At 37.8% G+C, this 69,772-nt stretch overlaps 2 protein-coding genes across 2 annotated transcripts; both read left to right on the top strand.

The window, feature by feature from the left end:
• The first annotated feature begins 4,694 nt into the window (after positions 1-4,694).
• Positions 4,695-43,543, top strand: LOC140239553 (ras-related protein Rab-32-like). Its single transcript, XM_072319386.1, has 6 exons — positions 4,695-4,807; positions 11,994-12,119; positions 20,191-20,269; positions 30,675-30,856; positions 32,347-32,490; positions 42,783-43,543. Exons 1-6 carry the CDS (start codon positions 4,805-4,807, stop codon positions 42,891-42,893), a joined length of 645 nt encoding a protein of 214 aa, XP_072175487.1. The 5' UTR covers positions 4,695-4,804; the 3' UTR covers positions 42,894-43,543.
• Positions 43,544-57,149: 13,606 nt separating this feature from the next.
• Positions 57,150-62,198, top strand: LOC140240229 (uncharacterized). The gene is made up of 3 exons (XM_072320022.1): positions 57,150-57,236; positions 59,692-60,011; positions 61,511-62,198. The coding sequence occupies exons 1-3, from the start codon at positions 57,150-57,152 to the stop codon at positions 62,196-62,198; spliced, it is 1,095 nt and encodes a 364-aa protein (XP_072176123.1).
• The last annotated feature ends 7,574 nt before the right edge of the window (positions 62,199-69,772 follow it).

Raw genomic sequence — 69,772 nt, forward strand, 5'->3', positions numbered from 1 at the left:
AAAAAAAAAAAAAAGTGTGTGTGTATGTGTGTGTGTGTGTGGGGGGGGGGGGGGTCTTCAGCGGAAAAACATAACCTTACCGTGATCACAATTCAAGATCTCTATCTATTTCTTTTTAGTGCCTCTTACGTACTTCCGACTTAAAAAAAAAAAAGAAGAAAAGAAGTATGGGGCCCAAAGTGATGACACCTTATGTATTCCTTTGTATGGTGCACAAAATGAGTGGGGCCCGAGCACCCACGGCCACGCTTCTGGCCACCAACCGAAACGTATTCAGAGACTCCAACTCTCCCGTTTTCGACGGGAGATCTCCCGCCGAAAACCCATTTTTGCAAAATCTCCCGTTCTCCCGTTTGAGATTTAATTTCTCCCGCCCTGGCTCTTTGTCTCCCGTTGGAAGGGATTTCTTACTTATTTCTATCGTATGTTGACAAAATAAGCCTTAGATAGCACAAGAGAGCATCTAGAACCCTAGGAACTTCGCGCTTCGCACATATCAAGTTGGAGTCTCCCGTTTGCTAGGGGTTTCAGGCGGGAGAATCTCCAGATCAGAAGGTGCTTTGGGTTGGAGTCTCTGCGTATTGGATCTTTTTAATAGTCAGATGAATCTGACTTGTGATGGTTGAATATCAGGTCAGTGTCAGACAAGTCGGGCGGTGATTCGATGAGGCATTTATTGTCCGATGAGGATTACATGTCTGCCACTCACCTGATATATTGTACTAGAAGTCGACCAATCAAGTTGGATTCATCAGACTGCAGAGATCCGATACACTTCGATGGGTGACCGGAAGCAGCTAACTTTGCTTCCACCAGGGAGGTGAGACAAAACACCTCCCTGCTTCCACAGAATGACCGATGAGAGAGAGGGAGAGAGAGAGAGAAAAAAAAAACCCTCTGAAATGGAGGGTTTAAAGGGTGTGTGCAGTTCTTGTTGAGGTGAGGATTTAGCTCTCAACGTTTTGCGAGATATTCAGAAACCACTCTAGAGATGTCAAAGAGCATGCAATTCTAAGGGGTATCAAAGGTTTATTTGATGAAAATTGGTTTTGAAATGGCTGAGATATCCAAAAGCAAGGCGAAACAAAAAGATCCTTATAAAAGGCGTGGCCTGTCGCCTCTTATCGTTATCATTATCATTTTTTTTTTATATCTCGGCCATTTGAAAACCAAACGTTGATGCTCCTTCTTAATAATGCTCTTTCATATTTCATGAGAGGTTTCTCATTATCTCACTTTGGAATGTTCAAAACATGAATCCCCACCTCAACCAGAACTGTACAGTTCCTGTAAGCTGCATTTACAGAGCCGGCAGCCTGCCTGTTAAGCTGCCTTACAACTAAAGAACCTTTTGAGATTAAGGCACAACTTTATAATCTTGCCAGTCCCTAGGAACTGCTATTCCTTTTATTTTTCCATCTTTATCTTTTTCACAGTGCAGAGTTTTCATCTTGCTCTGCTCCGGGATCCGCCGAGCAGCTTTGAACGATGAAATATTATGTTATTTTTATTCATTTTTCTTTTGGCTTTTGAGATTAAGGCACAAATTTATAATCTTGCCAGTCCCTATAGGAACTGCCATTCCTTTTATTTTTCCATCTTTATCTTTTTCACAGTGCAGAGTTTTCATCTTTCTCTGCTCCGGGATCCGCCGAGCAGCTTTGAACGATGAAATATTATGTTATTTTTATTCATTTTTCTTTATGAACTGCATTTGATGAGAATGCAGTTTCTCTTGTTTCATTTTTTTTTTCAAGTATATGAAGAGTTTGTTCGCAAAAACCGATAAGTCCATTTTTGAAGATTTTGAAGTACGGTCTCTGTCATAAAGTACAAAATAATACCTTTTAAATGATATATTCTTCACTACATATAAAGGTACATTTTTGAAGTTATGGTCAAAAGAAGCAAAGATTTTCTTATTATTTTCTTTATTTTTCTTGACCTTTAATCGCAAATATCTCCATTTGGCAAATATGGACTTATCGGTTTTTGCGAACAAACTCTTCATATATTCATTTATTTCACGTGCAGCTACCTTTCACTCTGACATAATAAAGGGAAGGTAAAGTGGAGCCACTTATTATATCAGAGATACTCTCGGCGATTTTCAATATACACTCTCGTGTGTCTCAAGTTTGCATGTTAAAGGGATGATACAGTTTTGGTGGAGATGAGAATTTCGCTTTAAACTTTTTGCGAGATACCAAGAAAACACTTATGATAGAGTACAGAGCATACCATTTTAATAGGAATTCAAAGTTTATTTGATGAAAATCGGGTTTGCAATGACTGAAACATCCAAAAACAAAGTAAAACAAAGAGATCGAGAAGTGTCGGTCCCACACTTTACTACAATCGCTCTTTTTTGGATATCTCAGCCATTTCAAAACCAATTTTCATCAAGTAAAAGTTGAATTCCTCATAGAATTACATGCTCTTTCATATTTCATAAGAGCTTACCCATTATCTCACCAAAAAATGTTAGAAACCTGAAATTAGGTCTCAACCAAAACTGTACCGACCCTTGATTCTATAAGGGTCATTTCCCTGGCCTGCCCTCAGACGGTGGTGATTTAAAGTGCTCTCTCTCTCTATGAATATTATGGAATGTTGATATTATCTATCCTTTCATTATCGCAACAATAATTATAAAAACAAGCACTGAATTGATCAGTGGTTTTTTGTTTTTTTTTTTATTTATTTATTTTTTTTTTTAGTAGTTAGATTAGAGGATTCGAACCGTCAAGGGGGGGGGGGGGGCATTTCATGAAGCGTTTTGGTCGGATATTTTTCTGACAAACTGTTACAAGCTACTGAAATCCTTGCATCTGATTGGCTGAGAGCAATTTTGTCCGACAGCTCTGTCGGACAAAATGCTCCATGTGTTTAATGCCCCCCCCCCCCCCCCCCGATGTCGGGCGAAGTTCGCAAGGAGGAGTTCGCAAGTTCGAATTCTGCTCAAGTACGTACGCCCATGATTATCATGGCTACCACTAAACACTGATCATTATTCAGTGCTTATTTACGTCGATTTATATAGGGCATTTTGTCAATCAGTTGCAATGTAAAACTCATGTTTTAAGGTACATTATATTATATCAAAGACCTATCTGAAATACGGTCAGTCAGTATGGTCACCATTCAAACTATAGGCATATGATAGGGGAGCTATGGCAAAGGAGACTCGAAAGTGTTCAAAGATTAAGGGCCACTAGAATGATTCCAGGAATTAGACATTAATTTGTCATACTCTTTTCGTTCCCCGTATCCCCAGCCTATAGTCAGGCTTACGTTGACAAACGTCATGCGTGACTGAGCACACGCATATGAACTTTAAAGACAACAATGACAAATTGCACTTTTTCCAAGTTTGCGTGTTTATTGCGAAGGAACAATAAAAGTCTCAATGCATGCGATGAGATCTGTCATTGAAAGTGATCAAATCATCGGGCCAGCCTGCACGACAGAAGATTCGTGTTTTAGGGTTTCTTCTAACGTTTTATGGTCCATAACCTTAGATGGCTGTGCTGTCGATAACTAGGTCCTTCCCATTGTTAAGGCGTAACCATTATCCATTTTACTCTCTTCATATTCAAGACATGGTTTGTCACTGGGAGCTATGTGTTGAATATGAACAGAGAAAAATATGGACTGTTTGTGGGTTGGCCTCTGTGGGAGAGACCAAGTTATTGGACAAAAGGCCATGTTAAAGGTTATGGACCATAAAATGTTAGGAGAAAACCCAAACACAAACCCTAAACACAAATCCTAAACACCGTAAACCTGCATTCACAACTGACACGTATATTGGTAACTTTCATTGACAGATCTCATCATGCAGTGAGACATGCATTGTTCCTTCACAATAACACGCAAACTTGGAAAAAGTGCAACTTGTCATTGTTGTCTATAAAGTTCATGTGCTCAGGCACAATATATTGGCAACATAATTAGGTATCAATGGAAGGAGGAAGAGTTCCCCTTTCCTCACAACCAACATTGTGCTCTTCATAGCTGACAATTTAAGAAATTGTAGCCCTTAAAAGTTGGAATAACTTTTTCTTTTTCTTTTTTTTTTCTTTTTTGTTGTTGATACGCTCTGTATACTTGGAGGATCTGAAAGAGCAGCCGAGGAGAACGATGAACAGGCTCTGACCTACACGATCGTTCTGGAAAAGTCCCTGGGGTTTGAGCATTCTGAGAAAGAGAAACAACAACAACAACTGCAACAACAGCAACAACAACAGCAGCAACAACTGCAACAACAGCATCAACAACAACAACAACACCACCAACAACAACATGTCACACCTGTAGCTATAATGCTTGTAGTTTAAGAAACCGGAGACAGCCGCGGAAATGAAGGAAGGGGCACAACATTACTGTTCTGGGAAGCGATTACAATTCTTGTTACGAGACCTCTCTGTCCAGCTCCGTCATCATTAATTATCCTCACTTTCGGAGTAGTTTTATGTCTATTTTTTTTTTTTCTCTCTCTCTCCTTGTCCAAAATAAATAGGGCCTAGGGCCCTACCCTGTTTTACTGTCGAGCATGAGATGGCGTACTCGCACAATATTCCAAGAGCAACGAGCGATCGCGAGTCAGCTGACTTTGCTGTGTGTGGTATAATGTGAAGTGTGCAGTAATAATCGTAATGAGGTAAACTCTAGTCGAAACCGGGTCGAGGAACAAGAAAACAATTTTCTGCGACGGTCCTCCACATTTTTATTGAAGCAGTTCTGATCTATGTGTCTATCGATGCTGTATCTCTTATAGAGAAGTGGTTACGTCGACTATAACATGGTAAGTTGGTCTGAGTTGTTTTTCGGGTCGTAGGCCTACGGTGATAGTGCAAAGGGCTGCTGTACAAACATTGAGGTCCGCTACGCGGCTGTACGTCCGTCCCTCTGTCACCCCTGCTGCACCCATAGGCCTACCCATGGCGCCCCACGCCCGGTTTGAGTAGTGCCTCACACGTTGCCTTTCACACGCTATTCCAATGGGAATTTGGCCCGAAAATATCGTATATTCGTATGTAACAAATTAGTGTCCGTGGTGTTGGATGCTGTTTACAATTTGCAGCGACTGTAAAGGCTGCAGCAGCTAGCACTTCACTTATTGTAGCAGCTTTAATAGGAAAACCATCTAACGTTTAATAGGCCCTACAATCAATTATAGCATAGCAAGCAGGCAGGCACAGCTCTCACACTCACAGCACAGCGCAGCGCAGGTGGGTGGCCTAATGTTTAACCACCACCACACACCACCATAGTGACCATGATGGCATGAATCCCCACCCAACCCACTCCCTCTTTCTGATACACTTGACACCCTCAGTTAAACTCTAAATGGCAATATCTCAAAATACATTTACAGGCCCCACTGCTGGGCATGTGCATCCATGCCCCTGGGTTTACAGTTGTGTACAGGGAATAATTTAATTCTCCTTCTCGAAATTGAACAGCAATTTTTGTTTGTGGACGTGGACATACAATTTTAATAGTCAATGTACATTTTCAAACAAAATGGTCTAGATCTAGGCCCTACAAGTCTGTAATGAAACTGCTACACGTGTATGCAAATTACATTTTGTATAGCAGTCATACCAAAATGCATAGTAAATTGCTATGCGATACCAGGAAAATTACAATTGTATTCCCTGAGTTTAACACTAGGTTCGGGTTATGCCATTTTTCTGTCTGTAGGACTAGACCATTTGATTTCTTTTTCTCTCTTCTGGATTTCTTTTCCTTTTCTTGGCTAAAATAAATCGTGATATCGATCCCCTCTTGTTCTTCGTCTTCACTATGTGCAAAGTCTATGGAGGTGGAAAGCATTCACCGGTATGACAAAATGAATGGCGATAAATGGAATGGTGATCAATTTCAGGATAATTAAGTGCCCTTTTCTTTCTTTTGATCTTTGATTTTTCCTCATCCTTAATTCTCGGAAAGACTTTCTAATGTCCCTCAACTATAAATTTAACCATACAACCCTAACCTAACTTAAACTTTAATTCCTAACTAGACATGCTAACGTTAGAGGTCTAAACCCAACCCTCCTTATGCACATGCCCTGCAGTGGGGCCTATTTCATGATTTTGCCAGTTGATTCGCCATGCAGTGGGCCAAATTCATGACTCAAGTATTGACAAGAAAGCCACCATATTACAATGTATTTAAATTCAGTACAGAGGCCGGGGGGGGGGGGGGGGGGGGGGAGCGGAGTGTATTTCATGAGCTTGCCCTGGATCTGGAAACACTTACATTGTACTTCACCTTTCTTTTGATGGACTCTGTATCGCCTCCACTGTTTACAAAGTTGGCTATCACACCATGTAAACTGCATGCACTAGGTACAATGTAGATTCTATACAAATGAATTATGAAGTGGTACAACTGCTTGCCAAAAAAGTTATCATCCCCTAGTTTTTCTTCTGATGAATCTGAGTTGGCGAGTATGAGTCTGCTTCCTTCATAGAAGATGCTTGCAGAACTTGTTTTGCAGTTTGTGACAAAAGATTAGGGTGCATGAAGTGCTAATTCAATATTTACAGTGTACAAGGGTGCAAGTGAAGCCATCAGTATCAGCAGTATAAACTCCTTAAAATCACATTTAGAAGAGGCATGGAAACATAAATTCAACTGTTTGAATTTAGATCTACAGATACTAAAGTCCCATAATGCTCTTGCCCTATGCTTGCGAATAGTAGTGCAAAAGATATTTTGCAACAAGATTCAAGAGGATGCAGAGGGGCAAATAAGTTCTGTGTACTTTTATTCCCAACATCAAGGTAAATCATGTAAAAGAGAAAAAGTAAAAAAATGCTGTGGATCTACAAGTGTACACTTGTAGCTGCTGCAGCCTTTTGCCACTTGAGGATGATGACAGACCTGTTTTAAACCAAGGGGCTGACACTACGTGTAGTACAGTGTACGTATGTACATTTCCATATTAAAGCCGAGTGAAGAAAGTACCGGTAGTTCTCTCATCCAGATTTTTGGAGAGAGGTGATGCGGGAAGTCCTTACTATTTGATATTCTTACTATTTTTCTGATCTGAGGCCACTGAATATATTGGCAAAATTTTTGCAAACTACATGTAGCACAGTGTAGTTTTTACTGCCTTTTATAATTGGTGTAATGATTTTCATTCAAGCATATAAACCCTAAACATTTCACAATCTGAAATACAGTGTACTTGTACATGTTTGAAAATCTGAGTATACAAAGCCAGGTAAAAATTGAATATTGAATAATTTTGGTACTAAATACATTTTGGAATGATTCTACAGCACTGCTGTGCACGTACATGTACCATATCATGATGAGCAGGGCGCAGCTAGAGCTTTCATTTCAAGCAATCAAGTTATCCTGAAATAATACAAAAGTTGGACTGTCCAGCTATACTCTTCTGCCAGACTTTGGAGACTTGGAAGCAAGTGTGTCAGGATGTGAAATATTTACAGTGAGTTTGTACATGTTTGAAAATCATTTGCGATGATGGTACAAAACTCCTCTATTAAACATCTTATAAAGTATCTACACATACGTTCTGTAGCATGTTATAGTGGACATGAGTATACATGTACATGTATAACTAGAAAAGCACTCTTAGAGCGCAGACTTCCGCCAAGCAGTTACTTTCCACCGATGATCTTGCTCTTCCCAAAAAGATTTTTTTCTCTCCTCTCCACCCCTGGGGAAAGCTCTTTGGGCTATTCCATAGACTTTAGTGATTTCCACCCATAGGTATACGTGCTGAAAAATTGCCCGATTTCCCAATATAGAAGCCTTTGTTATGTCATAAACCCTTAGCTGCACGGCGCGCCTCGCCCTAGCAGAAAGTGGAGCACGCACTTTAGTGCGCGCATGCAAACCTCAAATACGCACAGCCTGAACTCCCAAGTTCATTGACCCTACCTGCCAAAATATAAAAAATCCTTCATAAATTCCCCCCAAATTCTCGGATCACTACCAAAAGTTAATCGTTTGTTACTTGTGTTATTCTCAACCCTTCCTGCAAGTTTCATTTGAGTTATTTTGCACACGGACAAGTGAACACACAAACCAATGGTAATGAAAACATAACCTCCTTCCTTGGCGGAGGTAACAACTGAAATCTAGCCATGTTCACATTTATGCATTTTTTATACACTTATTTATTTATGTTCACAGACATGTACAACATACACGTCTGACACATGCTGTGATGCTTTCTCTTTAGATGTAATGTAGCATGCAGTGTGCAGTCCCACAGTACAGTGGTTGATTTGTAGATTACTCCCGCCCTCCCACAGTAGGCCTGTCTACAGTATTGGATAATGCACTGGTAGAGGAGATTCTAATTTGCAATGTTTAATAGTGTACGCAATATGATATCGGTAGGTGAAAATCCAATGTCTCTTTGTCTAGCCCAAGTTTTTTTTTTTTTTTTTTTTTAATATATAGAAAAAAAAAATGATGTGGCAACTCTATGCGCAACACTACACACTATGATGTGGCAACGCTGTACGCTTCTATGCGCTTAGAAACATCAGTATTAAGGGCTTTTGTTATTCATTATCATTATTATTAAAAAAAGATCCAGACAAAGACGAGGATTTGGATATTTTCATCACCGTTTTGAAAAATACAGTAGTTTAATATTCAGTTTTAAAAAAATGTACAGTGCAAAAATTGCATCTAGGCACAAGGATGAGAAACTACATGTACTTTCTTTTTTTTTTTTTTTTTACTTGGCCTTATAGCTGGGAGAGTATTTCATGCCCTCATCCAGTTCTAGGGAAGAAAATCACCGTTTTTGAAAAATACAGTAGTTTACAAACATTCAGTTTTAAAAAATATATACAGTGAAGAAATCGCATAGGCACAAGGATGAGAAACTACTTCCTTTTTTTTTTTTTTTTTTTTTTTTTTACTTGGCCTTATAGCTGGGAGAGTATTTCATGCCCTCATCCAGTTCTAGGGAAGAAAATGTTTTGGTATTGCTGAAGTCCTCGATTGGGGTATAAAGAGGTATCATTGTGTTTGTGCTGCATACTGCTCTTGATGATGGTAGATTTTTTAGAATGTTTTATTGAAGAAAAAGCAATGTACAGTAGTGTACAAACAAGAACAAAACAATACATGCATTATAATTTGATACAATCAAACAAAGTATTGCACATTGATGAATGTCTCACAGTCAAAGGGGACAAGTTATTTAAAGTGCATCTAAAGTGCACAACATTACAAGTTGAGGATCATGTTCTTTCTATACATTGTTGTCACCGTTGGTTTTGAAAGTGTAGACCTGCTGTGCACGGTTGTTGAGCAAAGTTGATGTCATACCCATCCGACTTGTGAAACTAAATTGGTAATGTGATCATCATTCACCTATTCTCTATGATGCAATGACTTGCTGCTTTCCTTCAGACTCAATTTCTGTTTCATCAGGATCCATAATATGTGAACAGTCACTGGTTGATGCCTAATAGAGGGAAGTTGTGTTTATGGCTCTTACATGTATATTAAACCCATTCTTCCCACAATTCTCCAAGAGCCTTCAATGCCCCCAAACAAGATTCTTTTTTGCAGGTCAACTTTATAGAAGGGACAGGTACACATGTAGGTAATCCACCTGTGTGAAAGCAGTCAAGCCGCAGTACTTACATTTCCACCATTTCCACGGTACATATGTACATACATGTGCCATTGAACAGTGCAAAATATCAATCGGGCACAAGTTATGAAGAGTACACTTGTGCTGATGGGCTCACAAACTCTTTAGTAAACATGTACACAAAAGAAGCTCCTGAATGGGGTCAGTGAAATAAAAAAAAAATATATATATATCTACTGAACTCCACCTTTATCGCTATGTACAGTACATGTGTACATCTTTTTACAAGTTATACACAAAACAAGCACACATCACATTTGAGAAAAGGCAAATACATGTAGTACTGCGATACACACAGTTTAGATACTGAAAGAAAACAGGTATTGATAGGAAAAACTCCAATCTTTCTATTCAAAGCCATTTTTCTTGGCAGCATAACACAACTTAAAGGGAAGGTAAACCCAAAGAACAATGTGGATTGAGTGAAAGCAGCAACATTAGTAGAACACATCAGTGAAAGTTTGAGAAAAATCGGACAATCGATGCAAAAGTTATGAATTTTTAAAGTTTTGGTGTTGGAACCGCTGGATGAGGAGACTACTAGAGGATATGACGTATGAGTGGACAACAATACAAAGAAAATATAGAGGATATTCAACAAAAATTCACTTTTCTAGAATTATGAAAGAGCAGTGGACCAACCGCTTTCAGAAAGCAGGGGGAATAACTGCTACCCTTAACGTATATGTCAATATCAAGTTGATGGAATTTGTAATTTTCATGAAAAATGGATTTTTGTAGTATTTTCTTTATATTTTCTTTTCTTTAACACGAATTTAGGCCACAAATGCCGCCACTCTTGTCTACATTTTGGGAACCTTGTACAGTATACCAGGTTCCTGTGTACAACAAGTGTGTGTAATGACGCCACAGGAACCTGGTATACAAATGTACCAGATGCCTGTAAGGAACTGGTTAATGTGGAATAGAATGTTGTTATATTCATACACTATGTGGTGATTTCAAACAAGTCTATGTTCCTGGCCATATGTTGCAGATTACTGTGTCTGACTCCACACAAGGTATTTGATTATAATTTAATACCTCCCTGGTACTTGCACCATACGGGGAAAGAAAAATGTTCACACTGGCACAGTCACCTCTATATGTACACATGTCAAAATAGAGCTATATCACAGACATCTTGATGTACCATAAAAGTATTGTTGTACTTTATCTCACTTTTAATATTGAGTCAAATAATCTTATTGGCAAAGTAATCATACAGTACATTGTGGTGTGATAGACATGTTATGCAATTTTACTATGATAGATGGAGAAGTAGTAATCATATCAAATACATTATATAGACCATATTAAATGTTACAAGTTCTATTAACATCAGTTCATTGTGGCATATTTATCCACACTATCATGTTAACCTGCAGAATATAAGGACATTTTTATGTTTGTGATAAGTTTGGGTTTGAGCTTCAAGTGAAGGCAGCTAGATATTAAACCTGCTTAGGCAATTGGATAAAAGAAGAAGAAAAGAAATTTATACTGGTAGAGGAGAGCAATCTAACCAATTTTAACTTGTCTTCAGTATGATCTAACTCGTGTTCAACTTTAAAGATGAATTATGAAATTGAAAGGAAACTTGTATCATACAAATAATACACTTGAAAAAAGTACCCTGAAACACATGTGAAACACATGGTAATGAAACACATTACACAATGAAACCAGAGGAAGTTACCACAACCTTGTTCAGACGGGCACTACTCCGAACCCTCCTCCGACCTTCCTCTGACCAAGCTTCTTCCTACCCTGGCTTCCTCCAAAGTTTACTCCGACCAAAACTGCCTCCGTCTGAACGCAGCTAATTAAAATGTAACGTGGAGAAAACTTGTGCAGTGTGCATCCAACAGAATGGAATGTTTTCACTGAGTGCTGTTTGATTATGGATCCATACAAAGTGTTTTGTACAGGAGGTCTCTTTGTTCAAGGTTTGATTGGACCTCCAACCCTAAGGGCACTTGGGGCATTAGTGTATGTTTGTGGACTGCCCGTCAGTCAGTTTGTGTGTGTATATAGCCCAGGTGTGCTGCTTGAGGTGCAGATGTGCTGATACATGTACATCTGTAAATCCCGCGATATCAAGACATATTGTTTTTTTTTTAATAGTGGAAATACATTTTGTATGACATGCAAAAATATTTGCTTGTTTTTATTTTCGGGCTGGTTTCCGGTCATGCGAAATGCGCGAAAATTTATACACCGCAAAAATTTCCACTTTTACAGTATGTCAAGGGTAATGTTTCCCTTTAAGAACTCATTTTAATGAGCTTTGTAATGGCCTCTCTCTCTCTCTCTACCTCCTTAGACTGCAGCGGGTGAGAAGAGAGAGCATCTCTACAAGGTGCTGGTCATTGGGGATCTTGGGGTCGGCAAAACGAGCGTCATCAAGAGATACGTCCATCAATTTTTCTCGCAGCACTACAGAGCAACGGTGAGTCATGCTTCTCCATGTTCAATGATAAAAAATATGATAATATAATTATTTTGATATACAGATATATGATAAAATATATTAATGTACAGATTTACATCTTATGAAATGATATACACAGTTTGTACAAATGATAAAACATAAAGAATACTTACAAATTGTAGATTAGGATATGATAAAATATGGTAGCATTTTGATGATATGTTAAATGATAAAACCCATTCATCACTACCTTTATGTTCACATGGTATCATCTATGTGGACAAGATATGCTGCATATCTCAGAATGAATTATTTTAGCATTTACAGGTAGCTGTTGTTCAGTCACTGCAGTCATCTTGATTTTTATACATCTTATTCATTCCAATTTGAACTTGGCACATGTGATATTCCAGTGTTCATTCTACTTTGAATTGAATTGCACCAAATTTCTGTTGTATTGGAGAAAAAAAAAAAAAAACCTATAAAAATCTGAAGACTAATCCTTATTTTCTTAATACATGATCACATTTGAAAACAGTGTGTACATAGTACCAACGAACATTACGAACTCTTTCCCTAATACTATTAAAACCGTACCGAGTACTTCCGACTATTGAATCAAGATCAAATGCTGTATCTCGCTGTCTTGAACTCAACAACAACAACAACAACAGCAACAAAAACACAGATGGTTTACAACTGCCCTTCACAATGTACAATGCAGTCCTGAATGCAAATTCCCCCTCTTTCAGTATTTTTTCTCACAAAGCTTTGTTTTTCCTGCTCTACTCCTGCACGTACATAAAACATACCAGCAAATTTCAGAACAACAGGAATATTCAATTTTATTAGACTATTAAAGTTTTGTATTGAAGAAAGAGAAATTCTACTCAACTCATTTACAGGTAAACTTTAAATGACATCAAGGCGTAAAGTGTGTGTGAGTGTGTGTGTGTGTGTTTTGTTTTCAAGCAGTAAGCTCATTTCAGAGCATTAACTTGTCTTTCCTGTTTTTAGCATTCATAAATTATGTATTGCTTTTTGTTACATTGTAATCCTTTTTTAGTATTGTATTACTTGTGTACACAAATCTGTATTCCTCAAATCAAATGTTACAAGTATACAGTGTACACGTCTTCCCATAGTAGAAATTGAGATTTTTACCATACTCTAGGACTCAACTACTGATTTATGAAAAGAAAAATATGTGTCAATTCAATTCAATTCAATTCAATTTAATTCAATTTTGGTTTTATTATAAAAACACCAAATAAAAGTCCAAAGACTAACCATATATGTGGTTGTACAGATGTATCAAACCTGACGACAAAATATATAATTCAACTTAACAGCAGGGACACACAGAGAAAAAACAAAGCAAACTAACATTTACACAACAACTGGTGAACTGTTCCCAAAAGTAACCGGTATTGATATGCAGTGGAAGCTGCTGTTGTAAAGATTCCATTTATCAGATATTAATGATGACTACTGGATAAACACTTATAACTGGTCTTAGGTTCAGGGTCCTCAGTATTAAAGTCAAGAAATCTTTGAATGTTTGGATGCTACAGTATACGGTACTGCATAAATACATTGTACACACAGGTTCCATGCAGCAATCAACTCCCTACAGCTACACTGTACAATAGCACAGCATGCTTTAATTCCACATGGCTTTTAGTTAAGTTTGCTCATCCTAGTGATTGTATTTGTTTAATAATCCTCTGCAGCAAGGGATCAAAGTACCAGTGCTCAATAGGCCTTCCGTTTATTGATGGGCTCAAGTTCACCTGGATTTCCTGGGGCAAAATCATAGTCCAAGTATCAAATTAGTAAAGCCAGGAGTTTCAGGCCCAGTGCCAAAGTGGTAGTCCTCATGAAGTGAAAATGCACAGTAACTGGAGACCCTGTGTGGAAGAAAAACAACAACATTCAAAGCCAAGTGAACAACCAGATTCTGGGGGTATTTGCCGTCAAAAATTGCTACATGTATGCTGTCCTCGTAGATTAAACACACATTTTATTGCATATCCCCCATTTGAGAAAGGTTTAGTTTTACCGATTACACGAAACTGCACAAAATCATAATAGAACTTACCAATACGAGACAGGAACAACCTTCTTGTAATTTTACAATTTGTGGCCAATTCAAGGATACTTTATACCATTATATAATGATTAATAACGAGTCTAAATTTTCGTGAATCTGGATTTCCCAACAATTCTGCGAGTGGTTGAATTCGTGATCATGGAGTTCAGTCTTGAACAGTGTAATCACGTGCACGTCAGATTCATATCAGGATCATGGTCAATATTTTCATGTGTCTTAAAATTTGCAAACTGTATACAATGTTGTAGCACCTGACTCACAAAATTCACGAAAATAAAAACCTCGTGAAATATTTTGCATATGATACTGTATATGACGGTTTGGTTGACCACCTGCACTGTGTTTTTCGTCATCAGAACTGTTGTACGTATCTAAGGAGAGGATGACATATCACTGCTTTTTAACACACATGCCTACAATGTACATGTATGGGGAAATGAACAAAATGCAATGACAAGACTCTATAAACGTCATAATTAAAAAAAAAAAATACATCTTAAAATTAGAAACTGAAAATTTCACAATATGTGTAATAATGGAATGTCCACTATAGAAATGACTGAAAATTGCAAAATCAAAAATTTGATGTAAAATCGCGATATACTGTGAAAGGGACTACAGTGTATGTTTGCGTAATTTTCCACGCACGACTGGGTTTAAAGATGAGTACTGAACATTATGTATACCCTGTTTTTAAATCCGCGGAATCACGACATCAACTTTTGGAACATACATGTATGTAAAGCAAAAATATTTGTGTGATTTACTTTTTACGCAAAATGTGTATAAAGTTAAGCGAAAATTTCAACACTCACAAAAAATTCCACTTTTACAGTACGAGGGTTCGGATGACTGTTTATGATATCAGAGCTTGGTTGATAGTAAGATACGATGTGCGTCTTTTATAGGATGTTTATTCCAAAGACTATCACAGTACAATTATGCCTTCTCTCTGAAGTCAATTGCCTTTCACCTGTCATTTCATCTGGTACATTGTAGATCTACATGTCATTTGATCATGAAAAAGTGGATGAAAGTGCAAATCAATTCAAATGGTCATTGTCTAAAATTGCCAGTCATTAGTAATTCATCTCTCCCCAAGTTTACAATACACATGGACCAGTGATAAAGCGGGAATTGTGCCAGCATGTAGAAGATGAGCTATTACCTTTAAAGGCACAATTCATTTGCAGATGAAAGAAAAACCCAGCTTTAATGCTTCAAAATACAAGTAGTTCTAAAATGTAAGTTAGGGATAGAAACAACCAATGTAAAAATTTGAATTGGTGTAATCAATGTCGTATTGTTAATAATACAAAATGTGAACAATAGTTATAATAAAAATGTTTCTAGACTATTACTAAAACCGTCTACAGTTATGGTTTAGTGGGGAAAATAGTGATACAAATGTGTATCTCCATATTTCACTCATTCAGACTTTATTACAAAATGCAAAATGTTTTAAAATGGTCTAGAATATTTTTGTGATACAACTGACCTACAGTACAATGTACACAGCATCAATATCTCAAACATTTTTTTTTTTTTTTTAATTACTGCTCCCAATGGTAAACAGTACCTTTAAGGCTGATAATGGGTGTTCATGTTTATAACATGATAATTAAAAAAAAAACTTCCTGGAACATACTATGTCAATACAATTTGAATGATCTGATAGATAAACTTCTAAATGATGATATTGATGTGCACTCATGCAAACTTGCCAGAGTGTGCTTTTGTTTTCGTTTTCATTTGATTCTCATTCAAGGGCTGCATTTTGTTTAGACTATTCAAATTAGGTCAAAGTTTTTTACCACATGTTTGCACAAGTCTCGAATGATGTTGAATGTTTTGTGAAGAGCTGAAGAGTTGTGATTTCAGAACAAACAATAATATGATCATAAAAGGTGTACACTGTACTGGTAGCAGTTGGCATTGGTCCTATCACATCACATGCATACAGACCCTGTCATACAGTAGATGTATCACGAGTTATAGGAAGCAATGCCATGTGATCAAGGTACAAATGTACACCTGTATCAAATGTAACTTTGGTACTTGTGTATTCCAAAATGTGGATTAATATGCAAACGCACTTTAAAAAGTTGGTACATTGTGAAGAATAGTATGTTTACTTGCACAGGTGACAACCCAGTATGCAAATCAAGAAGATTTGAAGTGGTTTTGAGTTTAATAGGCCCTACTTGTATTGTAAAACTCCTTGATTTTCGCTGCGATGAGGTCTGTCAAATATTTTGTAATATATATATATTTTGTAATATATTACAAAATATTTGACAGACCTCATTACAAAATATTTGACAGACCTCATCCTCATTCAAACAGAAGTCGTCATCGTAGTGTGGTTTCAACAACTTACAATAATGCGTACTTTGAGAGTGAATAATTACACTCTCACATATGTATTTCAACTTGCAGTATTATTGATTATTTGTTTGAATATGTTTGTTATTAATATTGTTATTATTATTGTTTATCATTATCATTATTATTATTATTATTATTATTATTATTATTATTATTATCATTATTTATTTATTTATTTATTATTATTGGGCAAGTCCAAGATAATGTCCCCTCAGATGCTCAAAATTCATCTTGATTTTATCAAAAAGTTATTGATATCATCTTGTAGCCAAAGAGTTAAATCATATGTTTCCAGCAAAGAAAATATTGAATTATGCAAATTTATGCAAGAAATATGACCTTGATTTGCATAAATCAAAAACAAACCTTACGTATGGGACAAATTATAAATATTCATCTAAAATCAGTTGAATTTGTCCTTGACCTAGTTCCTTTATGGACATGACCCCTGTATGAGTTAGTATAATCTGCAATTGGTAAGACAAGGTCAGCACATTAATTATGCAAATTATGCACTTTCCCAGAACATAGTGTCCCATACGTAAGGATTTGAGTATGTTTTTTTAAGTTTTTTCTGAAGATTTGTAACATTGACCAATCATACTTTAGGAAGTTCTAATTTATTCATTTCAACTCCAGATTAGCAAAACTAAATGAGGAAATTTAATTAGTCCTTCATCTTATAACTAATTAAAGTTTGCTTACGTATGGGACAAATGCCTTACGTATGGGACATTACATGCAAAGTGAATGGGAAAACCGCCTTTTGACATGGATGCTATATGTCCTTACATTTGTTTGGTTAATGGTTATCTTTGCACCTACTCTGAAGAATATGTCTATATATCTGCCTCTCCTACTCAGATGACCTCAGGGAGAGTGTAAGAACAGCATTATTGAGTCATTCTATGATTAAGAAAGGAAAATAAAGAATATTCATTTATACTTGTAATTTCTTATTTTCATTACAGGCTGTGCAGCTGGTCTTGAATTAACATTCCCCGTTAACATTTTGATATTGGACATTTTCTTAATTCAGTTATCATTTTCAACTTTACCTCTCTACAAAATGACTTTGTCCAAGAATGGGATTCTCTGAGTGTCATTTTAGGTGCAGTACACTGTTCAGCATGTACCACAGGTTGTACAGCCTCAAAAGCGAAATCAAAACAATTGTGCTTATGGCGCGCATCAATGACAACATTATAGGTCTTACTGAAAAGAAAAATCACTTAAGGTGTGAGCAGGTAACTTTGTCATTACTTGAGTTGATAGCAAAGGAAAAACCCTATGAGAGTACACTTGTACTTTTTATTTTGATATGATTGTTAATATTTCAACTGTTCACCCTCAGAATATGTCATGACTTATCAAGGTCATGAACATGATTTCTGAAAATCCTGTAAAATGAAGACTATAGTTTACATTTGCTATAAACCACAATATCAATACTGGTTCTGTGGTTGGAGTGCTAAAAACACAAATTACACAAACAAATAGGAAATTCAATTTTCTTTTCTATTTTGTGTTTGAAGAGACAGATGTGCTCTGAGACACCTTCATCAACTCATACTTACTTTGTACCCCACATCTACACAATTATCAACATACACTGCAATCTGGTAGTGTATGATCAAATGAGGTTATTAGAATTTATTCAAAATTGTAATTTGCAGATCAGTGAGTTACTTAAGTGTTTCAAATCTAGATTTGAATGTGCAAATGATAATCTTTCCTGTATCACTACACAAGCATGTATGTATGTACAAAGTAGCACAAATTTTGTCGTCTTTGGTTTCATAGACACGAAGCTAAGCAATTTGAAAAAAAAAAAAACAGAAACAGCATTGGTACATACATTCTTCTATCTCCTTAAAATCTAAAACTTTCATTAAAATTTGATTGATATTGCAGTTCAGCTAAAATTCACATGGCAAAACATGATGATTACAGAGCAAAATGAAGTACTCTTGTTGTTGTGTTTTGTGCTGCATTTCAAACAATTATAAAGCTTTATAAAAACTTAGACAACTTGCAAGGTAAGCCTAGAGCTACTGAAAGTACCCACTTCAAACTGTATCTGCAAATACATTGTACATGACATTTGATTCTAAAGTTGAAATTATCAAGACTACAAATTAGTTATTGTACATGTACATGTATGCTATATCAAGGTCACAAGCTAGAATTTGCTCATTTTTTTTTTCATTTGATGAAAAAATATTGACTAGAGTAATTACAAATGGGCTAGAAATAGAGTGTCAGTATACTATATCTGCATGTGTAGACATCATGAGGACAGTGTTAATGCATGACGGAATCCAAACTAAGACATTTAATTGTAAATTGATAATTACTTTTATTTGTTTTATTTTAGCTTTTGCTGGGTACCTGAACCGGGAAAGTACCCACTTAGAAGTCTATTTCATTTGTTACATGTTGTAGCATGATTTGTGGAACTAAATATGACACTATGGGGAAATTTAAAGTCATTCCCATGAATGCATTTGTGCACTAAAGACAAATGTCCCATACGTAAGTTGAGCCATGTCCCATACGTAAGGTGTACTTTCGTTAATTAAACCAACTTCATGAAAATATGCTTTATTCTTTTGCAGTGAAACTTTGCTGAAAGATACTTCAGTATTGTACCTTTCTTCACTTCCAAACAGAACTTGATCAGTAAGGTACTTTCAGAGAATTTTCAGTTCAAACTTTATTTTGAAAAATCCAGTTTTTCTCTGGTCCCATACGTAAGTTGGCATATTTTTCTTAATAAAATAATCAACCCAAGGTCAAATGACACCAAACTTAAACACAATATTCTTCTCAAGGATACCAGTCCTCCTGATGATAAACAATAAAATCCAAGTGCTCCTTCATTACTTTTCAGAGGTTTGAAATCTCTGAATGTCCCATACGTAAGGTGCGCGATATCTTGGACTTGCCCTATTATTATTATTTTGGTGGTGGTGGTGGTGGTGGTTGCCATTTCCGGTGACACCACCTACAAATTGTGTAGCCCACTGTAACTGCTACAGCACACCTACAATGGCACTTGTTTATGTACGTACAATGCTTCCCAGTATTATGTTTCCATTAAAGGGATGGTTTAGTTTTTGTTGAGGTGCTGGGGGATTCAGGCTTTAACTTTTGTGAGATAATTAGAATCCATTTATAAATATGAAATGTTAAAGAGCATACGATTCTATGAGGAATTCAAAGTTTTTTTTGACGAAAATTGTTTTTGAAATGGCTGAGTAGGGCCTACTGTAAAACAAAGTGGTTGTAATAAAAGGTGGGTTCCACCTTTTATTATAGGAATTCTTTGTTTTTGCATATCTCAGCCATTTCAAAAACAATTTTCGTCAAAAAAAACCTTTGAATTCCTCATAGAATTGTATGCTCTTTAACATTTCATATCTATAAATGGATTCTAATTATTTGCAAATAATCAAAATCTATTAAATCCCTATTTCAACCCAAACTATTCCATTTCTTGAATGTGCTTTGAACTTGCCTGCAAAAATACCAAGATTATGCACTGTAATGAAATTTCTTGTTTCTCATTGTACTTTTCGATTCTAGATTGGAGTAGATTTTGCACTGAAAGTTATCAACTGGGATGCGGACACGCTAATCAGATTACAACTATGGGACATCGCAGGTTTGTTTATTTCTTTTATTATGTATTATTTTTTGTCAAAGTATATTATATGCAGGTGTAAAGTCGTTTCATATTATGCTTTTTATTCTGGAAAACTGTGATGTCTATAGAGACGTTATTGAATTGCTGAATTACAATTAGGGTTAGAATTTTGGACCGAGGGTAGGTGATGCGGATTCTGTAGTTTCCAATTTTAGAGCGAGTAGAGAAGATGAACTTCTTCCTTTACCAACTGTGAAACCAGGAATGTGAGCCAAGTTTAGCAATTTTAATTAAAATGCACTCTCAAGATCTGTGCATTGAATTAGAGAGGCAACCCACAAAAATTTCATGCTGCAAAAAAGGCCGTCGGCTCCCATTCGCGAAAATTTCATGCCACAAAAATATTGTGTTTTACAGAAGTTACACTCATCAAACTCTCGAATGGTAAGTAGTGAATGCTTTTATTGCAGTACAAATATTCACCGAGTGCGGTTTTTCTGCGGAAGTGGTTATGGTCACCGTAAGCTCCACCCCAAAAAGCATGACTTGGAGGTCAATCCGTACACACGACTGCTTCGTCCCATGATTCTGGAGACTCGCGATTGGAAGATGCTTCTGGACTGTCATTTGAACTACAATTGGAATTACAAGTCAGATTGCTCTCTGCAAATTTCCAGTTTGCAGTTTGACACAGAGCCAAAATGCATCGTTTGAATCATGATTCTAGTGATGCCCCATTAGAATCGTGTTTCAAATTATGCACTCTGTGTACATGAAAGTGTGAAAACAGCCATGGCGATTTCACATTAAAGGACAAGTTCACCTTCATAAACATAAGGATTGAGAGAATGCAGCAATATTAGTACAATGTACATGTAGAACACATCAGTGAAAGTTTGAGGAAAATTGGACGATCGATGCAAAAGTTATGATTTTTTTAAATTTTTGTGTTGGAACTGCTGGATGAGGAGACTACTATAGGCTGGTGATGTCATGAGTACAACAGTATAAAGAAAATGTAAAGAAATCAACTATTTTCTCTTTTTTCGCATAATAAAAGAGTACTTGACTTGCCTCTTTCTAAAGGCAATGGGAATAATATTACCCATAACATATGTCAGTAACGAGTCAAGGGAATGTGTACTTATTGTCCCCGCCGAACGAGTTCGAGCAGGGGACTATGAAACGGGCTCCGTACGTGTGTGTGTCCGTGCGTCCGTGCGTCCGTCCGTCCGTGTGTCCGTCCGTGTGTGCGTCCGTGTGTGATCAAAATGTTAAATTTTCTACTTCTCTGTCATTTATGAGCCAATTTTGATTCTGTTTGCTTTATATGATAGCACTACATGGGAGCTTTGAAACTTCTACACAGAATTTCAGTTGTGACCTTTGACCTTGACCTTTGACCTATATTGTACATTTTGCTACAAAATGCTACTCCTTCGCCATTTCTAACCCGATTTCGATTCCGTTTGCTTTATGTGATGGCACTAGGTGAGGGCTTCAAAACTTCTACACAGAATTTTGACCTTTGACTTCTTTGACCTTTGACCTTGATTTTTGACCTATATTGTACATTTTGCTACAAAATGCTACTCCTTCGCCGTTTCTAACCCGATTTCGATTCCGTTTGCTTTATGTGATGGCATTAGGTGAGGGCTTCAAAACTTCTACACAGAATTTTGACCTTTGACCTTGATTTTTGACCTATATTGTACATTTTGCTACAAAATGCTACTCCTTCGCCATTTCTAATCCGATTTCGATTCTGTTTGCTTTATGTGATGGCACTAGGTGAGGGCTTCAAAACTTCTACACAGAATTATGACCTTTGCCTTCTTTGACCTTTGACCTTGATTTTTGACCTGTATTGTACATTGGCTACATGTACAAAATGCTACTCCTTCGCCATTTCTAACCCGATTTTGATTCCCTTTGCTTTATGCGATGGCACTAGGTGAGGGCTTCAAAACTTTACACAGAATTTTGACCTTTGCCTTCTTTGACCTTTGACCTTGATTTTTGACCTGTATTGTACATTGGCTACAAAATGCTACTCCTTCGCCATTTCTAACCTGATTTCGATTCCGTTTGCTTTATGTGATGGCACTAGGTGAGGGCTTCAAAACTTTTACACAGAATTTTGACCTTTGACTTCTTTGACCTTTGACCTTGATTTTTTACCTATATTGCACATTTTGCTACAAAATGCAACTTGTTTCAAAAGATGAAATTTTGTGAAATTGTATTTATATTTTCCTTGCATTGTTGTATGCATGTGACATCATACACTGCAGTAGTCTTCTCATCCAGCGGTGACTGCACAAAAACTTCAAAAATTAATAACTTTTGAATGGATTGTCTGATTTTCCTCAAACTTTCAATGATGTGTTCTACTAATATTGCTACATTCTCTCAATCCTTATGCTAACGAAGGTGAACTTGTCCTTTAAGAATGCTTCTTTCAATGGATATGAGTCAATCAAATCTTCAGTATTAAAGTAATTTTCTGAATCTTTTGTTGCCACATGCATCCATTCTGACTGGAATCATTGTTGTTGGTGAGGGCAACATGTTTTCTGTTGGCTGTATTGAATAGTCATTTGTTCTCAGGTATGTAATTAACCCATTTGTAGGACCGACTGAGTTTAATATACGTATACAGTGTATTATAATACACTTTTCCCATAGACGCCTGGCTGGGAACCCATACCAGGGACGAGTCTTCAATGGGTTAAAGTGCATAAAACTAAATTTGGTTGTTGCACTTCTTTTTTCTTTTTTTTTCATGTGCAAACTGTAGCACACGTGTAGAACATGTTATCCTTCAGTCGGATATTTATCTACAGCATGCAAGTCATTATCATTATAATGACTGTTATGAGAAGTCAGGAAATCCAAGAGTTATGTTCCATTGTTGTTCTGTTTTGTTTTGTTTTTTGGGTTTTTTTTTCAGTCATTTCCCCAGCATGGTAGTGAGGGTAATGTTTTCAGGTGGTGTGTTCCTCTTTCCTAACATTAGTCTGTCTCTTTTCTTTTTTTCTTCTAGAATGAAAGTGCACATTTTCAATTTATACCTCTTTTGGAAATTAGGATTCCTGATAATTTTACCCATGACCATAAAGTAACAATTCAAGGGAATGTGTACAAACATATTTCATTAAAAATAAATAAAATTTGTGAATTCTCTTTATATTGCAAAAAAACAACAACCTGATTTTCCATACTTGATAGTCACAAAGTGTGACATGTGTACTCTTCTTGTCTAGCGATGGCTGCACCAAACTTAAACAATGCATAAATTTGGAATAGATTGTGCGATTTTCTCCCAACTCACCGATCTTTTCTACTATTATAGCTGCATTCACTCAGTCCACAATGTGTCATGTTTCGGTTTCATTCCCCTTTGAAAGTAAAGAATGGATTGACTTCATTCGCAACAAGACAGTATTTGCTATGTACACGGTGTACCTCTCTGCCTAGGTTTGAAACTGGGAGCCTGGCAGTGGTGTGATAAATATTTAGTAGTTGAAATGTAAATAGTATTTGATGTAAACATCAAGTGATGAGGCTTTCTTGTATTGGGGGAACCATATGAACTGTTTTCTACCCATATCTTTTGTCATTCCCAGAGTTAGCAGACTTTAAAGGGTGTGTACAGTTCTGGTCGAGGTGAGGATTTAGCTTTTAACGTTTTGCGAGATATTCAGAAACCACTCTATGAAATGTCAAAGAGCATGCAGTTCTAAGGGGTATCAAAAGTTTATTCGATGAAAATCCGTTTTGAAATGGCTGAGATATCCAAAAACAAGATGAAACAAAGAGATCCTAATAAAGTTGTGGCCTTTTATTATTAGCACTTTTTTTGATATCTCAGCCGTTTCAAAACCAATTTTCATCAAATAAACGTTGAATCCTTCTTAAAATTACATGCTCTTTCATATTTCAGAAGAGGCTTTTCATTGTCTCACTTAGGAATGTTCAAAACATGAATCCCCACCTCAACCAGTACTGTACAGTCCCTTTAATATAATAATGACCAGCATAGAGTTTAACCTGTTGAGGACGGACTGATTTTGCTACAACATGCATTTCCCGTAGAACCCTGCCCGAGTATACTCGGCACTTGTCCTCAACGGGTTTTTAAAGGTCCTGTTTACCTTTAGGAGCTGTGATTTTTAAAAAAGTTCAAGATATCACATTGATTTGATGCATGTGTAGGTCTGTTGTATCACAAAACATCTTACCATATGAATAGAATTTTCGCAACAAAGCCTAAAATCTATGAAGGAAATATCAGTATTTTTCTCAATAAACTGTAAGTTCTGTAGACGGTTTAGTCTAGAAACATTTTTATTATATTTGATTGTTCACATTTTGTATATATTTAACAATTTCACTTAACATTGATTATTCTGATTCAAATCTTTACAGTTGTTGTTTCTATCCCTAACTCACATTTTAAAACTTGTATTTTAAAGCACTGTCGCTGGGTTTTTGTTTCATCTGCAAATGGTAAATTATGTCTTTAAACATTACTGATAATTACTATCTGCTATAAAAATATGAATTATTGTTATTGTTATGAAATGCACTGTGTATGCAGTTTAAACTGGGGGGGGGGGGTCCACACACACTACTTCCACGATAATGTTATGTTTTCATTGATGCTGCCATTGCTCGCACCCTCCGTCATACTCAGCTATGGTGTCATGCATCCATACACACAGTTCTTGCTATTCATGAGGAGATACATGGTACACAGTGTGTGTGTGTTGGATATCGAGGAACCTTTTGACTGAACCTGTCCACTCAAGTCATGAAACACACTCTCTTGTGTCATGAAAAGAAAGGCTGCATTATTCTTGTGAGCTGCTTTTATCCAGGTCATAGCAGCACAAGAGTTTTGTTTGGCTGTGTTCTTGCAATTAAAAATGTTTCCAAATGACACTGTGGCACTCATTTTATTCACATCGATGATTATCTGAAGATGGCACAAGTCAGCTCAGTGTGAACACACCTCTTGTATGATCTCCACCATTTCCTCATTACTCCACCAAATTCCAGCAGAAGAATTTAAGAGAGAGAAAAAAGTCACTGTTTCATCAAAGAGAGATAAAATGCTGGACATTTGACACTCTACCCCCTTCTGTAGAAAGCACCATCAACTCTGAAACTGAGTTGCCTGCATCTATAACAATCAGTGGCAGTGATTCAAAACATGTACAAAATGTAATTGCACATTTACGTAATGGCTCTTTTAGTTTTGCTGCTGTGCATTCTCGGATGCCTTCAGCCTGTAGCGGCTGTGTGATTCTACTTTGGGTTTTAATATGCAGTAGTACTGTTTGAGTGCAGTGGGGTTCAGCATGCTCCATTCACAAGTGAGTTAAAAAATGAATTCTCATGTGAATAGATCTTGTAACCCACTACATTTACGAAGCAGCGCTGCTAGACAGTGATTTTATGAGCATTGATGACGTCTCTCATCCCCTTTTTGTACTGGGCGTTAGCTCGCTTCAGGTCCGCACCTTAAGTGAGCTAACTCTCGGTATAAAAGGTCGAAAATAGTTAGTCCGAGTTAAAGTTATCTCCGCTCTATGGGGGTGGATCAGGTCAGCTTCAGGTCCGAGCTAACTTCAGTATAACAGGTACGCGAGTTTAGCTCGGGCTAAATCCACTGACCCGTCACCGGAAATTGTGTACGGTGCTTCCGGGTTGCCAATATACAGTGTGTATATTACGTTTACTGCTGTACTGTTACCATCTGCGCGCTGTGCTTTACGCATCGCACGCACTGATGTCGTAATAGTTTTTTTTTTATACACTGCTGTCACTGTTCGCTGTTCGGTAAAACTCTCAGTGAATTCTTTGAATTAGCAAACGGCATGATTAAATTTTGAGAAAAAACAAACAAACAAAATAGACAGGCGCAGTGCGTACACTATAGGATGCCGATGAACGGTTGAGTTTCGCAAATAACGTATAACAGCGGGCTCATAAGTAAGCATGAAAACTGTCACTGAATTTTCGCGTTAGTGGGAAGGACAGCAGACTGAAGGGGGGGGGGGGTGATAGTTCTGGTCTCGTACCTAACCTTGGTTGGTCGAGAATGACAGTATAAAACGACTTAGCCCGAGCTAAAGTTAGCTTGCTTTTAAAGTCGTGGGCAGTATAAAAGGGGTATCAAGCAACTGGTTGAGCGTATTGTCTGGAGAACTTGAAATCCCTTTTATCTCCCTTGTCAGCCAGCCCTTTACTCCATCCCAAATCTCCTTTGATGATCGGATCTGGTTTCAGAGGGTAGCCAGTGTTGAAACATCGGATAACAAGCACTATAGTTCACCATACCCAAGTTTCCATTTACTTTTGAAATGCCACATCTCTTTGAGAAGACCTCAATTTAGTTGTGACCAAGGGAAATTTCTCTTTGAATGCATTTAAAAGATACTTAAAAGTGATGCAGCGAGCACACTTCTGGAAAGTAAAGTTTGCACCATACAGTGTATTTTCTATCATAGAGCAAAATCTGTAGCCAGTTTAGGTGTAGCTGTTTTGAATTCAAACTTTCCTAATAGAATTCAAGAATAATGTTAGACTTTCTCAATCTGTGTGCTTCTGATTGACTTTTTATATCACCATGACTTGCACAAAGTTAGTCCCACTTTCTTTGGTCTCTGACTCCAAAAAGAATGAGTGGTCCTAGTGCAGCCTTTTTGACAAAGTGAATATCGTAACTCTACAACTCAAAACTATGCTCCGTTATTGTGAGTCAGTACCTCAAATTTTGTTTGTTGTGTCAACTTTTGTAGAGTGGCTCAAATATTTGCATGTAAAAGACAATGTGGCTGCAGTTTTATAATATTCTCAGTGAGGTTTTTGTGAACATACATTGTACTTTCGTGTGTGCTCTATCATAAATTGCAAAACCAAGTATAGTAACCATTTCATGTTACGTAGTAGGTTCCTTGATAACTTTCAAAGGTCACTGTAGCACTAGTGCTACAAAAAGTGCATACAAGGAACCTATCATGAGTCATCTTGGCTCCACAAATATATTTTGGATCCATGGACATAATAGCTTCAGACAACATAAATCTTTTATTCATAAGTAAAACTAGAAAAGCACTCTGAGAGCACAGACCTCCGCCAAGCATGCAGCCCGATTTCCACCCATATGTATTTATAGCATTGTGTGCTGAAAGTCGCCCGATTTCCCAATATAGAAGCCTTTGTTACGTCATAAACCCTCAGCTGCACAGCGCGCCTCGCCCTAGCAGAAACTAGAGCACACACTTTAGTGCACACATGCAAACCTCAAATACGCGCCGCCTGAACTCCCAAGTTCATTGACCCTACCTGCCAAAATATCAAAAATCCTTCATAAACTCCCCCAAAATTGTCAGATCACTACCAAAATTTAATCATTTGTTACTTATTATTCATAACCTTTCCTGCAAGTTTCATCCCAATCCGTTCACTACTTTTTGAGTTATTTTGCACACGGACAAACTAACCATAAACTAACTAACGAACAAACCAATGGTAATGAAAACATAACCTCCTCCCTTGGCGGAGATAATAAATTCTGCATGAGTGGAAGTCACATGAGCTGAATATAACCTTACTCCACTCCACAGGAAACTGTGATGTTTTTCCTTTGGCATTTGTGTATCTTATTTTGAGTTTCAGCTTGAGCTACATATCATCTGTTGAGAATGAGAAGGGCTTTAAGTCTTCTCGAACACTATGGGTTTTGTGGTTACTTAATGCCCTTATCATTCTCAACCGACGATATGGGCAATTCCATGGTAACTTGCGTTACAAATAATGGGTACATTTATGGGATAATGTGCCAATATCTTTGTAATTGGTAGGATCTACAAGTTACTTTTTTTATCATGGGTTAAGTATACATTGTACATACACCAACTAAATGAATCCAAAAAGAAAAATAAAGGACAAACATGTTGGGATTCTTGAATCATTAAATTTTGGTATTAACTCGCATCACACAAAAAGGACATGGCCAATTCTATAAAGGCCTCTTTTTGGAAAGTCTCCTCATACTAGACAATCTTGATAAAAGTTTTCCTACCTTGAATTGAGAGTGGGTTAGGACTCATAAATTAACACTATCAAAGTTGAGTAACAATGACGTGGTAAAATGTAGGGAGCCTTTATATCGGTAGCTCGCATTACGGTAACTCGCGTTACATTACGTCCACTAACACAGGGTGACACAAATTGATGACATACAACTGTTCTGATGGCACTGAATCTTGTGTTGAATATTTTATATTTAAGAGATGCTTATTTATGTAGATAGTAAAATGAATAAATGTTAAACAAATATATTACTAATAAACACAATTGATAGAGAAGAATGTGTTTAGGATGAATAAGAGCTTCACTCCTCATATAGACTTTGAATATGTTGGAATATATAACTGGTAGATGATTTAAGTGTATAAGTACATGTACATTGTAATTTTCAGAGTGTAAAGATGAAAAATGTTGAAAGTCTTTTTAAAACAAAACATAAAAGTATCAAACCCTAGTGTATCTCGGGAAATATTTGACCGATTGATTTAATTCTTTGAGTTTCTTTAACTTCAATATATGGGTAATACATAATGAGTAATTCTTTTGCAATATGATAAACTTAAAATTTTAGTGCCATGTCCACATTCCCATGAAATTGCCCACATGGTGGCAGTGAGAGATATCATCAAACAAGTCTAAAACTGCATTTACACCATGTTTCCGGCGGCCACGCAGCCCCATTAGTCCTATTCGTAAACAGAGTGCTTCGTAGGTATAATGTACACGTAGTTGAAACATACTCTTGTTTTCCCCACTTTGCATTCTGGTCTTGTTTGTTTCAGTCCTTGTCCCGGTGAACATATAAATACAGCTGTAGCTTTCAGACCCTGTTCTCACGACATCTGGTCAGGCTAGACTATCAATAACTTCCGTTGCGTCCTGCTACGGACCCGCCTCCAAGTTTTGTTACGGTCTATTACATTCCGTCGTGTTTCGTCGTGTTCACCCGGTTTAATCATGGCATACAAGAATCCTCATTAGCATGGGGACTGCCACGGCAAATTTAATTTTCTGGCGGTTTAAAAATCTGACACGCCATTCATGGCCTGTCATGTTTGCCTATCCCGTCTCACCGCGTTGTTTCACATTTATCCCGTTTTGTCCACGATGGCCTGAAACGTGGGTGCCTTGGTTGTCGGGAACATAAGTGTAAACGCAGCATGACGAGAAATCCAGTCCTTTTCGTATATGAAAGTCATGAGGATGTTTTTACTCAAGTTGGACTAGAAATGTGTTTCACCAGATATTTGCTTGGCACGAATCTATGCAACTAGTCGTAGTACCCCAATTTTTGAAGTCCAAATCTGTATGGCCAAGTGCCCTATGAACCAAAACACTACATCTTCACAAACCTCTCCTTTTGACAAAGCCCCCCCCCCCCAAAAAAAAAAATTGTTCATCAGTCTTTTGTTGTGCTGCAATAATCTTGCAGTAACTGTTTTTACATGTAGCTCACCTGAGCTGAATGCTCAAGTGAGCTATTGCGATTGCTCTTCGTCGGGCGTCCCGAGTTGGGCGTCCGGTGGCCGGCTTCTGTCGTCCGTCGTCCGTCCTGCGTCCTGTGTAAACTTTTCACATTTTCATCTTCTTCTTGAGAACCCCATGACCGATTTCCACAAAACCTGGCAGGTAGCATCCCTAGGGGGATAGGATCTCAAATTGTTCAAATGGGCACCATGTCTTGTTTTTTGTGTTTTTTTGTGTTTTTTTTTTTTTTTGGGGGGGGGGGAGGGAGTAGGGAAGAATCTTTCACTTTACAGAAATGTAGTCGTAGTATTGCTCTTTCAGAAAATATGTAGAACTGGGGGGTCTTTCATCAACGCTTGTCAGCGCCGACCACTGTCGGCGCTGACCAATTTCAGCAAAATCCTTGGGTTTGATTGGCTGAGATGCTCTGGTCACTGACTGTTACTATGGTGATTCAATTTGTCAGCGCCGACAAACGTTGATGAAACACCCCCCTGAAGTTTGACTAGGTTGACCCGTTTCCCCTATTTTGAGTCCTTACACAAAATAAGTGCATGCAAATCTTTGTTAATTTTGTGTCATGTGATGCACTGTATACATATTTGTCTTTACATCCATGTACTGTAGTGGCTGTTTAATAAAATCTGTTTAATAAATCTGAATCTGAATCTGAATCTGACTCTGAATCTGTTTTATCCACAGTAAAGTGTGCAAAATTTCAACAAACATATAGGCCTACACTGTACCTGATAATTCCAGCATCCCGAGGTGATTACCCTCTTAATTAATCTGTGCCCAATTTTTAATAAGTCTGTGATTTTCTTCCTTTCTTACCACCTCATCATCTCCCCAGGCCAGGAACGTTTCGGCAACATGACTCGGGTGTACTACAAGGAGGCCGTCGGAGCTTTCATCGTCTTCGACGTGACGAGAGTGTCGACGTTTGAGGCGGTCACTAAATGGAAACATGACCTGGACTCCAAAGTTCAGCTACCGAACGGCAGCCCCATCCCAGCCGTGTTATTAGCTAATAAGGTGCGGGGTAATGCCTAAATTGGTTCCATTTAAGCAATTTGGAGAAAGGGAAAAGCCCCAAAGTCCCGAATGTCTGTATTCACATGTGGGGTGAGGGAAACCACCCTCACACCTCAATTTTTTCTTAATAGTAGCCAATGATATGAGGGGGGTCTAGGGCAATCACTGAACCTCCTGGGCAATTAACCCTGGACCCTTCCCCTGACCCTAATCCTAATCCTAATCCTGAACCTAATCCTAACCCAAACCCAAACTCCTAACCCTAAGCCTAAGCCTAACCCTAATCTTTACTTTAACCTTACCACTAACCAGTATTTAGCCAGAGGTAATTGTCCTCAGGGGGTATTAAAATGCACTGGTACACATGAGGGAGACTATCCATACAGTTTCCCTTGTTTCTGTAAAGAAACCAATAAGCTGAAGGGATATACCCAATTATCCCAGATCTCCTTGATTAATTGATCCAGTAATGTGAGTGGAACTTCCCATACAGTTTTATTAGCCAATATGGCTGGTGAAATTGCCCTCTCGATATGTCTTTGGTTTCTGTGAGCCTCCACAATACATAGATCTCTTTAATTACATTTATTAGCCATTAAAGGCATAATTTACCATTTGCAGATGAAAGCATTAGTGCTATAAAATAGTTCTAAAATGTGAGTTAGGGATAGAAACAACCACTGTCAAAATTTGAATCCGTATAATTGATGTTAAGTGTTGTTAAATACACAAAATGTGAACAATAGTTATAATAAAAATGTTTCCAGACTAAACCGTATACAGTTACGGTTTATTGAGAAAAACCCTGATATCTCCTTATATTTTAGGTTTTATAGCAAATATTTCATATGGTAGGATGTTTTATGATACAACAGACCTACACATATGCATCAAATATGATATCTTGAAAATTTTTGAAATCACTGCTCCCAAAGGTAAACTGGACCTTTAACATGAGGGAAGCCACACATATACGTATGTACAACGTACATCTTCTGTTTCTGTGAAGATGGGGGATCCTTACCCAAATATCTGTTAAATGTTTCCTCAGTTAAACCAATATTGTGTGTGAAATCTCAGATGCATCTACATTGTGAGTTTCTTTTAATCAGCCAAGTAGATGAGTATAGTATCTTCAATTTTCTTGGAGTTAGCCAATACGTAGAGTGAAATATATCATATTTCCAAATTTCTGTGAATAGGCCAAGAATGTTACAGGTTACATGAAAAGTAGTTTGGAAAATAAATGTTAAAATCTTTCTTCATGTAATTTTGCTGTGAATTGTGTATACCTGCACACTACAATTGAGGATGAAGTTGTATACTTCATAATGTAGCATGGCTCCAATGAAATAAGCTGCAATCTGTGCAGTAATTTATCTGATGGTCAATTGAAATTTTTTGTGGGCTTGAAACATCACTTCAAGCGGACATTCCCTCACGTTATGTGCTTGTGGAATATTCTTTTTTCCTTCATCTGCGGAACTCAGTGTGACCAAACGAAAGAGGGCCTTGTAAATAACAGCAGCCAGATGGACGAATACTGCAAGGACAAAGGCTTTGTGAATTGGTTTGAGACGTCTGCCAAAGATAACATCAACATTGACGAGGCAGCCAGGTTTCTGGTTACAAGCGTAAGTATATTCCTCACAGTACCAAAGACTGTATTGGCCATATATTTGGCGAGTAAATCATCTAGCAAATTGGGACTTATTGGACAATTTTACGAGTGGTCGAATTTGAGATTGAGAACCACAGCGATGGCATGAGAAAGTTAAAAGCACTCGCAGAGCTCAGACTTCTGCAGAGCAGCTCATTTTCACCCATACGCACATGTTGAAAATCGGCCAATTTTCCAATATACAGCCTTTTGTTTACATCATCAGGTGTGCAGCGCAGAGTACGCGCTTTGCTGCACGTATGCAAACCTCGAACTTTAAACTCCAAAGTTCATTGACCCTATCCGCCATAGATCAAAATCCCTTCAAAAGTGTAAAAAAGAACAAGAATTGGATCACTACCAAAATTGAAGCATCTGTTCCTTGTGTCATTATTACCTTTTCCTGCAAATTGCCTCCAAATCCGTTCACAACTATTTGAGTTATTTTGCACACAGACAAACAAATTAATGGCGACAAAAGCATACCTCCTTGGTAGAGGTACATGTAGTGTGATTTGATCCTTACAATACACTGTATGTGACCCGTATCACAATACCAACTAAAAGTCACCAGACACAGATTTCACACTCACAAAAGGTGTGAAATAATGTATAACTCTATACAAATACACTTTCCTACAGTGTAACCTCCTTGAATAATGGAAAGAAAGTACACGCTCTAAGAACTAGAGAAGTACTCTTAAGAGTGCAGACCTCCACCAAGCAGCTCATTTCCACCACCACCCATCACCACCCATACACACATGTTGAAAATTGCCCAATTTCCCAATATAGAAGCCTTTTGTTTACATCATCAGCTTCCAGCTGCGCAACGCCTCGCCTGAGCAGAGCATGTTAATGCAAACCTCGAATACGCTCAGTTTGAAGTCCTAAGCTCATTGATCCCATCTGCAAAAAGATAAAAAATACTTCCAAAAAATCATGAAAATTCCTGGATCACTACCAAATTTTAATAATGTGCTCCTTGTGTCATAATCAACTTTTCCTGCAAGATTCATCCAAATCTATCCACAACTTTTTTAGTTATTTTGAACACAAACAAACAAACAAAAAGAAACCAGCAAACAAAGAAATGCTGGTTAAAAAAAAAGCCCAAACCCCCCCAAAAAAAAACAAAACAAAACAAAACAAAACAAAAAACATGACCTCCTTCTTTGGCAGAAGCGTAATAAAAGAGGATTTTGCAGCTTCTGAAAAGAATGTCCACCGTTTCATCTGGCACAACGGGTTGGCTGAAAGATTTTTGTCTGGCATGCTGCTGGTGCAAGAACACAGAGACACCACACACATGTGCACCCTATGTCTAAATAGTCTAATGTCAGTCTAAATTCAGTTGGAAGACACATGATTTCTGAAGTGGATAGATGTTCTACACAAATAGAGATTATCATTAGCAAGAACAACCATAACAGGGCTAGGTCTCTCGCTTACATCTGCAGGCTCAATAAACTGGTTCGGGGTAAGCTCATGGACACATGGTTACAAATGACCTTTTTTCTTTCTCTGCTGATTAGGCACTCCACTAGTTTTAAGCGACAGAAGGCATAAGCTTGCCCAATGTAACAATTTATGGAATTCATCAGTCATGTTCAAAGGATGAACTTGCGTAAACCAGGTGACCAGAATGATTCTTCCCTTGGCATTTTGAAAGCATCCATTTCATTATTTTGCATTGAATGTATAAGCCAGTTCATAATTAGCTCATGTGCCCGTTGGTACAAATGACCTTTCTATTTTCTCGGTTGGTTAGGCACTTCACTCATATTGAAAGCAACATACTGCGTACCGGTAAGTTTACCCGGCGTAACGATTTATGGAATTCGTGTGAAACAAAAAATGATCTTGCATAACGAGACCAGGTGACCAGAATGGTCCGTCAAACAACCCTCGGGGGAAGCATCCATTTCTTTGTTTTGTATTGAATGCATTAACCCTATTCTAACTGGGGGGGGGTCAAATTGACCCCCCCCTCGACGTTTCGCGCCACGATTTCGCAACGCACAAAGCTTTTGCCGCGTCGTTTCACAACTTTTTTCATTGAAGTCTCCCGCATATTTTGAGACCAAATTTGCGACGTCCGGGTACATCGTTTTGAAGTTACATAATGTTTTGCATATGCATGTCAACCAAAAAACAGCTCAAATCCGTGATATCGTGTGCAAATCCAATGCAAATTGTGTTTTTTTGGTTAAATTGATATAAATTAGATTATTTCAACTTTTAACCATTGAAATTAATCAATTCTAGTGTAGATAAGCCTGAAAAAGTGCCTGCAACAAGTTTTGGCAAAAAAACAATAGAAAACAAAAGGTTGAAAAAACAATAAAATACATAAGAAATTAACAAAACAATAAAAAACAAAAGAAATTAATTTCAATTGAGCTATTTTTTTACACGAAAATTGTTTGATGTGTCTTGAGGAAATTCTGACACAAAAATTTAGCAATTCTCCAGTCTTTTTAATGGAGTTATAGGTGAAAATATGATTTCAAGCCCAAATTTGCTTAATTAATTTATTAAAAATAGAAAGGCAATATTTTTCTATTTTATGATGATGTAATCTTGTAGTTGACAACCAGCTCTATCTTCAGGCAAAATTTCGCGGTGATCGCGCGATCGGCGGCCGAGATCTGAAGGGGGGGTCAAATTGACCCCCCCTCAGTAAAAACTTGGTCTCAAATAGCCCAGTTAGAATAGGGTTAAAACATGTTTATATTCGTATTGCCAAATACCAGGTTTGCAGTCAGGTGGATATAATGTCAAGTATCATGTACAAGGATTGCATGAATAATCATTATATGACAGATGCTTATCTCTGTGAATTTAGAAACCATCATGCGTTTTGGTACGAATGACCTTTTTCTGCTCATGCGCAAATTAGAACTACGAACTGGCTTATTAACAATCTCTTTCTATTGATATTGTCAGATACCGCTTTTGCTGTCAGGTGGATGTGCTGAAAAGCACCACTTATAAGGATCACTTGAATAATAATAATATCACAGATGCTTATCTCAGTGCATTTAAAAACCAACATGCTCTGCTGGTACAGATGACCTTTTTCTGATCATGCTCAAACTGGAATCCCAAACTGGCTTAATCACCCGGCCATCCAGAGAAAGCTGAATTGCACAACTTCTTCATGAGTCTGTGTTTGACTTTGAAATAACAGACTGTCCAAATCTTTTATCCAAACATGGGGCAGACTTTTCTGAATCACATCGCTTTGCATGAATTCCAGGAGGCACAGTAAAACTCAAGAATGCATGTAAAGAAAGCAGTCCTTGAATGTCTATAGATTGCACCAACATTTACACCTACAAGTGGTTCAGCTATAATGACTACCAGTGTAGGGATCCATGACACTATATTTTGCAGATCACAAATTAAAGCATGTTTAACTGCATGCTATTCAGACCTTCATACTCCATTCATCCAAGCATAGCGGTATGTTGAAGATGAAAAAAAAAAAAAGACAAAAGTCATACAAAAAATGGATTCTGTGCTAACCTCAAAATCAGCCATGCACATAATAGTGCACAACCAAGAAATTGTTAAAGGAATGGTATAGTATTGGTTGAGGTGAGGATTCAGCCTTAATTCTTTTGTTTTTTTTTACAAGAAACTTTAGAAACCATTTTATGAAATGTTAAAGAGCATACAATTCTAAGAGGGCTGCGAAGTTGATTTTGAAAAAAAAAACAAAAAAAATCGGTTTTTAAATGGCCAAAATATCCAAAAACAAAGTAAAACAAAGAAATCCACATAAAAAGTGGATATCTCAGCCATTTAAAAACCAGTTTTCATCAAATAAACTTAAAATCCCCTCATAGAATTATTTGCTCTTTCATTTTTCATAAAAGGTTTTTCATTATCTAAAAAAAAAAAGATACATATCATAAAAAAGTTAGAAACCTGTAGCCCTGTCTCAACCGAAACTGTACTATCCCTATAATACAGTAAAGTACCCTCAGCTTTAGGCTCACTGAAGCATAGAGGTGGACTCCTCTTTTATTTTTTTGTAAACACTGCAGCAGTGTGAAGGATTTGGATAATAACTGCTATTAAATCCAAAGCCTCCATATAAATGCCCAAGGAAAATCCACAGTTACTTGAATGGAAGTCTTTATTCAGAAAGTTAACTCATGATTAAGTGAAAGGGGATTTGGAAGACTGCTTCATTGTGAGAGTGTCCAGTGGAATGTCTCAACAACAACAACAAAAAAAAAACCAAAACACTAAAATAACATGTGGGTCCCAATTTTATTAGGATAGCAACTTTTGCTACATAGCATAGCAATTTTCCATCGCAGCATCTAGTCAGCAAGCTGGTTTGTTGGCACTGCCATGACATTTGCCATTCTAACAAAATTTTCCATCACACCAATATCTTAATAAAATTGGGTCCCATACGAGAATTTGCTTTCCTTAACATTTTTATTTATTGAAATGGGACCCAGAACTACCAAACACATACACAATAGTGTGTACATACATGTACAAACACTATACCCATAAACAACTTTCTTTTTGAGTATGATAAGTCATCAGTAGTATGGAATGTGTGCTTGGAATGTGGTACAGTTTGTACAAATTTGAAAATGTAATTGTTCCTTTTCCCAAAATTATTTGTCGATTGATACAATTGCACCTCTCTCACATTCAGGCAAATCTTTATGTCATGTTCTTTTAATACCACATCAATGACCTCACACCATTTTAACAAGTTTGTGGACGTTAAGCTACAGTATGTGTATACCAGTGTGGTTGGTTGGGGCATTTCTTCAGACATCTTGGCTTTTTCAAAAGCAAGTTCGCTGCAAGTTGTGCACGTATCTGACGTGTAAAATGAGAATAACTTACAGAACCGATAGATAAAGAGTTCTCTAAACACATCCAAAAGTTGTATTTACCTGTGACAATTTCGACGACGGGCTGTCATCTTTCTCAAACGATGGCTAATTGGCAACTGATGATTTGGTGCCAAACAGCAATCACCCAGGTGTGACATCCGAGTGATAGCGCCATCGTAAATGTCAGACAGTTGGTATGCACCCCCATCCCGGTTCATATTGTGGGGGGTTCTTTTAATCCAAATGGCCTCCCTGATGCGTCTGTTCAGGTCCTGGCTCTCTCTCGCTACTAACCGTGACCCCTCCCAGTTGATGATGGATTTTCCCTCCCAGCATGGTCAGTTATGGCAGACTTGTTGTATGTTTGGCTTACGGATGCCCTTTGTGCTCGTGTGTATGATTGTGCATCCAATTTTTGGCAATCCATTTGGATTAAAAGAACCCCCCACAATATGAACCAGGATGGGGGTGCATACCAACTCTCTGACATTTACGATGGCGCTATCACTCGGATGTCACACCTGGGTGATATGCATTCAGTCAGAAAGCTGCAACTATATCGTATTTCAATGGCAGTGCCCATTGTGATGATGGAAGCATTCAAGCCACATGGATTTTTTTTTTTTTTAATCAACACCACTTAAAATATTCGTAAAGGGAGGAATTTGAAGCTTTACAAAACTAGACAGTTCCATTGTATCAATGGATGGTATTAAACCAATTCCCTAAAAAAAAGGGGGAAAATAAAGAGAAAATATGAAGTCTGATGAAGTTACGTAAGAAGTGGTGATCTACAGCATGGGTAATGTACAACATTACAATGTACTTTAACTGCTATTAACTTGAATGTGTATTAGACGTCCGTAATATTGATATTACAGGGCTGCACACTAACCCATTTTTTTCTACTGTCTGTCGGACCAGTAGGTACCCAGTTTTTCCATGTGTTACTGGTCCATTCCTGAAAAAAGTTACTGGTCCAACTGTAATTTTTACAGGTCAGGGACCGTCTGACCAGTGCTAGTGTGCAGCGTTGGATATGTGAATGTTCACAGTCCTTTTAGTGAAGGAGACCATGAAGGAGAAGGAGGCACTGTGGCATAGTTGATGAGACTCCTGACTCCCAGTCGGAGGACCCAAGTTCAATTTCTGCCCAGTGCTTACATCCTTGGACAAGATGTCTTTTACCCACCTTGTCCCTCTCGACTCAGGTGTATAAATGGGTATCTAGCAACGCTAGCGTTATAGTCAGGTCGCTTTTATAGTGAAATTACCGTTACACGGTGGATAAAAGCATCAAATTTGGAACATGGATTCCATGTGGACTATTAAACAATATTAGAGTAGGAGCCCTCTGGGAATTTTTGAGAAAAACACTAAAAAGATCAAATTTCAAAATGGCCGACACCCAAACTGGCAAACCCCTCACTTTTCATGTCATATGGGTGATAACGATGACAATATATTACATTCTTTTTTTTTGGTTTGGTTTAGAACCTTAATTTGAATGTTACGGTAGGAGCATCGTTTATATTTAATATAGCGTAATGTAAAATCTCTTAACTGCTGGGGGACGGGGTAGGGCAAAAGTGGCGGGAGTCCCCCCTTTTCTTGCGTAATGTCTCTAAACTGCTGGGGGGGGGGGGAGGGCAAAAGTGGCAGGACCCCCCTTAAAAAATGGTTGTTCGCTTGTTTTTTTGCTTGCTTTTTTTCCGTTTTGCTCTTAATATACACAGCGGATAAAAGCATCAAATTTGGCACACAAATTCCTTGAGGACTAGTGAACAATATTAGAGTAGGAGCCCTTTGGGGAATTTTTGAGAAAAACACTAAAAAGAAATCAAATTTCAAAGTGGGCGACACCTAAACTGGCAAACCCCTCACTTTTCATGTCATTGTATGGGTGATAAGCTGACAATATATATTTTTATTTTTGGTTTGGTTTAGAACCTGAATTTGTACATTATGGTAGGAGCATTGTTTATATTCTTGCGTAATGTCTCTAAACTGCTGGGGGGGGGGGGGTAATAATAGGGCAAAAGTGGCAGGACACCCCCCCCCCCCCCCCCCCCCCCCCCCCCCCCCCCCCGGAAAAAATGGTTGTTCGCTTCTTTTGCGTGCTCTTTTCCGTTTTGCTCTATACACGGTGGATAAAAGCATCAAATTTGGCGCACGGATTCCTTGAGGATCATGAAACAACAGTAGAATAGGAGCCCTCTCATCTATGATTTCTGGAGTCTGGCCTGCCTTGCGAGTGTGACTGCGATATCTATTTGTGAGCTTGATGAGACACGTCAATGATGTTCTGCTTCTATTGTAATGAGATCTCCTCCAACTATTCTGGCCATTAGTAAGGTGTCATTGAGCTCTGTGATTATGTCACGGATAACACTCTGTGATTATGTCACGGATATTTTTATCAGCGTCGAATGTTGACACTTCATGGAGGACATCCTCCACCCTCTGCTCCTTTCTCACAGAAGAAACATTTTTGAACATCTAATGCTCTGCGCTTAGTGGGGCTTTTCTGATCTTCATTTGGGGTGTGAACTCTCTTCTCTGCCTTCTCCAATTTAGAATTATTGAATTTCAAATGGCAAGGTTTATGCCATTGAGCTGAGTGTGTAAGCTTTCAACAGTTTCTTCACTCCCCAAACAGAGTTCAACTTGAACAGCATTAATGGCTCAGAACTGCTCGGCATTGGACAGGAATGACTTGTATGTAGGCCTCTTTCTAAGATGTCTGTCTTTACAATGTGGCTGTTTCTGGTTTGAGTAATAGTTGATTATTCGATGACCATCCAATTTCATGGAATTTAGAGCTTACTAGATTTATGGCGGGAGTCCAATGTTTCCATAAGAAGACAGTACAATGCACGCCCATTATAACAAATGTCATCGGGACCGGCATTTTTTTTCCCCCCGTTACATCGAAGTTTTGTTATAACCGAAAAGTAAAGTATAGAAAGATAGATGATAGTTTTGGGACCTGATTTCTTACTTCGTTCTAAGGGAACAAAAAATATTACCGCGTTCGTTATAACAGGAGTGCACTGTATCCACAAATAAATTTTACTGCACTGCAAAATAATTTCAGTGTACAGTGAGTCTCAGAGTCTGAGAGCATAGGAGTAGCAGGGGCGGATCCAGGAATTTCGTAAGGGGGAAGGGGCGCTTTACAAAATTAAAGGGGGCACATGCCCTCCCCCTGAATTTTTTCTTTTTATTTCTTTTGTTTAAAAAAAAAATAGAAAGGGGCCCGCCTGTTGCGCCCCCACCTGCATAGATCCGCCACTGAGTAGGAAAACTGTTTATTTCAAAAAATATTTTCTGTCTATTTAAACTGTATACAACAAATATATTTGATCGGAATATGATAATGTATGTATATTACATTTTGATCAGTAATTAATTCCACCAAAACTATGTTTCAAATACTTTGATGTTGATCATGGTCTCAACTTTGGGTTTACATGTATGTTTTCAGTTCCACACTCTAAAAACGCAAATGTTGAATCAACATTTAAAAGGGCCGAGGAGTGACAGCATTTTTGAAGTCTTGCATCTAACTTTTAAGATAACATTTTAAATGTTGAATGTAGCAGGGAAACCAACACTTTGAAAATGTTGTCACTCCTCGGCCCTTTTAAATGCTAATTCAACATTTGTGTTTTTAGAGTGCATGAAAAATCAATCAATTCACAACAGATCTAAACTTATATGTTTTCATATTCCCTTTAGTTACGCAAATGCGATATATATCTATCATGAATACAAAGAAATATTGAAATTCAGCTTTTTCACCCCAAAAATCAACAAATTCCAGAGGACTCCTACTGTAATATTAATGAGAAGGTCCTAGGGGATCACCTCTCCAAATTTGGTGCTTTTATATATGCCCTGTAACAGTAAGCCCAAATTTTGACATTAAGCGACCTGACTATTATGATAATGGCAGGACCCTCTGGTAGAGCAGTAGCAACACTGAAGAGGCTACCCTGGATAAAGAAGACATTATTATTATTATTATTATTATTATTATTATTATTATTATTATTATTATTATTATTATTATTATTAAGGAGGGAGGTGTGATCTGTCTGTGTCGCTCAGCATTGGCGGAAAATGAAACCCAATTATATAATTTGGATTGAGTAAATGCGGCAACATTAATAGAACACTAGTGAATGTTTGAGGGAAATCGGACAATCTTCAAAAGGGAGGAATCTTTAAAGTTTCGTACCATCACTGAATAAGAAGACTACAATGTTTTGTTACATCAAAGTATGGACAACAGTAAAGGAACTATGTCAGCTTCAAATTGACATCTATAGCCTAATGAAACAAATATTCAACTTACCCGTAGATCTTTCAGAAAGCAGGGGGAATAATATTACAATTCACATGTGTCAGTAATGCATCAAAGAATTGCCTTCTTTTCATAAAATATTCAGAGATTGTGATGAATTCTTAGAAAGTATTTAAAATGTGTAATGTCATGCACTCATCAGTGATAGCTGCAGCAAAAGTGATATGCATAATTCTCGCATGGATTGTCCCAATTTTCGCCAAAAATTTGCTGATGAGCTCTACTAATATTGCACCTTCATGTATAATGCACAATGAGGGGTATGAGAGGTATCTGCTGGTTGAAGTCACAATTGGATCCTAATGTCCACAGGGGTAGATCACCATCCAATGTGAACCTTGTCTTAACCCCAAAATCATTCCGCCGCGCAAATTTTTTTTTTTTACCGCGCCGCGCAAATTTTTTTTAACGCCGCTCGCTGACTTTTTACTTTCAAGTTTCGCACATCTCATGACACCACTTTTGCAAAATCGGGCATACCGTTACGATGTCACGATGTGATTTTGCGTACAAAGTCTATGCAAATAGAGTTTTCTCACCTTATTCAAAATGATATGATTATTTTCACTTTTAATGGCTGAAATCATTTAATTTTTTAGCATAGTTATGCTTAAAATGGGTTCTGTAATAAATTTTGTAGAAAAAATGAAACGACAAAAGGTCGAAAAACAATGAAATATAGTAAAAAACAGAAATTCATAAAAACAATAGAATACATAAAGTGATTTTGATACCAGATTTTTTTTTATTCTAGTACATTGGGTAACATGTTAGGAATGCTACAAAGAATAATATCACCAACAATTAGCATACTTCTAGCTTTATTTTCTGAGTTAGAGCATAATTTATGATTTCAAGCATATAATTCATTTTTTTCTTTAATAGCTTGGTAGAATATGTGACAGGTAATGTGCCTTCCAATTTAATGAAAATATCTGTCTGCCAAAATAGTGAGTTTTGCAGTAAATAGGGGCCTGTGTACAATGTTTCTGATGTGTTGTATTTTTGGCTTTCCCCTCTCAGATCTTAGCCAATGACAAAGCCATCAACCACGAAGACAGGGAGCAGGATGACACCGCCTTTAATCTCGGAGACGAGAAAGCCCCGCCCGAAGACAAGGGGGCATGCTGCTGACCCCTCCCCTCCCCCTTCACCTGCCCCCTCTCCCCTCCTCCTCCTCCTCTTCCTACGCCCCAATCACACATCTCAATCGGCCCTACTGTCTACTGCAGACATGTCCCTCCCCCATGGCATCTCCTCTTTCAGCGTGTCTGGTTCTGATGCGGACGCAATGCTGGCTTCGTCAACCTCAATATCGCGCCGTGATCGATGTCGCAGCCCGTGATGATTGCCGTCGTCCTACAGCGGGACCGAGCTTCGCTTGGGATCAATTTCTGAACTTTGATCAGATGCAATGTTAAGTATTAAGCGGATGATGTGTGTGGATATGAATGAACAGTTGATGGCTGTGTGATTTCCTAGCACTGGCATTCACATTGAGCCGAGGACTTTATCACTACAAGAATATTGCCATTTTGCAAACAGCCATGGAATGCTTCAGTGGTTACATTGTAATATTATATTTCTAAAGCCATATATATGAGTGTGTAAGAAAGTACAATGTTACAGTTGTTACAAGGGAAGTGGTAAACCCAATAGTCTTTTTTTGATTTATGTTGCGAAATCAAGGAAAGCATGTGAGAGTGTACAAGAAATCGAGGAAGGGGGCACCTGTAGTTCACCAAACTTGATATCCTTCAGTTACAGAAATGGGTACATTAAATAGATCGCATATGGCAACCTGCTACCAGTTCCCGTGCACAGTCTTGTCGATATTCCAGATTCCCATAGATAGCACTTCATATTTGACTGTGACCACACTTTACAGATCCATGTAGTCCTGATTCTGTTTTTCTTCACTATATGTATTATTTTGCTTTGCTTTGTTATTTTATTGAAGAACAATTAGTTTACAATACCATTTGTTTTTATCACTCCAGATGGAATTTGCTACTATTCTCTTGAGGAGAAATTGTTCTAGATCTTCATCAGTAGCAAGAGTGTAGAAGGAAATACGATTCTGTGGGTGTATGCCTTAGTGGTGGAAATTTGAAACATAACATTGGAATAACAACTCACAGGAAAAGATGACTTAACAATCACTCGGTTGAGGAGGTTTCAAGTGATAGCACAAAGAAGTATTTATCGGATGCTTCAGTAACATTATGATAATGGCATGGTCATAGATTCTATTTTCTCTATATCTAATTTCAGATTGATCATGATCCTTAATCTGGATATTTCCTTCCATAACGAATTTGCTGGTGTACCTGAATATCCAATTTCAAATGCATGTGCCGTAAAGATGCTTGCAGTGATTGCAGCTGCAGCAGTGACAACGATATTAAAGGTTCTAACTGATTGATTTGTTGTACAGTTAGGTGCGGTTGTACAGCAATTTCACCCTACTATAAGGCCAGCCATGATTCCTAAAGATACAATCACAATGGACGTCAATCACAATTTTTACTTTTTTAATACAATTGGCTTTTCAACCAAATGGCAGAATAGTCTTTAAGAAATAATGAAATCAAAATTACATTTTCTTCATTTACTCAAATATTATGAAGGTCACAATTGTTCTTTCCAAATAGTTGTAACTGTCTATTGATGAACAGAGCTGTTACCAGTACAATCATGCAATTGTTGTACCATGTAACTCTTTATTTGTTTGGTGTGTAAGCATGAAACTCTGTCTTCATTATTTGAATGCAGTTTAAGGGGAATATCTAGCCTTAGCGATGGAGAAATCCATGTATGCCACAGATTTGGTAATGCTGCTTTATTCTTGATAGATGGGCATGTGACCAATCTCCTGCGTCACCTGTGCCTGTGATACAATGAGCCAAAGCAAAGCACAAGCATAGTTTATGGAAAACAAAGCAGATACTGGTAACTTTGCTACTCAATTTCACTGATATATTGCAGTTATAGAGACATAGAGGAAAACAGACCAAATTCAAAATGCAAGCAAAAAAGGATTGTGCATAAGTGTTGCTTGTAGGCCATAGTATTGAGAGTCCAGTCACTTCAAGCAGAATAGAGAATTCATGAAAATGTAACAAAATAAGATGATACATTATATCAAACTTGGATGTACAACAAAATATTTCAATTGTAAGAATATGATGGTCAATACATCAAAGTTTTGAGATTCAAAATTAAATATGCCCCCCAAAATACGGTGGAACCTATGCTGTACTTTAAACTCAAGCTGATCCCAGTAGAAGTCTAGTGTGAAGAACATGATAAGGAGCCTGGATACAACTTAGGACCAAACAAAGGAAGGAAAGACGTTGATACATGTACTGTGCAAAGGAAATTCTTCTGAAATACAATGTACAATTATAAGAGAACACATTTCACAAATAATTTTGTGCTATTTTTGTCAAATGTTTGTGGTTTGATTTTGGTGTTCAATATATTTTCTTTCCTCTTCCATCAGTATTGCTCTCTGGCAAGTTTTAAAAAGTTTTGGGAATTTACAAATTTTACTAGTAGAAATATTTGAAATGTAAATGTCATTGGTATGATTGTAGTTGTTGGTCATGCAGATGATATGTAGTTTTGCATGATACCAATAATACAAGGAACGTCAGAACTCACCATTCTCCTATTCCAACAGAGACAATGGCAAAAGCTTGAAACTGCAGAACACACTAAGAATGACATATATATATATATATATATATATATATATATATATATATATATATATATATATATATATATGCATGTATGTATATATATATATATATATATATATATATATATATATATGAAAATAACTGAAAAATTATGACATCCCAGTAGTGGCCCATCATGTATCTTAGATGCTCACTGTTTTACCATCATGCAGATAATGATGTTGACCTGGAGCTTTGATGTACAATGTTTTTTAAACCTTTGCGATTAATCCAAGTCTTTAGTTTCCTTTTACTTTTAAAACATTTCTCCTGTTCAGTCTTGATGCCTTTTGGGTCATTGATCAGGGGATACCGGGTTTTATTTTACTTGAAACTTTTTTTTTTCTAAATTTTGGAGTCAAGTTAATTCTCTGTTGTAGCAGCATTTCTAAGAACAAGCCATTTAAAGAATGGTGTAAGGATTAAAAAAAAAAATGTGGAAGGAAGCAGGTAGTGTAGTGTAGTCTTAATTAGTAAGCTGACCAGTAAAGGCATTTGCTTTTTTCAGAGTAACCCTGGTATATCGTCTCTTGGTTTTAGAACTTATCACATATGCCTGTACCTTTGACAAATACCATTACTGCAACTATTACGTCGCAGTGGAGGGGACAGTGTATTTCTGTGATATAAGGTGCTTCAGTGGTTTAATACGTATCTATGCAAACAAAAGTCAAAGCTAGACACACACAGTAGAGCAAAACTGTGTGGTGTTTGTTATATAGAAATTTGTCCAGACAATATCCACACAGAAAATATGGAGAAATGGAAATTTGATTCAAGTTGGGTCAGCAGTCAATGTACGGATCAGTATCAAGTACTGTAAAACGCGATATTTTTACGGCATGAAATTTTCATGAATTGGTGCCATTGACCTTTTTCGCGGCATGAAATTTTAGCGAGTTGCCTCTAACATTCAATGTGTTTAGTGTAGACAAGAACTTTCATATGCATTTTAATTTTGCAATTCTTGGCTCTCGCGAAATTAGAATACACGCAAGCATTCCTCGTTTTACAGTATATTTCATTTCCATTGAGACCATCCATGTGTATTAAAAAAAAAATCAGTGTTTAGTTGTATGTATTTTTGATGTCCAAGGGTATTCACAGCCACAAACTAGGCTCAATGGATTTGACAGATGTGTGTGGGTTTTCGTATACCCTTTTTTAGCCCCAAGGGTCAGAATTCGTGAAAGTGGTACAATCTTGTCCATGGTTTAAAGACTGTAGTTTTTTATCTGGTGCCAAGTGTCCCATGGCCAATTTCATTATGAAATCAGTCATTTTGTCAACAAAATGGTCATTTTGTTAATGAAATGATAATTTCGTCAACAAAATGACTGATTTCATAACGAAATTTGGCACCCCATACAAAACTACAGTCTTTGTCCCTGGTTTAAACCATGGACAAGATTGTACCACCTTCATGAATTCGGGCCATACGGGTTTTCAGTGCCATGACTATTACCAAAGTCTGTTAACTGTTTGTGCATGGATTCTTTGCAGTTTCCTGCAATATGTGATGATGGTCGTGTGTTGATAATAGCAGTAATAGATTAAGGTCTGTAGAATGGGTCGACAGCCACACCTCCCAACTATTATATTTAGAGGAAAGAATTTTGAAATTTGACCATTTCCACTTCTTGTTTCAGTAGGAGTTTCCTTTTTTTAAAGAATTTTACTACACACTTCTGTTTAAACAGAACTGCTCTTTCCTACTTTCGAGCCAAATCACTCCTATTTTTCAGTCAGCAGCTCAAATTGAAATTACTCTCGCCAATGCAAGTGAAAATAAGTTCATTGATGGATCTATTGTAGAACATTAGTGAGGAAATTATGTTGATACAGTATAGACTTAAGACACCCCTTTAACTTAATTGAAAATGGTGAATGTGTAATGTGGCAGTTCTGATTTGGCAAAGTCAAAGTGGTCTGTGAAAAGAAAAAAAAAGAAAAGAGTCAGATAAGCAAAGGCCATGATTTTTTTTTTTTATACTTTTTTTTTATTGTACTATCAATTCCTTTTGCTATGATGATTACATCATCTATTCCATGTAGACTGACTAAAAAAACAACAACAATTATTACTTTATGTGATTACCTGCATAATGATAGTATCATCTTCTTTCAGTGGTTCCTAGTTTTGAGTCACACTGGTCATATTTGTAGACAAAATGTGTTACTCCGTTTGAAACCAGCTGATAAATGTGAACATTGTCTACGTCCCCACACACTGTCAAAATTAGAATATTCACATGTGTGTGCAGTTCAATTCTATCATGTGACTGTGCACTTGTTCTGTGGATCCTTTTTCACTCACATTATGCTTGAGCATGCAACATTCAGAGTAACCTTTTTTTTTTTCCTCCCGTCTCCTGTTATTTTCGTGACAGAAGCTCATTATATGGCAATGCTTAACCCTTACTGTGCCCATGAGTTAAATGTGCACAGATTTCACACACAAGCCTATGACCAGGTAATACTGTAATAGTGGATATTTTCGCGCTTGGGCGGGTGAGATGGATTTTGCGTGTTTTTAACATATGGCATGCAAATGTGCTTTTCTTTTCTCGTTGGCGTCTGGTTGCGCGAAATGTGCAAACATTTCCACACCGCAAAAATTTCCTCTTTTACAGTGTGATGTAACTCACCAAGGGTCAAGTTGTAGCGTTGAGAGTACATGAGATACAATACCCCTAAAGATGTTATGCCTTTGATAGTACATGATTTATATAGAGGGAAATATGCTCTCATACAAATGTATTAGGATCATACTATGATAACACATGCTTGTCATCAACATTCTGAAGCAGCCATGTATACATCGCTTTAAAAGGAAAGGTATACTGGTAGATATTTTTATTTTTTGTAAGTCTTAACACTGGTGTAAGGTAATGAAGATGGTGAGGAGAAATGGATTTCTGGTAAGACGAAATCACAGGTATGATATTAAACAGAATGGGCTTCCGGTGTGTTGTTATGTTAAACCTTGTTTTTATTTTCACTGCTTTTATGGCTTCATTAATTTAACCTGTCATGATTACATGTAATAAATCTGTATGTGAAATGAGATTTGCGCCAAATATTTTGGAATATGTACACTATGTATACACTCCGTCAAGGATGTATACATATATACAAGAAAACATCTGAGCAATGTTGATGCTTCTCACTCAATGCAATTTTGGAAAAGAATTATGATATCAAGGTAATAGAACCGTGCGGGACGGAGATTAACAACAGTGTATTGGTGTATTAAGCGTTTATTGGATTTCGGACTAAGTGGTAGACTAAGATCTTGCCTGGTTGTGTGCACATTGCAGATCATTCACAAATTGACCAAGATGTCGTGGGTGGTTTTGTCTGTCTGAACGAAGTGCCGTAAACTTTGGTGAGTTAGGTGTAGGAGAAGGTCATTTGTACTCGATGCTCTTACAGAACAGGAGATTACTGTGCTTATATCCACATTTGTGCAGTTGCTGGAAATTTGTGTACCCTGAAATGTGGTAAATTCAAGATTTTTCTATTCTTTAATCTAATTTTCTTGTAGAGTTTTTTTTTTTTTTTCTGCTGTAGCCGTTTATAGAGTATGAGGTTTATCAAGAATTTAAATCTGCGAACAAAGTTTCAGGAAACAAGAGATTACGTGAGAGTTTGGTACCCGTTTTAGTAACGAAAAGATTCAATAAATGGACAGGTTCCTTAAAATAATTCTGTTTATATTGAGGTTGTTATCGCCAAAGGGGGAGTATGAATATAATGCATACGGTCAAAATTTTGCTGCTTTATGGTGTAAAATACAGTATCACTGTTTATAATAGTGCTCTTCATGGTAATCATGTTTGTCATAACAGGTGGAAATCAGTGTTAATTAATAACCTTGCACCAGAAAGCCGCACGATGCGTTATGTCACTTCGTTGTAAAGTGCTACCGTGTAACTTTCAAATCAAAATGTGAATTATGCATGTACGCTTGTAATCGCACCTGCTCCCAATTCTCGTATGAAATGTTGACGGACGATGTGCTATAAATACTTTCTTTTTTACATGATATATATTAAAGAGCCACAATATAATTATTTCTTACTGTTGTACATAATTTACATTAATAAAGCAATTCAAATATCATCAAGAAATAATGTTGGACTCCACGAACTTTGTTTATTTGTGTACCATACATATTCTAAACATGTATAGCCACATATTTCGTGTTGAGAGTGGGCCGTCCCAATGGAGACTGGACTCAACTCTCAGTCACTATCAGTGAATACGATACGTGATTGTCTATCTATTTCTTTTGACTTTATTCATAATACCCCCACCCACACATGCATGGTGTGTATGATCCCTGAAGGTGTATTGGAATCACCCTGGTGTCGATTGACAGACGGTCAGTCGGTCCGTTGCGGAATCATGGTATGGATCGAACTACTCGTCCGTTTGAGTAAATGAGCATGTGCGACCACTATTGTAGATAGATGTGCGAGATACGTGTTCGTCAGTAATGCGTTGCCATGAAAATGGGTAATTAAAATGATAGTACCAATATATTTTGGATGAAACTGCTCTTTCTTTAAAGCAATTAAGTTAAAATTCGGCACATTTATTGTGATCAATATAGTGTGAAGTGCAAGATGCCCCCCTTTTTTTCGCTATTCCGAAGGTTCGTTGTTCCGAACGGTCGTTAATCCGAAACATGCAAATTCCCTATACCTTGAGGTTTGTTAATCCGAAAATGAAAAAAAAAAGGTTCGTTAATCCGAAAATTTGTGGCGTTATTCCGAAGGTTCGTTACTTTTTCCGAAGATCGGTTAATCCGAAAATGAAATTCGGAACAATGAACCTTCGGAATAACGAATCTTAGAAATAAAGAGCCTTCGGAATAACGAACCTTCGGAATAACGAGCTGTAACCCCCCCCCCCCCCCCCCTTTTTTTTTTTGGGGGGGGGGGGGTGAGTGTTGAGAAATGATCCCTATGTTATCGTGCATGACACATTTTGTGAGAGTCAAGATATCATATTGTCCTGTACGACAGATTTTTGTACAAATCAAAGAGAAAAAGTGGATTGAGGTATATCCTTCGATTGTACGTGTACGTCTTGTATTTACCTTGAAATTTATTATTGGAAAATGGAGCAAAGAAAATGGGATTCCATTCAATTTTCCACTAATAAATTATATTCATTTCTGGTCAGTTTTCCTCTGTTTACGTGTGTTACCTTGAAATTTGGTACATGTGACCACTGACGTATATTCATGCACAAACTTTATCTTTCGTCAATGTTGACCAGTGTGCTAAAATGGTAACAGCATTTCTTAGGTACAAAGCATATAAAGTGTATAGTATAATTGAAATACTTTGGACTCTGCAAACTCATTCAGTTTTCAGCATTTGACTTGAGATGAGACACACAATGTCCAGTATGATTTCCCGATGTGCAAAACACAATCTTTTATCAATGTTGAACAATATGCTTCCATGGTAACATAATCTGATGTGCATATCTTTTTCTTGTGAAGTATTTCTGCTTCATTGTTATTTTGGCTTTATTAAAGCTGCGCTTCGTCCTTCGTGCAAGTCCTCTTACACGGAGCATTGATCCACGGATGGTTAATAAATCAAGACGAAGATGTATTTGCTGGCATATCCTTAGTAAGAGAGCATCCTTGATAACAGTCCACCACCAACAAAAAAACAAAACAAATCAAAAAAAACAAACAAACAAACAAACAAAAAAACATGTCTGCGACCGGGCATTCCATGTAGTACTTAGACACAAACGCGTGCTTGAATTCTTGTATTCCTTTTCCTTTCGTCCATATTGGATTTTTCTTTTCCACATATAGATTTTTCTTTTCCGAGGCCTGATTCTCAAGAGTATAGTGATGAAAAATCAAATAATACAATGCCACAATGGCATGGTCAGTGATATCAGCTGGGAAGAATTGCACAACGGTTAATCAGTGAGGGTCTATTTGAGAGGAAGAGATCCAATGAATTGTTGCCTCTCGTCGAATATATTGTAGAGAGTCTGGTGGAAGCCTTATTCGTGATCATTTCAGGAAATCGTTCTTTGATGTCTACGGCATTCCTATTCCCATCAATTGACAACAATTTCCAATTTATATGTGGCAGAATCAGAGAACACTGTCCTTGGATCTGCGGTGTACATTTTCTATCACGGAAAACAGTCTATCCATGGGCTTATTATTATTCTTGTAAGCTGTGGATGGAGGGCCTGAGGCTGTAGTGTGCCGAGTACTACATTCTTGTTGGTGTTGACAGGCAGTTTGGCTAGGAATGTCTCACAATCTACAGAGCAAGATGAATCTTGAATCATTTCATATACAAGGCTGCTGCTGATAGTAAGAAGCACCCATCCATACACCCAGTGGCGTAACTTAGGGGGGGGGGGGGGGGGCACGTGCCCCCCCCCCCCTCCCCCAATCCGCTGGTTAAAAAAAAAAAAAAAAAAAGAAGAAAAAAAAAACCTACCAAAATGGTTATTCAAGGGTTAGTAAACTGCTTTTGAAATCGACATGAAAGGATGATCAAGAAAAAAGATATTTTTCTAAGATTTCTTTTAACCATGAATTAAAGAGGTATTATAGTGAAACATTGTTCAAAAAGCCCGGAGACGACAAAAAATTGTGATTCAGTGTGATTTCTGGTTGGCATTTTGAATACAAGCAGGATGTGCGCAGCGGTACTCAGAACATCGGAATGGCAAAAAGAGTCGCAGCAATGTTGCGCAATGTGATGTTTGATAGGTTGTTCACATTTGCTATCAAAGCTTGATCATTGATTTTGCAGTGTTGCTTTACATACTAGTCTATATTAAAATGCCTTGCATTGCCAATAATAAGACTTGACCTTGGCTATTTCCTAACTTTTCCATCTATATGAAACACACACACTCACAAACACAAACAAATTAGGGGATGCTCTATATAAAGTGCAGATTTTGGACATCCTTCTCCCGCTTGGTCACTTCGACGCCCCCTCGCTGGTCATACCTCCCCCAATCATGAATATAAACCGACACCCTTGACTACCAGTGGCGGATCCAAGGGGCGCACCGGGCGCCCCCTCCCTCCAAAGCGAAAAAATATATATGTAGCTACAAACGACAGTTTTTGGACTGTAAAATATCAAAATTTTCAAGCTCGCTCGCTTCGCTCGCTCGCATTTAATCGTTATGCAATTCTCCTGATGCTGCTGTCAGTAATTGCCAGCAGTTGCGCCCGGTGCGTCCCCTCCTCTTAATTTCCAAAGCGAAAAAATATAGCTACAAACGGCAGTTTGGGGACTGTAAATGTCAAAATTTTCAAGCTCGCTCGCTCGCATTTAATCGTTATGCAATTCTCCTGATGTTGCTGTAAGTAATTGCCAGCAGTTGCGCCCGGTGCGCCCCTCCCCTTAATTTCCAAAGCGAAAAAAATATAGCTACAAACGGCAGTTTTGGGACTGTAAAACGTCAAACTTTTCAAGCTCGCTCGCTTCGCTCGCTCGCATTTAATCGCTATGAAATTCTCCTGATGTTGCTGTCAGTAATTGCCAACAGTTGCGCCCGGTGCACCCAGGCCCTCCCCTTAATTTCCAAAGCGAAAAAATATAGCTAAAATTGGCAGTTTTGGGACTATAAAATGTCAAACTTTCAAGCTCGCTCGCTACGCTCGCTCGCATTTAATCGTTATGCAATTCTCCTGATGTTGCTGTCAGTAATTGCCAGCAGTTGCGCCCGATGCGCCCCCTCCCCTTAATTTCCAGAGCGAAAAAATATACCTAAAAACGGCAGTTTTGGGAACATAAAATGTCAAAATTTTCAAGCTCGCTCGCTTCGCTCGCTCGCATTTAACCGTTATATGCCATTCTCCTGATATTACTGCCAGTAATTGCCAGCAGTTGCACCCGGTGCGCCCCCCCCCCCCGACTTTCCAAAGCGAAAAAATATAGCTACAAACGGCAGTTTGGGGACTGTAAAATGTCAAAATTTTCAAGCTCGCTCACTTCGCTCGCTCGCATTTAATCGTTATGCCATTCTTGTGATGTTACTGCCAGCAACTGCCAGCAGTTGCGCCCGGTGCAATCCCCTTAATTTCCAAAGCAAATATATGTATATATATATATATATATATATATATATATATATATACATACATATATACATATATTATTTAATATAGCTACAAACGGCAGTTTGGGGACTGTAAAATGTCAAAATTTTCAAGCTCGCTCGCTCCGCTCGCTCGCATTTAATTGTTACGTTATGCAATTCTGATGTTGCTGCCATGAGGTGCCCCCCCCCCCAATGTCTTGACCCACGGTACGCCACTGCATACACCCAACCATACGGTGGTGTTGAATCACGTTAAGATTTGCAGGGAATTCTGCTAAGTGTATCGTATCATGTAATCAGGTTGTTGTCCCAATAATAATTATATCCGGAGTGGTAGGCTCTATACTAGGGGATTTAGTACTTATGCCGTCTTATTCTTTATGCTTTGAAAGCTCACAATCAAGATGTTTAAACTGTAAATTCTGGTTAATTTTCTCTTGTGGCGCATGAAATTTCCTTGAACGGGACTGGTGTAATGTCAGACCTGGGCTGCTCCCGCTTGCGATATGGAAACGTCGCACAAGGATGATTGCAAACCACTGAAGGAACTTGAAAACTTGGAATAAAGGAATTAAAGATCCCCAGCAGAATTGTGGCAGACCATGACACGGGAGACAGTAGAATCGTCCAAAGCATGGTATACCGGTTCCACATCCAACCTTGACAATCATCGCAGGCTATACACCCCGCTGAATCTATCGAACTGCCCGTTTTACAGTTTGACAAGGATGCTTTGTACGTTGTTCTAGTTTGTTGTGCTGGTTTCATGAAATTTTTTTCTTAAATTAATTTTCCAAGCACGATACATCTGCCATATTTGGTAGGCCTACCTACTTTAAGTGCGTGTATAATATACGTTATGTTTTTTTTTTGTTTTTTTTTTTTTTTCACGACGCAGACATTCAAAGTTCAAGAAGAAATTGTTTTGCGCATGCGCAAAATCATCTATCAAAATCGATCGCGATCGTTGTCCAGATTCTGGACGGTTTTTTTTTTTTTTATTATCATTACGCATCCACGCGCGCTCCACAGCTTAATATCGCGCTATCCCCTGTAACCGCTCGATATCGATGAGGGCGCCAACAAACCTGTCCGAAAAAATGCGTGCGTGCGTGGCAAATAATACACGATAGTACGGTGGGGCATACGCGTGCTGTAGCGGTGTGTGCGCGCGGTCCCTAAATGATCACACAAAACAGTCCAGGCAGTGGACTATCGCGATCGCGGCGTCTTTGTTTTCACCATGCGTTCTGGGTTACGTATGCTCAATTTACGACGCATAGAGCTACTTGATGCACTGACCATATGGGGCGCCATTCCCCCCCCCCCCCCCCCCCCCGTTGGCTGCCTCCTTGCGTAAATCTAATGGGCTCATACGGGTAAAATATTCCCCATATTATAGAGACGTGTGTTAAAATTCAAAATTCAAAAAAAAAAATGTCTGTGAAATAGCTGGGAGAAAGGAGTTGTTTCATCTTCAACTAACCTGGATAAGTGAGATATACCCTTTCATCCATCAAATTTCCAAGGTGGGTTCTTCAGCTCAAACTCTGTCCGAGGGTTCGCAAAGCCAGACTACGAGTTCTTGTCCGTCACTAAAATAAAAATCACTTATTTTCTGTACATGCACCCAATCAAATATTGTCCCTTCAAATTTCATGAAAAGCTTTTATCTACCAACCAAAATGCAGATTGTAGAGGAATTCATATTCAATATCTGCAGCTGTTCAGTTTTTTGCCAAACTGCATTTCTGATTTTTAATGATTTTTTTTTTATTTATTTATTTTGGTATCTTTGGTACGATTATTTGGTGAAGCGGTCAGAGACATTCCATTTTATTTACAGGTGTGAGCTCTAAAGCTATACTTTTTAACACGCCGCAGGGAGACAGGAGAACGGTCAATGCAATACTAGTAGTCATCTTAAAAGAAATCCAAACCCAAAGAGAAATGTAGATTGAGTGAAAGCAGCAAAATGAGTAAAACACATGTGAAAGTTCGAGGAAAATCGGATAATTGATGCAAAAGTTATGAACAATATGAAGAAAATATAAAGGGAATTTCTCCCCCCCCCCCAAAAAAAAAAAATAATAATAATAATCGTAATTTTCATGAAAATTGCATATTCCATCAACATAATACCGACGTTATGTCCAGGGTAGCAATTATTCCCCTTGCTTTCTGAAAGGGGTTAATCAAGCATGTCAAGTGCTCTTTCATTATGCTAGAAAAGTGAATTGCAGAATTCAGTATGGAACGGGTTAGTTTGACCCCATAAAACGCCCGAAAAGACAAACACAGTGTAAGTAACCAAAAGAGACGCGCCACACAATGTTCAGACGGAATTGAAGTATTTTAAGCAAATACAAAACACAAGCGAAACAAATTCCAGTAGTATGGAATGAAAGAAGATTGACATTGATATCATTATCAGGTGCGGCTGACAAATGATGTCTGACTTGGAATACAAAAGAGCCAATGGAGAGAGAAAAAAAAGGGCAAAACAAGTGCCATTGTTTGTGGTTTTGAACACAACACTGTTTGTAAATCGTGCAGTCAAGTATTGAGTTTTGCCGCTGTATATTATACATGTAGTTATTCAATACGCGTGGTGCTGAACACATTGGAAATTATCGGCGAACAGTCAAGCACTTTGAGCCTCTTTCCTTTATTTTTTCGATTACCGTTCGTGAGTATCATAATCGTCTTATCTTTGATGGGTATTTGAATTGGAGCGGTCATACTGATCAAACAAAGGGCTGGATGTATAAAAACTAGCAATAAATGCTTGCGCGCAAAAGCTTTTGCTATAGTAGCACAAATAATATTTGCTTGCAGCCCGCAGCTTCCACACCTTTCCGGGCAAGCTACGCGGGCTTGTTGATTACATGGATTTTCCAGCACGCATGATAATTTTCTGCGGGCGGACAAGGATTTGGGTGAGACTCGCGTGCGTCTACGTCTTACCTGGTGGACGTGTGCTACTTACGTCCAACTCATGTTCTAGTTACGGGTTAGTTGAGTGGGAGTTGCCTGCGAGGTGCTACTGCTACGGCCCTTCTACTTGTGTTCTGGTGGATATCTACGGGCATCCCCGCGACTCACCCGGAACAAGTTTGATCATGCTCAATGGCCCCGTCACACCTTTTCGGGCAAGCCTGCTTGTGACTTGCGGGGGAAAAAAAATGCTACCCGGAGGTCCACGCAGATGGCCTGCACAATGGCAGTACCTAGCCGCCCGTAGTCCAAATAACCCGCAGTCAAGTTTTGAGCATGCTCAAAACTTTTTACCGGGTGACCGGTGTTGCAGCAGAAGTCCACGCAGAACACCAGTGAGGAGGTCCTTCGCGGCAGCCGAGCACCTCGCAGGCAACACCCACGCAGGTACTTCAGATTCCCCGTACACAGGCCTATGTCGCTCGTAACTGAAAAACGGATCAGTTTCGAAGCTCCCCCGCGGGTCACACGGAATACATGCAAGTAGCAGGTAAGGAGCCCGCATCTAGCAAGTAAGACGTACTCCACTATGAATAAACTCGCCAACATCCTTGTCTGCCCGCTGCGTGCTGGAGAATCGCTACTCCCAACGAGCCCGCGTAGCTTCCCCGGAAAGGTGGGCATGACAGGGCCTAAACATGGCTGCGGGTAAAAAGGATTTGCCTCCGCACCTCCGGTTGACCACGGGTGGGATTAAAAATAATATATACATATATTCTTCGCAAGTCGCACGCAACGCTTGCCCGGAAAGGTGTGACAGGGCCTTTAAGGCCTTTAAAGGAGGAAAAATCCAGTCCAAATTTAAGTTCGTCTGATAAGAAAGAATAAAATATTACGAGTTCAACGGCAAAATTTTGATCGAAATCGGGTGAAAAATAAGAAAGCTATGACGTTTTGAAGTTTCGCTAACTTTTTAAAGAAACAGTTCTTGAACAGTCAATATGAATACGCAAATTGAGCATGTCATTCCCTCACAACTTGCCATGTAGTTTGTACATGAAATTTTGAAATTTCGAGTTTTTCATTCAAACGTATGCCTGAGGCTCAAATCCTGATTATATCTAACTGATCACTATTCTGAAGTTATTCATCCAGGAATAACATCCTGTTTCAGATTTCAATGACAGAAACATTGAATTTTCGTCATTTTTAGTACACGATCAATGGAAAATTGTGAGGTTGTGACATAGTCAGCTCACTCATTTGCATATTCATATCCACTGTACAAGAATCACTATGCAGAAATTAGCAAAACTTCAAAATGTCATAACTTCCTTATTTTTCATCCGATTTCAGTCAAATTTTTACCGTTGAATTCGTAAGATTTTTTCCTTTTTTATTAGACTAACTCATATTTGGACTGGATTTTCCCTTTAAGGCCCTGTCAGGCTTATTGCATGTGGGTATTTTCCACCACGCAGGACAATTTTTGCGGGCGGACAAGGAATTGGGCGAGTCTTACCTGCTGGACCAGTGCTACTTACGTTCTCCTTACGTGCATTCCGTGTGACCTGCGTGTCAGGCGCGTGTGTGGCGAGAGAGGGCTGACAACTTGGTGAAGGACTCCCCCTGAAGGAAATTGATATGGCAAATGTTCAACAGAATGTCATAATCGTGGCCGCAGCCGACTCTCAACTAACCAGCTGAAAGGCAGTATACTGTCTAACTGATCCTCAGTTTGCAGGCAGTTTGCTCGTATAGCTCGCTCCACGTCCGCAAAACTTACCACGGCACCTATATACAAGGATATTGGCAGTTTCGACACCAATCCTTGCTATTAAAACACTCGTATTATGCTTAAAGATTGCCCGTAGATGATAAGCGCTCAGCATATAAGCACAGACCCACTGGCAACTTACGTACTTCAAGCGGGTCAACTGCCTGTGACTTGCGGCAGCTACGGGCCTCCTAGTGTTCTGCGTGGACCTCAGGGGGCAATTCCCGCGGAAAAAAAAATGGTCATGCTCAAGACTTTGCTGTGGATAAATCGGACCTGCGTGCGAAACTCCGGTATTACAGTCGATGCGGGCCACCTGCGGGAAGGCCCGGGTAGCAAAAGATTTCCCCCGCAAGTCAACCCGCGAGGCTTCCCCACGCACTGTGTGACAAGGCCTTGAGCATGCTCGAAACTTGTTCCGGGTGTGTCGCGGGTTTTTGCCAGCAGAGGTACACGCAGAACACCAGATGATAGATACAGATAGATTACGGTTTAGTAGATAATAGAATTCGCTAGAAAGTGCAAAGCGGCGATACAAAGAAACGGCATGTCATCTGTGTCTATCGTCAGTGGTGTATATTGTCGTGATTGTGGATTCGATATGCTCTGTTATATGTAATATTGAAATGTTTTCCGATGTGTGTGATTCTGGTCTCTTAGCAGGGGAACCATCTGTGACTATAGCGATTCCGTACCAGAACGAACATACCACATTGTTAGCCCTTACGTAGAGAAAATACGTCAAAAGAAAAAGTGAAGAAAAAATGAGCAAAGTTTAAGGAAAATCGGACAATCCGTTCATGTTTTTTTTTTCAATTTGTTTGTTTGTTTTTTATTATTATTACTATTTTTCAAAGCTTTGATGCCGGTTGAGAATCGCGGATGAGAAAACTGCAACATTTAGTGACCTTGTGCATGGACATAAGAGAGAATTCAACATATTTTCATTTTTCTAACATAATGAAAGTAAAAACTCACACCTCATTAACCTCTTTCAGAAAACAGGGGTAATCATATCACCCCTTACATTTTATGCAGGTAAGGAGGGAATAGTTACTTTTTACAATTGTGAAATCATCTTGAATGTTTTCATATCATTTTCTTTTAATTATCATCCATGTTTTATGGGTGCAGAGAAGAAAAGGAAAGATATCGTGAAAGTGTCACAACATCGAACTAAGAAAAGATACTATTTTTATGTTTAGCTTTAAAAAAAAACCCCAAAAAGTAAAGAAAAAACAAACAAGAGGAAGCTGTTTCCGAAAAGGGTGGCACCACTGCACTGTAACCACGGTGATATATAAGAGAGGGATATCTACAAAGTAACATTCTGTTTCTTTGCATTTTATATCAGCATTTAACCATCACCGGCCACGACATGAGTATACCAGGGTCCGAACAAGACCACGTTCGCGTTCTGATGTGGTGTACGCCTCGCTCCAATTCAACGGTATTCACAAAATGTCTGAGCTTCGTTCCCGAGTCGCAGATTTTCTTCGAGCCGTACGGCTACTGCTACTCATTCCTGGATAAATTGAGGGCGGCAGGGATCAGCGTTGACTTGGAGTCATCTGAACCATACAAGCACGTCAGTGACGACATGTGGCAAAAGCTAATGGCAACAGTACCTGCTGACTTGGCAGAACCTAGCACAGTGGATCACAACATGTTCATGTACTATAATTATGTATGATTTATATCAAATTTAATATTTTGAAGCTCTTAGTAAAGAATTGTACTTTTGGCAGCCCTGGCCCGAGTGTCACTCCATGACATTTATCATAATAATATACACCTGTATGTAGGTTATATTGCAATAATGTAAGACCAAATAAATAAGCAAATTAAATAAATGATAAAAACATAAAAAACAACAACGATAATAACTATGATAATTATAAGCAAACGAAATAAATGATAAAAAACATTAAAAACAACAATAATAACTATGATAAGTATAATAGGCCTAATTGTAATAATCAAATACAATATCATTATTATTATTATTATCAATGATATCATTCTTATTTTTATTATCATTATATGTATTTAATTATTCATTTTTTCGCCGTCACAACTGATTATCTTCAGTATGTCCTATTATGTGATGCACTCGATCATAATTGGTCCAAGATGTGGAACAAATTATCTGTCCCATTACATTAACAATTTCAACTACTTCATGATATCATAGGTAATTAACAGGTAGAAGTGAACACAAATAAGCATGGTGACCTTGAAAATTTCTGTCATACTATGGATAGATCCTATCGTAAATCGGCTATCGGATGTATAGGACATTGCTGTTTCCAGCAGTGATGTCTCGATCCATGTAAAAGTATGTTTTCAAGACTAGATGTATGAAAACTACGTAGTAAGTTTTACAATCCTGGAAACGTTGGGCTATAGCCGAGAATAGTGAGCTTTAGATTTTAGACGCGCGGACGTTCAAAGAGAGAAAAAAAAAAACATGATCTGAGCGTGCGCAGTAGCGCGGATAAAGTTACTGCGCACGCTCAGATCATGTTTTTTTCTCTTTGAACGTCCGCGCGTCTAAAATCTAAAGCTCACTATTAAAGCTTGTGCTCTAACGTACTTCACGGAGTCAGCCACGTATAGAAACCTATGTCCGAAAACATTGACCTCATTTTGCGAAGAGTCATTATTGAAAAAAAAAACCAAAACTGGTAGATTCTCAGCTTAATCACTAAATTGTCATTCATTTTGTTTTCTTGGTATGGAGGAAGAAACCAACTTTTTTTTTTTTTGAATCATTCTAAAAAGAGGAAACCGAGTCCTTCGCCTCCCTTATCAGCGCAATATAATCATCTGCATAATCAAGACCTGTAAGATGTTAGAAACTGTCACGGTGTGACTTACCTGGCTTGGAGACAAGTTCTTTCTCTATAATGATGTCCACTAATAGTCTAACTATAACTATGTAATCTACTGCAATATGAAGAGAAAAAAAAAAAACGGAAAAGGGGCAATGTTGTCTCCTTGGAGGATAACTGTTGTTGTGACAAATTCGGATCCACTATCCATACCTCGAACAAATAGTGGGATTGATATACATGGTCACAGCAATGGCTACCATTGATGTTTCGTTCAGGACCACCTATGGAAGAATGCTAGGGCTTTTAAATTGATTAAAAATTGTCTGTGTCCGCCAGGTATCCACACATAAAGATGATGCTCGACAACCCGGACCCAAGCAAGAAGGTTATCTTCGTCAAGGATATGGCGTATGGCATAGTCAATTCCACTCAGTTTTTACCGGATAGTTTATCAAACTACCGGTTTGCCTTCCTAATACGACATCCGATCAGAGTCTTCTCGTCCTGGAAACGGGCCGTCTTGAATATCCATGCTGTTCTCAAGCAGGGACGAGCCAAGAATTCCGAAGCAAGTAAGGAAGGGATTACTAAGGCTTCTGAGGCCTTTCATGTCGGAAACGACACGGTAAGTTGGTATAACGCTCCTGGTCTTTTCTACAAGGAGCTGTATGACCTATGGACTATCGTAATGCAGAGATACGATCCGAATCCGGTTGTTGTGGATAGTGATGATCTGGTATCAGATCCGTCAACTGTACTCCCAAAATTCTGCCAAAAACTGGGTATTCCGTATTCAGACGCCCTGCTCAAATGGGACGGAAGCAGTGACATTATAGATAATTGGATTTTCGGTTGCATAAAACCCAATGACTGTATGAAAGTCAACTGTGACGCTGCCTTTAACTCAACCTGCTTTAAAGGGTCCTCTCCCATGCCCTCTTTTGAAAGCTTGGCTCCTGATATCAAGGAGTGTGTTCAGCGTACCATGCCGTACTACCTGAAAATGTATTCCTGGAAGATCTGAGAAAAAACTGTTCTGAATGCACGTCGAAACGCTTGAAATCTCTAATTCAGGATTCTTGGAAATTCACAGATTGCCAAGACCAGTAGGCCTATATTGTCCAATGTTTTTTGTCTTTTTTTTTTGTTGTTGTTGTTATCTTGCTGAATATGAGGGTTCATGTATTTATCCGTACATAATTTTTTACTTTGTTGATAATATTATGTTCAGTTAGAAAATACACCCAAATTTTGAATTTGGAGGGAATGATACGAATTTTGGCCATTCCCAGCTCTTGTTTCAATTGGAGTTTCGTACTATATTGCATTATCAATTCCTTTTGCCACGATGATTATGTCATCCCCTGTTAATCTATCCAATGCAGATTGTTCAACCTCTGAGTTTGACTCTCCCTTTAGGGCAGAAAAAAAAAGAATTTTCGATTACTTTTGATTAATACCCGCATATGATATAATTTTTCTTCTTACAAGCTTTTTTTAAGTAACACTGGTCAATTTTGTGGACAAATGTGCTATTCCATTGCCTACGTCCCCACATTTACCGGGTGCTGTTCGTTATTCCGAAGGTTCGATATTCCGAAGGTTGCGTTGTTCCGAAGGTTCGTTAATCCGAAACACACAAATTCCTTATACCTAGAGGTTCGTTAATCCGAAAATGAAAAAGGGTTCGTTAATCCGAACATTTGTGGCGTTGTTCCGAAGGTTCGTCATTCCGAAGATTTGTTAATCCGAAAATGAAATTCGGAAAAACGAACCTTCGGAAAAGCGAATCTTCGGACTGAAGAGCCTTCGGAATAACGAACCTATACGAAAAAACGAGCTGTAACCCATTTACCACTACCAAAGTGAAAACATTCACATTATTATGAGTGCTCTTCAATTGCATTGTGCGACTTCAGTGGATCTCTTTTCACTCGTTATTATGTTTCAGCATGCAACATTGCACAACTCTGGCAATGGTTCTTTACACTGCAAAAAGTCCGGTGTTAAATATGAAACACCGAGCTGGTGTTAAATTTCTGGTGCTCATTCATGGTGTTAGATTAACACCTCCGGGTGTTATTTCAAAATATCATTTTTTTTTTTTGGATAGTTTCTTAGTTACTGAATTTCTTGTTAATTCTGAACTTCAACAAGACGATGAAGAATTTTCCGATAAAGTACTTGATTTTTGAAAAAAAAATAAATGTGTAAACAAATTAACACCACAGTAACACCAGTTGCTGTGGTCTCCTATTGAAGCTTGACGGGTGTTATACCATTGAAATTAACACCACCAATATCAAATCAACACCATGCGGTGTCATTAATGAATTAACTCTAGCGCAGTGTCAAAAATATCACCAGCTACAGTGTCAAATTAACACCACGAAGTGCCAGGTGAACACTTTTTAACACCGTCACAATACATTTTCTACACCTGTGGGTGTGGTCCTCTATTGACGATTGATCGGTGTTAGATTTAACATCCATGGTGTTAAATCTAACACCGATGTTTTTACAGTGTACCTTTCTGTGTAAATGAGTCACAATGTGCACAAATTCCACGCACTTTAATGAGCAGGTAATAATATTATGTGACATTCAAAGTGTTAAGTTGTGGTGATGAGACTTATGATAGTCCCAAAATATGTTACTCTTTATTAGAGGGGAATAATATTATGCTCCTTTACAATTGTATTATAATCTTATCTATGATAACACCTGCCTTTCATCGACATTCTGAAGCAGCCATGTACACATTGCTTAGAGCGGTAAAGATATAGGTATTTTTGAATTTTTGTAAGTTTTTGACACTGGTGTGTTAAATGTAATTAAGATGCTGTGAAGAATACTGGATCTCTCGGTAAATGATATCGCAGGTGTGATAACAGAATGGGCGTCCAATGTTTTACTATTTTAAAGTTTTTTTTTGCACTGCTCTTAAGGATTTATCAATTTAACCTATGACCATCAATACATGTAGTGAATCTGTATGGGAAGGTTATGACGTACCAAGTGGTTTAGAAGTATACACCCTGTCGAAGATGTACTGTATAAACATGCAAGAAAACATGACTGTAATCAGTGTGATGCTTCTCACTCCAATTTAATATCATATAAGAATTATGATATAAAGTGGGTGAAAGAATTATGTGGGATGGAGATAAACAGCAAGGTATCATTAAGTATTTATTTACTTATTTTTTATTTCATTATTTGTAAGTGGCAAACTAACAGTTTGGGCTGGTTTTATTCGCATCGGAAATTATTTAGATATCTACCAAAGTGTCTTTTCTGGTTTCCTCTGTCTTTGTATTCCAGTAAACTTAGGTGAGGAAGGTGTATGCGTAGCCGACCAAACGCCGTGCGAATGTTACGGTCTTAAAGTGTAACTCGGTCTTAAAGTGTAACTCCATGCCTATAGGCTTCTAAAATGTGTCTCGCGTATAGAACCTCACCTGTGGTTTTGGATACGTTTACGGGCCAGTTCTTTCTGTCGTCTGCTCACTTACCACTCACTTTTATATTTGCCTTGGTTTTAAAATAAAACGAGTAACATTTATTCTGCATGCTTATATTTCAACTTGTCATAAATGAATATCATTATTTCCTTCCCTAAACTCTTGTCATTATCTATGAAGTGTGCTTATTTTTTTAAGAGTCATTATGAAAAAAAAAGAGGTGAATGACAGATAGGGAGATGAGGGAGTAAAGGGCACTGAAATGGGGATGGAATGACAGGTATATGTTTAAAACATCACAACTCCATCATACTGGAAACCTTCATTTATGAAGTGAAAATTGTCATCTTTTCATAATTTGGTTTTGTAACTAATTATATGTATACTTTGATGTACGTGAGTGTTAGTGTATTGTTGATGCGTGATGTGCGGGTGTCTTGTATATGACTTTAAGCAGCAATATGATGGTTGTACTTGTACAAACCTCAACAATAGTTTTTGATGTACCAATATCCCTTCTCGCAGTGAATTGTAAAATGTTTATACTTTTAATAATCACAATATGATCATTTCTGCATGCAAGATATTTTATGGGGTGCGTGTTTTCGAGAACAATGATCATGCACAATAAACCACACATTACATAGAGCAGACATGATACCCATAGTCCAGTCAAAATACGACAAAAAGTGGGTTAACCCACAACTAATTGCAACAGAAACGATTCCACTTGCATATGAACCGGAGGAGCTATTAAAATAACATATTAAAAATTCCCTAAAATTCGAGTGGTGGATCAGTGTCTAATTTGCATAAATTCAAAATGGCCGCCATACAACCTATTTATGCCTATATCTCGGGATATATAATCCACAGAAAGTAAATTCCGGTGTCTAAACCTATGTTTTATAGGTCAAGGAATACAGATATGTTATCTTTATCAACTTTCAGGCATCCCTTTATATAGTTTTTGCATATATTTGCATATAATTACATACAAAATGGCCGCCATATTGCCTGTACAAGCAGGTATCTTAGTAATGTAGTACACTCAGGAATAAGTCGCTATATATCTGGACATAAAACCCGCAGAAAATAGATTCTTGTGTCTAAACCTTTGTTTTTTTTTATGTCAGGTAATACAATTATCATATAAGCAGTAACTTTCAAGCTTCCCTTTATACATTTTCTGCATATATTTGCATTCAATTAAATGCAAAAAAGCCGCCACAATGCCTCTACAGGCTTATATCTCCATTTGTAAAAGGTACCCAGTGTTGGTGTCTGTGGTCTTGATTTTATTGCTGAGAATCACTGATGTAGAATACCTTCCACTCAGGAATAATTACCTATATTTCACTAAAAATTTGCGTATATTCATACATAAATCTATTCAAATTAAGAGTAGCTTATATCCATAAGCTACTCTACAAAAGTTTCATGAGTTTAGACATTAGATGACGATCTTGTCATATCAGGGTACCATGTCACTCACTCACTTTCTGAATAAAAGACCCAGGGGTCCAGCCCTCATCCGAGCATCTCAAGTTCCCCTTCCTTGCATGTTTACTGACTATTACTTGGGAGAAAGGAAATTGGAAGACGTTGGGAAACTGTAGGGCCATATCTGGAAGCCTTTAGGGACCTCCAGGGCCCAGGGAGGCATGATGTCTATATATGCATGACACTAGCGATAAATGCACTTACAGTACTAAGTTTGTTGTAAATTTGACCATGTGTTTTCAAAAGGAGGATCAAAAATCAAAAGTGGCCTCCAATAATTTGGTCCCAGCCCAAAGGTGGCCGCACCTAGATCAGATTTGAGGTGCCTTTGGGCATTCTGTGGCCGGGGGATGGTTCCCATTTTATATACCAATATTCTAGCAGCCAAGTTTGATAACAAATTGAACAGTTTTTTTTTTTTTTTTTTTTTTTTTTTGAAGATGAAATAGTGAAAATTGGTACCTATTTGGCACTAGCCCCAAGGAGGTCACCCCGGCATCTGCCATAATAATCTTGAAAGTATGCTAATACGCTCACTGATGTATTTACTCGATGCTCTTCTGGTTTTATAAAAGCAGCAACTGTAGATACAGATGGGGACATTAGTGCCCACACGTTAAAAAAAAAAAAATATATATATATATATATTTATATGTATATATATAAATACATATATATATATATATATATATATATATATATATATATATATATATTTATATGTATATATATACATATATATTATATATATTTATATGTATATATATACTTATATATATTATATATATATATATATATATATATATATATATGCACCCTTTTCCTTGAATTGATACAATGACGACGAAGCATTGGTGTTTTCAAGAGAAAGCGCAATCACACCATGTAGACGTCGTGTGCACCACAGAGGTAAAAAAATGTGTGCTGTTGTTCTCTACCCATCTAATCATACACTCGTATTTGAATGGGCCTGCAGTGGGGAATAACTCCTGCCTATTCATCTGTGATCCCTAGATATATTAAAAGGCATATCGGAGTTATAAGTTTGATATATAGGTTTTCTCGCCCAATTTCATCAGATTTGCATTTGAATTAATGGAAAGGCGTTCAAATTCAGCGATTTTGGTCACTGCTCTCCTCTCACGGTCCATTTTTAATTCTTTGCGTATTCAATTTCATTTGATGTCATTCCTTTTTATATATTGTATTTTCCCGGCCAATTTCGCACTTTTTCAGTCCAATTCCTTATTGCTGCATCAATTTAGCAAAATTTAGCGTAGGTGACATGTTCGGTTTCCAAATTTTATGATCTCTTCGTTCAAATCAATCTGGGAACATTCAAATTACTTTAACCTCATTCAATTGAAATTAGCACCAAAACTGTGTTGGCACACGTACCGCTGCGGTAATCTCACAGAAAAAAAAAATAAAAAAGTAAAGGAAAAAATTGATATGTTAATAATGATAACAAGGGAAGAACACACAGAAAGGCACAGTTAGAAAGAAATGAAAAAGAATAAGGAAAGAAAAAGAGAAAATAGGCAGGCGACACAATGATAATATACACGTAAATATTGTTTCCGTCTTTCTGACATAATACTATTCTCTTTTTTTTTCTGTTTAAAATGATGAAAATAGAAACGGTTTTTGGTCAATATTCTGTTTTTCCTTTTCCCGTTTTGGAAACAGAAAAGCGAATTATCCGAATGTACACGGAATAAAAACAGTTTGTTTTCAGATTTTTGATTTTTTAAAGTATTTTCTCTGATACAAATCATGAAAATATGACCTTTTTCTGTTTAAAATTGACGATGAAAATAGAAACAGTTTTTGCTCATTAGTCCGTTTTTCCTTTTCCCGTTTTTAAAACAGATAAACAAATTATCCGAATGTACCTTGATTGCATTTATACCACAGTACAATTTTGTTTTATCTACATCATGACTAATGATTTAGTAGGGTTTGTTCAGCAACCCAATACCACGCACACACACACTAGGTTCAGTCTGATGACTCTTAACTATAAAGCGCCACAACTACGGCTAAAGTGTGCTTTTTCCCCGTACCCATCTGGGTTTGATTCGACCTATGGGGAATATCACACTTTTCTATTCATCAGACCTCCCCCCGTAGTTATATATATGTCAAGAGGAGCGTTTCCAACTTTCTAAACAGTGCGTGAAATGAATGTTTTTTTTTTTCATGCAAGTTCAACAGTTCATGTTTTTCGTTACTTGCCATTATTTTGTTGATCTGCATCACAGGACTATACATTTTACAAAAGAAGCCAAATTGTAAAGGGACATATTTCTTTATCACTTTTTCATATTGTCTGTAGTATTGACCTTTTCATCCATCTCTCTCCCTCTCTCTCCCTATATATATATATATATATATATATATACATATCTATACCCTTTACCTTGAATTGATACAATGACGACGAAGCATGGGTGCGCAAGCACAACAGGTAGACGTCGTGTGCACCACAGAGGTAAAAAAAAAAAAATGTGTGCTGTTGTTCTCTACCCATCTAATCATACACTCGTATTTGAATGGGCCTGCAGTGGGGAATAACTCCTGCCTATTCATCTGTGATCCCTAGATATATTAAAAGGCATATCGGAGTTATAAGTTTGATATATAGGTTTTCTCGCCCAATTTCATCAGATTTGCATTTGAATTAATGGAAAGGCGTTCAAATTCAGCGATTTTGGTCACTGCTCTCCTCTCACGGTTCATTTTAATTCTTTGCGTATTCAATTTCATTTGATGTCATTCCTTTTAGATTGTATAGGTTTTCCTGGCCAATGTCGCACTTTTGTCAGTCCAATTCCTTATTGCTGCATCAATTTAGCAAAATTTAGCGTAGGTGATATGTTTGGTATTCAAATTTTATGATCTCCTCATTCAAATCAATTTGGGAGCATTCAAATTACCTTTAACCTCATTCAATAGAAATTAGCACCAAAAAAAACTAGCACCATTTCGTTATTCGTTCATTCAGTTTAGAATGATATGGTCACGTGATCACGCATATACTGCGCTCGTTCATTCGAATTCATAAATTTGGGCATCCAATTCAACGTCTTTTGAGTCAATTTAGCACACATGTTTATGCTTTGGTTCTTTCTTTATTACTAAATTGAATGAACTTTTTATGGGCTGACAAAAGTGCCAAATTGGCCGGGGATACATATATATATTTCATTTAATTTAAAGAGAAAATTCATTCAATTTAACTACTCAAAATTGACATTCATTTTCACGCCAGCTGGATAGATGTTCAAATTCGTGCCAAATACTAGTTTCTATTTCATTTATATGAACACAACTTCGCACTTTGAGCATTCGAATTCAATCAACATACACAACTTCTATGGGCATTTTTTCACTGTCATACGATTGGATGATTCAATTTCATTTGTGTCAAAGTTTCATTTAATTATTTTACTTGTATGGATTCAATGTATTTCTTTCCTGTCGACCTTTCTGTCACTTTCAATTCATCTCTAACAGTATGGACAATTTAGGAAATAGCCATATCCCAGCATCCTGTACATCCAAATCCATATTGATTCATTTGATTCCATTCCTTAGTTCCCCGTGGCCATCATGACCATATCATAAG

The sequence above is a fragment of the Diadema setosum genome, chromosome 16 (assembly GCF_964275005.1).
Source record: "Diadema setosum chromosome 16, eeDiaSeto1, whole genome shotgun sequence".
NCBI classification, from domain to species: domain Eukaryota; kingdom Metazoa; phylum Echinodermata; class Echinoidea; order Diadematoida; family Diadematidae; genus Diadema; species Diadema setosum.

Bases quoted from the DNA above. Each gene is read 5' to 3' on its own strand.
- LOC140239553 (XM_072319386.1), top strand. The intron at 30,857-32,346 runs GTGCGGGGTAAT...TGCGGAACTCAG, and splicing joins CCGTGTTATTAGCTAATAAG to TGTGACCAAACGAAAGAGGG. The intron at 32,491-42,782 runs GTAAGTATATTC...TTCCCCTCTCAG, and splicing joins CCAGGTTTCTGGTTACAAGC to ATCTTAGCCAATGACAAAGC.
- LOC140240229 (XM_072320022.1), top strand. From the start codon at position 57,150: ATGAATAAACTCGCCAACATCCTTGTCTGCCCGCTGCGTGCTGGAGAA. The intron at 57,237-59,691 runs GTGGGCATGACA...ATTTTATATCAG, and splicing joins CGCGTAGCTTCCCCGGAAAG to CATTTAACCATCACCGGCCA. The intron at 60,012-61,510 runs GTACTATAATTA...TGTGTCCGCCAG, and splicing joins GTGGATCACAACATGTTCAT to GTATCCACACATAAAGATGA.